Source organism: Dreissena polymorpha, chromosome 8 (assembly GCF_020536995.1).
Source record: "Dreissena polymorpha isolate Duluth1 chromosome 8, UMN_Dpol_1.0, whole genome shotgun sequence".
NCBI classification, from domain to species: domain Eukaryota; kingdom Metazoa; phylum Mollusca; class Bivalvia; order Myida; family Dreissenidae; genus Dreissena; species Dreissena polymorpha.
The window spans coordinates 83,318,356-83,390,444 of record NC_068362.1 but is presented as its reverse complement, the minus strand read 5'-3'; the positions used below and the strand labels follow the sequence as shown (position 1 = coordinate 83,390,444).

At 35.9% G+C, this 72,089-nt stretch overlaps 3 protein-coding genes across 6 annotated transcripts in view; 1 reads left to right on the top strand and 2 right to left on the bottom strand.

The window, feature by feature from the left end:
• Positions 1 to 4,631, bottom strand: part of LOC127842253 (uncharacterized protein ZK1073.1-like) — a 94,129-nt gene extending 89,498 nt beyond the window's left edge. For both annotated transcript variants that reach the window (XM_052371679.1, XM_052371680.1), the window contains exons 1-2: positions 4,470 to 4,631; positions 4,244 to 4,294 (exon numbers count right to left, since the gene is read on the bottom strand). In XM_052371679.1, the coding sequence (XP_052227639.1) occupies positions 4,244 to 4,294; positions 4,470 to 4,490 (72 nt within the window). In that variant the 5' untranslated portion in view covers positions 4,491 to 4,631. The remainder of the gene's footprint in view (positions 1 to 4,243; positions 4,295 to 4,469) is intronic.
• Positions 4,632 to 4,740: 109 nt separating this feature from the next.
• On the top strand, positions 4,741 to 34,169 carry LOC127842250 (cilia- and flagella-associated protein 99-like). 3 transcript variants are annotated; one of them, XM_052371673.1, is made up of 19 exons: positions 4,741 to 4,878; positions 5,765 to 5,879; positions 6,234 to 6,378; positions 7,516 to 7,610; positions 7,892 to 8,004; positions 8,758 to 8,849; positions 10,600 to 10,658; positions 12,020 to 12,127; positions 13,530 to 13,682; positions 17,503 to 17,547; positions 20,813 to 20,901; positions 24,403 to 24,607; positions 26,162 to 26,220; positions 26,657 to 26,739; positions 29,089 to 29,282; positions 29,895 to 29,978; positions 31,254 to 31,333; positions 32,330 to 32,507; positions 33,845 to 34,169. In XM_052371673.1, the coding sequence occupies exons 2-19, from the start codon at positions 5,772 to 5,774 to the stop codon at positions 33,965 to 33,967; spliced, it is 2,013 nt and encodes a 670-aa protein (XP_052227633.1). In that variant the 5' UTR covers positions 4,741 to 4,878; positions 5,765 to 5,771; the 3' UTR covers positions 33,968 to 34,169. The 3 variants fall into 3 exon arrangements, with proteins under 3 accessions (XP_052227633.1, XP_052227635.1, XP_052227634.1); XM_052371674.1 differs by lacking the exon at positions 4,741 to 4,878 and adding an exon at positions 4,965 to 5,057; XM_052371675.1 differs by lacking the exon at positions 17,503 to 17,547.
• Positions 34,170 to 36,727: 2,558 nt separating this feature from the next.
• On the bottom strand, positions 36,728 to 56,157 carry LOC127842252 (cyclin-J-like). Its single transcript, XM_052371678.1, has 5 exons — positions 55,589 to 56,157; positions 52,799 to 52,992; positions 49,539 to 49,650; positions 47,442 to 47,601; positions 36,728 to 40,383 (listed from the first exon to the last, which is right to left on the bottom strand). The coding sequence occupies exons 1-5, from the start codon at positions 55,866 to 55,868 to the stop codon at positions 39,888 to 39,890; spliced, it is 1,242 nt and encodes a 413-aa protein (XP_052227638.1). The 5' UTR covers positions 55,869 to 56,157; the 3' UTR covers positions 36,728 to 39,887.
• Between the last annotated feature and the right edge of the window lie 15,932 nt (positions 56,158 to 72,089).

Sequence of the window (72,089 nt, the reverse complement as noted above, 5' to 3'; positions counted from 1 at the left end):
CAAGAGTCCTTGACTCTTGAGATTTGAGGTCTAAGGAAAGCCCTGATGGGTTTGTGCACTTACGTTCCAAGCCATTTATAAGACCCATTACCAAACTAAAGATTTCATTACGCGAATTTTCCCCAATTTCAGGGTTTTTGGTGCTGATTTTTCCCAATTGGTGCAGTACCAGTCATGGTCCACAACCGGCATGTTATCTGATAATAAAGATAACACTTCTGCAAGTATTCATGATCAATCAACAATGACAACTGACATTGTGAGGAAATCATTCATGCATCAGTAATTGAATGAGTTCTACATTGTATCATGGCTCCTGACCTTGCTTACCATTTTTCAAAGTGATTCTTTCATACGTGACAGATATAAACACATGCTACATATAAACGAACAGTTGCTCCAAATTCATGAAGGTCATAAATCAGAGGGGGGTAATCACGTGATAGTCAAGATGGGGATGTCCATACCAAGACAGTTATTTTTTGCCGTTTTATATGCCTCTGCATGGGCGTCGCCATCTTGATAATCACATGATTACCCCATCAAAATTATGAAGATATATTTGTTAAATCAGCAAGTGAACTTGTTCAAAAGATGAAAAGAGATTAATCCTTTGCATGCTGGGAAATATGTTGTCTGCTGAAATGTCATCTGCTGAATTTCTTAAATTAGCATTTTCTTCGATTTTTTTCAAAGAATACTATCAGAATAGCAAACAGTTTGGATCCTGATGAGACGCCACGTTCTGTGGCGTCTCATCTGGATCCAAACTGTTTGCAAAGGCCGTCATAATTTGGTTCCAGCACTGAAAGAGTTAATCACCAAGTTATGCGTTATAGTTTGATATTGCCACAAAATTATTTTCCTCACTTTTTACCAGGTTATCTCAGATTGTTCAATTTAACTTACAAACAATTATTATGAAAGACAAGTGTGAAGTAATTTCAATGTTTAGAATTGCTAATCAGCCTGCAGTGAACACTATTTATACATGTATGTCTTGACACCTGTAATTTGGCAAAGCAACTTGATTGTAGCTTTTGTAATTTAATCATGAATTTTTAGTTCACCTTATGTGCAATGGATAAGAATAAAATTTGCCTCAATCATGTTGTGTTCTCTTAAATGTAATTGTTTGGTATTCAAATGATTCTGTAAGATGTGGATCAGTATTACAGCTGCAGAACTAACTAAAACTTCCTTTTGATTTACAATGACTAATTCAAATACCTCTGGTTTGATTTGATGTTTTTAAAAATGGTTAAAGAACTTTCAGATTGCATATTATCTAATTATAAGCATTTTAATTTGAAAAGATAATTACAGTTTTTATGTTCATGCAAATAGAAGCTTTGAGATTTAAAATTGTTTAAATATTAGTTTCGCTCAATTATTTTAAAGACTGTGAGTGCGTCATTAACATGTTTTAAACACAGATGCATCAGTTGATTTTGGCACTGGCTTTTTAATAACTTTACCAGACACTGAATTACATGTAGCTGACAAAGGTTTCAACATTATTACCTAGACAGACCAAAACAAATCAATATCTTGGCAACCTTAAAGGCTGTATAATAATATTAACATGTTACAGGTATCAATATACTAGTAATTATATTCAACGCGAAACTGCAGTTTAATACCAAACAGACAGACAGACTGACACACATCCAAGGTTATTCAAGAATTCCCTAAGGGGCAGTGTTCTGTCGTGAATCTGTACTGTTGGGGACAGGGACCCTTTAGGGTTAAAAAAGTGGGGACAAAATGGAAAAATTTGGAGACAGAGAAATACATTTGTAGCAGAATTAAATTTTCAGAAACTAATTACCTTTTACTTGCACTCTTAAACTGGCTAGATTTATTCCTACAGCCAGTCCACAGGATTCAACATTCTAATTCAAACTTGAACATTTTTTTAAATTTTTAAAACTGTCAAACAATTGTCAATTTATTAACAAAACTTTGAACAGTTACATGTATTTCATGTCTACATCTACGTCTGTCTACATATTCTGCTTCAATGGAATTAGAGGCAAAGATTCACATTTGCTTTACACTTCTCGGCCAGTGATCTAAAGCCTTTTCAAATTAGAATTACTGATAGGAAAGGCTTTTTCTTGTTTGGGCTTTATGCACAAACTGCATGTCATTTTGTTGTGTCAAACAGTAACCAAGAAAATTCTCAAAGCCAATTTGCTTGGAATGTACGTTTAGGGGCAGACTTTTTTTCGGCATTGCTAAACGATGTTGGTACTTGGGAAGACTCTGTTGGGGTGTTATTACTATCGATATATTTTCATATTTTACTTGCCGGAGGAAAAAAAAACTCAAAATGGATTTTGTTTTCTTCGGTTGGTCACTTTCTGCCATTTTGATAGGTGTGAAAATTTCCTTGATAACTGATTGGTTGTTATAGTCTCAACTTACCAATGAAATAAAGTGTTATTAAAGTAAATTAAGGATTGGCAGCGAAATGACGTCACGTCCAATGAAATAATTCGTTCTAATTACGCATTTACTCGATTTCTTTGACAACTTTCAAATTTAATCGATTAATTTTTATTCCTAATTTCTGTGTGCCCGCGGACCTATATACGGAAAACGGGTGGGGACAAATCTATTTTTTTGCGCCAATGACGCAAGGGCGCATCCACGGCAGAACACTGAAGGGGTATTGTTTACTTTGGCCCTGTTTTCTATGTAACAGGAGAAAATCATAGGAAAGTATTTGGAAAGTTAATTCTAAGGTACTCTACAGACATATACATTTATGGTTTAAATGCACTGCTTTTAATGTCCTTATAATAATTATGAGTAATGTCAATATAATACCATATTGTCCACATAACACACTCAAAAAAATTCTTAACCAAATGGGTTATTTTTTTATGAAAAGCTATTTTATATCTAACAGGCCTTTTCCTGGCTTCATTTAGAAAAAAATGCAAGTTTTGTATTGGGATTTTTTTTCCATGAAAAAAAAGTCCACTGAAAAAGAGTAGCATGCAAAAACCAAGCTCCTATGGTCAATGTCAAGGTAACAATTAAGGTCAAAAGTAAAATTCAGAAAATCCGTTTCTTAATACATGTACTTTTAACTTGCCAGAAAAGACAATCACTTTCAGAAAGATAATGTGTGGCAGCCGCATGCAAGAACAAGGTCCCTATGTCAAAGGTCAAGGTAACAGTTTAACATCAAATATAGGAATCAAGGTTAAACACCTGACAATTAGTCCAGAGCAAAAACATGTCCAGCAAAGGTAGATTTTCAAATGATGCAGAAGAGACAATCATTGTGCAATGGCAAGTCATACACATGAACTTTGTCCTAAGCTTCAAGGTCACACATGATTCAGACTGAAATTCAATGTGTTTTTTTTAGTCCAATTTTGGGCCGAAATTTTGAAGAACTTAATTAAAGTCAAATTCCTTAGCATGTGTTAAGGACTTGTTTACTTAAAACTGGTGTTAAGGGACCTTAATATAACAAGAAGAGAAAATAACATTTGTAATTTTTGAAAACCTCTATTAAACAAGTACTGTCAATTTGCATCAAAGTAATACATATATGCAGTATATATATATATTGACAAGACTTAGTTTTATAAGTATAATTTAATGTTGAACAAAACATATTATTTTATTGTTTTAAAATTCAACCTATCTATGAAATGCCTATATAGTTATTGATGTACTGCCTAAAAACTTTGGAGAAAGCACAAATTAGTAAAAGTAAAACAATGGAGAAATAGTCTTTCACTGTTTGTAGTGATAAAAAATAAGATTTTTCAGAATACATTTTAAAGCCAAGAATTCACAATATTTACATAAAAACAACAAATATTTCAATCTAATTTATTCAGTTTTGAGCACACCAGCATTTATCACTTTTATTGATACTTATATTTGTTCTATTATTGATACTTACATTTGTACTACTCTTCAACTAAATACCATTGAGTCTCTGTACCAATATTAGTAATTAAAATAAATTACTATGGTAGTTTTAATGATGAAACATGGTTTGGAATAAAAAAAATGTAAAGCTTGTTGTGTTGTAATAATGTGTATCTGTGTGTTTATTGAATCAAGAAATTGAAGATTGCTCAATAATGGTAATTTGTATTAATGTCAGTTAATGATGTAAGCAGCTCAAAATGCTTCAGATGCTGAATAACATCCTAGGACTTAGTCTTAGACCAAGGCCAAGGTCACTAATGTAAACGTAAACAAGTCCTACCTGAATATAGACGTTGAATTTGCTGACCCTTGGCGCAGATATTTCCCTGTGCTGAAAAGGGAAATCGTAACTTTAAAATTTAGATAGCAGACGACAAGTGTCACAACTTAAACCCCTATTTTATTTTGTATTCCATTATAATAGAAGCAAAAACAAACAAAGCATTACTATACATATATCATGCAATGTTTCAATTAAATAAATGTGTAAATTTGAAGAACAATACCTCGTAAGTCGTTTCTGACATCTTGCAGCTTTATTTTAATTCCACACGATTGCACATAAAGACGCGGTTTACGTAAAGACGCACTTGATGTATGAACACCTAAGCTCAATTCGGTTTAATCGGTAATCATCGTTATAGATCGGTGTCGCGCTCAGTAAATTTCCGTCAACTTATATTATATGGCGTATAAATTATAATCAATGTATATGATAGTTAATAAGTTTATTTTAAATGTGTTTAGCAATTCTAGAAATTATAATGCGTTTGAAAATATTTCAAAATATTTTCTCCCATGATGCAATGAATCGCTCGTAACAACAACAACTCAAAAATATTGTAAACAAAGAGAATTTATACTGTTTTCACTACACATACGATAACTATTGCGTTTATTAAACACGTTTAAAAGGTAATTTGTGTATGTTTTGAAAGGAATCTCTTATTAAAACAGCATTTTGTTGTCATGCTCAGCTTTCTATGAAACGTTTGGCTATTGCCATAGAAACCAAGATGGCAGCGCCCATGTATCAATGAAAAAAGCTTTGTCGTTTATATTATTTTAGTTCTTCCTTACTCCCTAACTGATATGTAAGTAATTTATAACAGAAAAATCACATTTATTGATTTGACGATCGAAATTAAACCGACCAAACCATCATACAGACTGGATTGTATGTGTATTATTTTCAATGGGTAAATTATGCTTGGTGATGTTAAAATATTCAAATAATGAGAAAAAAACAACATTACAGGTTGTGTTTGTTAAGAGTTATTTTGAATAATTTACACTGTGGAATAACTTGCATATGCTGGGAACAAATGTGTGAAAATATCATATTGGAACATAATTGTGTATTCTTTTTTCAACATTTTTAAGATATATTAAAATCAATGTTCACCCGATCTGTTAAACCTCATTGGAATGTACCGCCTTGAGAGCTTGTTTATTGCATTTAACACGTTCTCAGGTTTGTTCTGTATTAGACTCGAAATAGAGAGTCTATATAGGCAGAGGTCTGTCTCTCTGATTATGGATGATAGGGTCACATTATTTGAAAATATTACATATAATTTGAATTACCTTGTCTCAAACTGACACCTTTTTGGTTATTAAAAACTGTCAAAATTTTACCCTCCACATGTTGAGTTGTGTTTGTTGAAATTTATGGCCATTATACACCCCATTCACCAATGGAAAAAAGTATAAAGACATAAATACCGGTATTCCAAATGTAATCCCCCCCCCCCCCCCCCCAAAATAAAATTTAGAAAATATTTCTCAACCTTTATTTCAGATCCGTGATGGATCACAAAGCATTGCTTGAGCACTGTGTGGCAGTGTTAGATTCATTCAATGCAGATGTCCAGTCAGTGGAGAATCACGTCAATAAATATCTCAAGCATTACGGTGTATGTTTTGTTCAATTGGCTTAATGAACTTTCTTAACCTTTTCCCGCTCAGAAGAGAAGTGAAAATTGCTATACGCAGCCAGCATAAAACCAGAACAGACTGCGAGTATCTCACAGGCTGTTCAGGTTTTATGCTGTTTGCATACATTGTGTAAATTTATGCATTATATTCATGTTTCTTTTAATGATCTTTTACGATGAAATAACTATATATCTGAACTGTATGAATAATGAATTAACATAAAACTATAAAAATTATCTAAAAAAAGTACACATTATTATTCTTTATTGTGCATCAAAATCTGTGTCTTAGTTATTGTCACTATATTTAGTCTTGTGTCGGGTTTTTTACAGATTCACAATGAAGATGAGCAGATCTTCATAGTTGAGGTGTTCTCTGGCTGTGTTCGCTACCTGGATATCATGTCTATCATAGTGAAGGGATTTTATGCACGTGATGGGAAAAACACACTTCGCTCAGAACAAAATCTCTTCATAGGTAAGTACTTTTGTGCATGTATTAGGCGTGAAATGTGTGAGATGTGTGCAGCTCGCACGCTGTCTGGAAGGGGGCCCATTCATGTTTGCTAATGCTAGTATTGCGTAATAATAAAAAATGCCATTGTAAATAATGGTGACTGTGAAATTTAGGAGCCTTGGTCTGTGAAAACTTGGCTTAATGAATGGCTAAAGTGTCCTCCCAGATTAGCCTGTGCAGGGTCAACACTTTCAGCTTTATTGTCCCCTACCGGTTTCACCGGAGGGGATTTATGGTTTGCACTCCGTCTGTCAGTCAGTCTGTCAGTCAGTCTGTCTGTCACACTTTTCTGGATCCTGCGATGACTTTAAAAGTTCTTCATATTTTTTAATGAAACTTGCAACATGGATAGATGGCAATATGGACATTATGCACGTCATTTCATTTTGTTCCTACGTCAAAAATTGTGGTTGCTATGGCAACCCCCCCAAAAAAAATCCGAAAATGGTGGAATTTCTGACATTGGTGGAGCCGGTAGGGGACCATATTGCTTGGCAATAGCCTTGTTAACTTTTTTTTTTGAAGGAAGTCTGCACTGAACAAAATCCAATTTTGGTGGAAAGTGTCTTCCCTGATTAATCTGTGCAAATAACACAGGCTATTCTGGGTGGATACTGTACGCATATGCATTTAGCCCAGTTTTCCCAAGAGGCTCATAGGTATTAGGATTGTTTTGTTTTATTTTCAGTAAAGTTATATCATATTCATGTATAATATTTCATGTCTAGAAAAAATCATACTTATGTTTACTTAGATCAGTTCTAGTTTATAGTTCATGTTTTTTAGTTTTTTTTTATTTCAACATGGTTTAGTGTGTAAATGTGTCAGAAGTTTCAAAACTAAGCGGAGCCTTAACACTTTGTTCCATTAACTCAACTACTATTGAGAATGTTATATAAACATCATATGCATTTAAGAGGGTATAATATTGCAACCCATATACGTTCCAATGTTATTCATATTAACATTATGCAGGGATGGATGTGTGGAAATTTAACAAGGGGAAAGTAACACGAGTTATAATCATATCATAAGGTCAACTAGATTAAAAAACTGCAATGTTTTAAATCACAAACATGTCATACTCTGATATTTCAGTTTTATCATACCTTGCCTTGTTTCGCCTGGATGAGTTGGAAATGGCCAATTTCCGACAGTTTGTACGCTCTCAGGACATCAACAAAATGTACAAGGTAACTGTTATATTCCTGTAAATGAAATATAAAGGATGTGACATGTCATAACGTTTTCTAGCTTGTTTACGTGTAGGAGTTGAAGTTTGTCAAGAGTATCGTTACCACTAAGCATTTAAAATTTGGTTATGGAATAAAATTGATTCAATTGTTCAAAAACTGATTAAAATATTAACTAAACATGCTCTGCACATTTTATGAGGTCATGACTAGCGAAATTTCAAAACTCGATTAATTCTGAAGTTGCCATCTATTTTATTTTCATGATGTTTTGATTTCAGTTCCTGCAGTTTTTCTTCAATGAAAAAAGCATCACAACTTGGATGAAGGATGAATGGCAGAAATTCTATGAGCATGTGTTTGTGCAGACTAAACTGGTGTCTCCATTACGGCAGTAAGCAGATATATGCCTCGTTCTGGGGAAACTGGGCTTAATGCATGTGAATAAAGTGTCTTCACAGATTAGCCCATGCAGCCTGTGCTGGCTAATCTAAGACGACACTTTCAGCCTTAAATCGATATCTGCTGAGCAAAGACTTACTTTAAACAAAAATGCTATTAAAGCATGAAGTGCTGTACTTGATTAGCCTCTGCAGTCTGCATATCTTCGATGCCTTTTTACACACGTGCATTAAGCTAATTTTCCGCAGAACAAGGCTCATATAGTCTCGTATTTCCACTTTTCATATGAGTTAATATTTAGCAGCATGCTACCTAAATGGTGCAAGTGGCAAAGAATTGTATTCTGCAATCATTTAGTGTGCGTCATAGTATACATGTATGTATAACACTGTATCTAAACTTGTTCTAATTGGCTTAAACGCTGTGCCTGAAACATTTCATGTACTTAATACTGTTTTGTGCAAAAACACTGATCTTCTGGAAAAACTGTTAACAAACCACCATCATAGCAACCATCATACATTAAATATGAGGAACGTTTATTAGTTTGATTAGCTATACATTAACCCATGTGCTCTTTTTATCCTAGCAATATATTAAGCCATGTGCTTTATGTATCTAGCTATACATCTAGCCATGTGCTCTGTGTTACATTAACCCATGTGCTCTATGTATCCTATCTATACATTTAGCAATGTGCTCTGTGTTACATTAACCCAATCCCATGTTCTATATGCTTTTCTAGGTGGCTTCCTGAGCTGTCTGATATGCTTCAACAAATGAAGGAAAAAATTGACAACGTCACCAAACCACCAAAAAAAGCTCTCACAAACACAGGTACAGTACTCTGGGTTAAGTTTTCTCTGCCACACACACAAAAGGCATTTCAAAGGTTTTGGTACATGCATTTCAATCTCCTTCAAAGCTGTTGTCATTTCCAATCCAGTGTTTTTTTTGTTCAAATTCAGGGCCCACATTTGGCCCTATTCCCAATGGGAAAAAGTATATGTATTTTCCCAAATGGGACCTTAACATTTCAAAATGAAGGTTTAAAAAAAAATAAAAAATTAACGTCTTAACATTTAGTTCATCTCCCATCAAGCTCTTGTAAGCAAAACAACAACAGCACTTATTTCCCAATTACTGTCAATACGCCACCATTTTTCCCAATCCAAAGGGACATAGTCCCTAAATGCTGCAATCATAAGATACAAATATTTTCAAATTGATCACATGTTTGTATGAGCATGAGTACAATGATTGAACACAATTGCAGGTTCATTTGCATATGATTGACAATTTTTGACATTGGTAGACTAAGATTGACATTCAATTTTACAACTTATCGTAGGTAGAAAATTTATATGCTAGGCCGCTTTTTTTGGGTAGTTTGCTGTTTTTGTTTTTATGCCCCCGAAGGAGGGCATATAGTGATGTCTGTCCGTCACACTTTGCGTTTAGGTTTCGAAAAAAAACTCATAACTTCTATGTTGCTTCAGATCGCAATTTCATATTTGGCATGCATGTGTATATGGACAAGGCCTTTCCATATGCACACAAATTTTGACTCCTGTGACCTTGACCTTGAACTTAGGGTCCGCGTTTAGGTTTCAAAGTCTGCGTTTAGGTTTCAGAAAAAACTAATAACTTCTGTGTCCCTTGAGCTATAACCTTCATATTTGGTATGCATATGTTTAACATTTTGACCCCTTTGACCTTGACCTTGAACTTAGGGTCCGCGTTTAGGTTTCAAAATCTGTGTTTAGGTTTCGAAAAATGCTCATAACTTCTATGTCCCTTGAGTTATAACCTTCATATTTGGTATGCATGTGTAAATGGACAAGGCCTTTCCATAGGCACAAAAAAATTGACCCCTGTGACCTTGACCTTGAACTTAGGGTCCGCGTTTGGGTTACGAAATCTGCGTTTAGGTTTTGAAAAATGCTCATAACTTGTATGTCCCTTGAGATATAACCTTCATATTTGGTATGCATGTGTAAATGGACAAGGCCTTTCCATAAGCTCACATATTTTGACCCCTGTGACCTTGACCTTGACCTTATGGTCCGCGTTTAGGTTTCGAAATCTGCGTTTAGGTTTCGAAAAATGCTCATAATTTCTATCAAGCATTTATAGGGGGCATAAGTCATCATATGGTGACAGCTCTTGTTTATTAAAAGATCTTATGTGTTGACTTAATTAATTGTTACTTTTCCTTCCAAATTCTGTTGCACATGGATATTTCTGTGTAACATATGAGTTAATTGGGATGAATGCATGTGCATAAAGGTTGGTCCCAGATTAGTATGTGCAGTCTGCACAGGCTAATCAGGGAACTCAGTTGACGCTTTTATGGAATTTGTTGTTTAAACAAAGCCTCCTCTAAATGAAAATGCACTCTAAGCGGAAAGTATCCTTCCAGATAAGCCTTCATTGACTAAACACACTAATCTGGGACAACACTTATCCTACATGCATTAAGCCTCGTTTTCCCAGAGCAAGGTGTATATCTTTTAATAAGTACAAACCTTGATGTACACAACATATCCGGTATGATGTACGCCTCATGCTGTTTTGTCTGTTTCAGAGATAAAGCCATTCAATATAACAAAGCCGCGTCCAAAAAGTGTTCCTGTCCCGGAGCCGGTATGTATCATCAGCTTTACGTAAAGTTATGTCCCAGATAAGCCTGTGCATTCCACACAGGCTATTCAGGGACAACACTTTATGCACCTCCATTAAGCCCCATTTCTCCCAGAAAATGGCTCATATTCATATTTGAAGCAAAATTTCCTTTCTTGCTTAATTACAAAATATGATATACTTAATATAGGTTTACATCTAATATAATTAATTGGGATATGGCCTTTTCCTGAAAGCAATACATGTTATGAGTTTATAGCGATTTCTTGAATTCAGTGAATTACTTCAATGAAGAGCTTCCTGATAACTCTCCTGGGTCAAATGAGCCGTGTCATTTTAAAATTGGTCTTGTACGATATTCAGCCAGCATAGCTCTAGTCCAGCCTGCGCAGTCTGGCAATGAGCTGCCCTGTATTCTCATGAGACTATGAAACCTTGCATAACTTAATTAAGCACAGTAGTTCCTGACAAGACTGCGCGATTGCTTGACTGATCTGGGGCCATGCTGTCCTCATAGGGCATGAGACCAATTATTGCACGACACAGGAGGTGTTTCTCTTGTCTGATCTTGTGTGAGATACCACTTAGATACGTATTTTCACTCATTTGTAGTCCCTTAGAAAGTAACATTTAATTAAATACCTTTCTTACTAGATTCAAGTTTTAAAGGCTTTATTTCCAACACTTAGTTAATGATGAGCAGCAAACAGCATACAACCTGAACAGACTGAGAGTTACTCACAGGCTGTTCTGGTTTTATGCTGGTTGCAAAAGCCATTTTCACTTTGCCATTATGGGGGATAGGGATAATCATAATCTTGCAAAACTATACCACACTGTCTGCATTTTCAGGTTAAGAAACTTGAGGTACTAATGCTGTTGTACATCTGTAGAGCACACTTCAACTTAATATATGCACAACTTACGTAAACCATTGCATCTATTGCCCCAAATCGATAATGACAACCTGTAATTGTACTGTATTGTGTTTGGTTATTTATATACTCCTTAACCCCATGCTTTGATTGACATTTTCCTGTTGGCGTGAAGATGATTTACCAAGAAATCATTACTGGCAAGGGAGATAACTAGAAAGATCATACTAATTGTGTCCCCTTCCAGTGATGATTCAATCTATTATCATACTGAAAACATTTAAAAATTGAGCTATCAATCCCAAAAGTTTACTTACCCAATTGTTTATTGTGTATTTCTCTTCATCAGATCCACAAATTGCCAAAACCAATTGATTGTGTATTTCTCTAGATTATATCAACACATGGCCTAACCCTATTAATTGTGTATTTCATTACATTAGATCCACACATGGCCTAACCCACTTGCTTGTGTATTTCTTGTTTCAGATCCCGAAGATGGAGAAGCGTAAGCCACCACCGGACACTCTGTACAGGGAGCCATCCGATATTGAGAAGATTGAGCGCATTCGCCAGGAGAACCGGCGCAGAGCAGAGGTATGGGCGGTGTTTGCTCTTTGCATACATTGGGACCTGACATTAATTGAGCCGCAGTCTGGGAAAACTGGGCTTTATACATGTGCATATTCGCCTGTGCAGTCTTAGCAGTAACGAAACTAATTGCTTTTATGGATTTTTTTATTACAAAAAGTATATTCTAAACAAAATCCTGATTAGACCGAAAGCATACTAGCCTGTGTTGACTGCAAGGCTAATCTGGTCAACACTTTATAGACATGCATTGAGCCCAGTTTTCCCTGAAGAAGGCTGAATTGACCACTTGCCAAATAGTCAGTTGTTTGCCCACTTAGTTATCTTACATATAAGGCTCATTAACACTCTTTGTTTGTCATACCGTCTGGCAGCAATGTTTTTTAATTTGTTTTTTTACTTGATCAACTGAAAGGTGTTTCTTAACCATTGTCATCCTGAATTATGCCTGCTCCCATTATTTCCCCGTTTCCCACTGCAGACAAAATTCTGCTCTGATTATTTCCCAATTGCAAACGGACATCTGCCCCTATTTTTTTATGCTCCCCGAAAAATATTTTCGGTGGAGCATATAGTTGCCAGTTTGTAGTTCCATTATTCCTTCCTTCCGTCACACTCCGTTATTCCTTCCTTCCGTCACACTTTTGCTACCGTTTCTCATAGCGCCTTCAATACTTTACCAATCGCTTTCATATTTGGCATGTAGGTACCTTGCATGGACCTCTACCTTTTGATGAGGTTTGAGGTCACTGGGGTCAAGGTCAAGGTCACCGAGGCTAATAATACACTTCCTTCTGTCACACTTTTGCTACCGTTTCTCATAGCACCTTCAATACTTAACCAATCGCTTTCATATTTAGCATGTAGGTACCTTGCATGGACCTCTACCTTTTGATGAGGTTTGAGGTCACTGGGGTCAAGGTCAAGGTCACCGAGGCTAATAATAGACTTCCTTCTGTCACACTTTTGCTGCCATTTCTCATAGCGCCTTCAATACTTAACCAATCGATTTCATATTTGGCATGTAGGTACCTTGCATGGACCTCTACCCTTTGATGAGGTTTGAGGTCACTGGGGTCAAGGTCACCGAGGCTAATAATAGACTTCCTTCTGTCACACTTTTGCCACCGTTTCTCATAGTGCCTTCAATACTTTACCAATCGCTTTCATATTTGGCATGTAGGTACCTTGCATGGACCTCTACATTTTTATGAGGTTTGAGGTCACTGGGTCAAGGTCACCGAGGCTAATTATAGATTTTTAGGTGTTTATTAACACATATATTGACAAAGCGCATCATCGGGGAGCATCCATCAGTTTCACTGATATTCTTGTTTCCCACAGTCCGACATCTGCTTCCGTTATTTCCCATTGTTTGTTCATCGCTACCACTGCTCCCTGCTTACAGGAGCGTCTTATGGAGGCATCCAGGAAGCAGTTTGCTTGTGCCAACCCAGAGAAGTCCCAGAAGACAAAGGAGAAGATACAAAGAATCCTGACCGAAGAAGAGAGCAAACTGGACTTTGACAGACCCAAGACTAACAAGGTGCCCACCTTCCTGGTGAGTCTGAGTTGTTATTTTTAAGTGGAAAGTGTTGTCCCTGATGAGCCTGTGTGGACTGCACAGGCTAATCTGGGACAACACTTTTCACACATGTTTTGCACATTGTATACTTTTTGGAGCTTGATTGTTTTACATTTGAGTCGAGCTCTGGAAAATCTGGGCTTATGCCGTCCCAGATTAGCCAGTGTTATTAAAACAGGGATGACAATTTTCATCTAAACAGGATATTTGTTTAGAAGAGACTTCCTTGAAACAAAAATTCCATGAAAGCTGACTGCACAGGCTAATCTAGGATGACACTATGCACATGCATTAAGTCCCATTTTTCCAGAGCAAGGGTCATAATTATTACCCAAATTGGCAACAAAGTTGAAAATCCAAGTTTGGATAAGAGTATGGGGGTGGCATCAGACAAGTGATTTCCGGTCCATTACTCAAGTGTGAATAGACCAATCTTGATTACATCTTGGATGCACCTAGCTTGCATTAAGACCTAGCTTTGGATTGTAATTGAGGCCAGCTAGGTCAAGGTCAAGGGCGCGGTAAGTTAGTTTTATGATTGGACAAATTGTCTCATGAAGATAATTGGGATATAGGGCATGTATGAGAAGCATCACATAAATTTGCTGTTAGTTTACAAACAAGGTACCAATTTTAGGTTCTCTCAGACAACCTGCTATGCATATTTTTATGCCCCCGGATCGAATGATAGGTGGCATATTGTTTTTGGCCTTTCTGTCATTCTGTCTCAAAACTTTAACCTTGGTTAAAGTTTTGCGATTACTTTTGAAATATTGAACATAGCAACTTGATATTTGGCTTGCATGTGTATCTCATTGAGCTGCATTTTAAGTGGTGAAAGGTCAAGGTCATCCTTCAAGGTCAAAAGTCAACAAAAAAAACGGCGCATTAGGGGGCATTGTGTTTCTGATTCACACATCTCTTGTTTAAAGTAGTAATGTGGACCTTGCAACTTAATTGATGAAACACCATTGAATCAGCGATCGCTAACTGTTTACGGTAAAGGTACAAGTGTCAGCATTCCAAATGGCTCAACGCAGTGGCACTCAAAACTTGTTGTTTGGTCAATCATATCAAGATGGCAAAATGCATGCACACATTTCATAATTTGTTTATTTCTTTCAGTTATGTTATTCAATTACATTTTTCTTCTACCTTACTGTAGAAATCATAAGTAATGAAATAATTAACATAACAGTTAGGGCTCACACAGGTCAAAAATATTCTTCGGGTCGGATTGCCAGGTAAAATTCTTAAATCACCAGACAATTTAGGTAGGGTCAGATATTTTAAAGTAAATTAAAATATAACAGTATCAATTTTCATAACTTGTTTTAGTGCATTATACTGTGTTTTTTTCAAGTCAGAAGATGTAATATATTATTATTTCTATTTGTTTGATTTTTTTAATTATGAGTGAATACTGAACAGCATATAACTATTAATAAGGTATTCACAACATTGTTTAATATAATCATCACATTTTAGTAGTTTTTTTCAAGAAAGTACTAATTAAATCATCATTTATTTGGAAAAGCGATAAAGAGTACAGAAAAAATAACTTGTCAAGAAAAAAAGCTTGTCTTACTTTGAGGAGTGAAGATAAAATAAATATAATTGTAAGCTCGTACTGCTGTTGAAAATTTAAAGTAGATCGATTATAAATTACAAGTTTCGTTTAAAATGTCACCATTTTTGGATTTGAATAATATAACAAATAATACTGTATGTTAAAGCTTGTATGCCCACCAATTATATTTATTATTAAATATTTGGAATAAAAACATTCCTTTTCATGATAAAGGAGATAATTTTACTGCAAATTATTAACTTCACTTTTAACACGTAATCTTACACTTTGTTAATATTGACCTGAAACTTTTATCCGAATCTGCGGGTATTTTTATGCATGTTGATATTGTAAGCCTTAAGTGAAAACACGTATATATTGCTGTGTTGGTAAAATATGTGAGCCTCACTCTGGGAAAACAGGGCTTAAAGCAAATGAGTAAAATATAGACACAGATTAGCCTGTGAAGGCTGCACAGGCTAATCAGGGAGGAAACATTCCTTCTAAAATGGATTTTTTTTAAATACTTGGTTTGAATGAAATATTCCTGAAAAGTGGAAAGGGTTTTCTCTGATAAGCCTGTGCAGACTGCATTGGCTAATCTTGGAGGACAATTTACAAACATGCATTAAGCCTAGATTTTCAGAACGCAGGTCATATAATTAAACATGTGGTTAGCAAAGCATGTACGGGTGTTACGTTCTGTCTTACAGATCTTACCATGCATTAACAGAGCAACAGATAAAGCCAATATTTGAGTTAATATAGGGGTGTAAAATTCTACTGGTCCGCTCGAATTGGGGACTAAGTTTTGGTCTTGGCGTTTATGATTTTTAGCTTGACTATTATATATGAAATATATGTAGTGGAGCTATCCTACTCACCCCGGCGTCGAAAGTTAGCGTTCCTGTTCCCGTTAGCGTGTAAATGTTAAAGTTTGCGTACTACCCCAAATATTTCCTATGTCCTTTGAGATATTGCTTTTATATTTTACATACTTCTTCACCAACATGACCCCAATCTATAAACAAGAGCAGACAACTGTATCAAGCATTTTGACAGAATTATTGCCCCTTTTATACTTAGAATATGCATATTATTGATAAATCTATGTTAAAGTTTGTGTACCACCTCAAATATTTTCTATGTCCTTCTACATATTGCTTTCATATTTTGCATACTTCTTTACCAACATGATCCCAATCTATAAAAAAGAGCAGACAACTGTATCAAGCATTTTGACAGCATTATGGCCCCTTTTATACTTAGATAATTGAACATTTTGCTTAAAGTGCCATAACTTCTTTATTTATGATCACATTTGATTCATACTTTGACAAAACAACACTTACCTGACATACCACAATGCACTCCACCCAAACCATCTCCCATGCCCCACCCCAGAATCCCCCCCCCCAAAAAAAAAATTTAAAAAAAATAAAATTAGTTTTCCTTATTTTTGAAAGATCATCTATTAATTGACCACATACCCACATTATCCCCCCCCCCCTTCTCCATGATGGCTTACGTTATACTGTCAAGCACTCGAATAGTCGGGTGCGCTGTCCTCTGACAGCTCTTTGTTTAAATACAGATCAGTCAGTGTCTTGATTTTGTAATAGGTGAAACCTTAAACTTAGGGGGACTATACAGTAAGTCAGTAAGTACAGTAAGTAAGGATGACCTAATTTTGTCAGCTAACTGCCCTGCATGGCGAGTGTCTTTAAAAGATGTTTACTCCCCTGTAATTGTACAAAACCACTTACTCAATTAATTTAGAATTTTATCAGGGACAAAACTAAGCTTGTAAGCAAAAAACATTTATGAAAACATTTTAACATAATGTGATTCTCATTTCTGGACAAAATCGGTTGTTCTGTACCAATATATTTATTGTAAGTGTTGCTCTGGAAAAACAAGGCTTAATGCATACACAAGTGCGTAAAGTGTCACCCCAGATTAGCCTGTGCAATCTGCATAGGCTAATCAGGGACAACACTTTCTGCTTAAACTGGATTTTGGCTAAAAAGATACTTCCTTTAAACAAAAAATACCACTAAAGCGGAAAGTATCGTCCATGAGCCTGTGTGGACTGCACTGTCTAAACTAGTACCACACTTTAAGCTGAAGCATTAAGTCCTTTTTTTTCAAGAGCGTGGCTGATAATTTTATTGTAAGCGTTATGCATGTCCATGTTTCTGTATGACCTGGTATGTCTCCCACCAGATGACTCCACTCTCTAGTCGTTCCACGACCTCAACTCGCAGAAATGTAAGTGTTCACTGCAGTTTGTGTGCTGTGACATGTTCAATATATGCTGTGATATGTTTAATATGTGATGGCAAAATGTTCAATGTGTGCTAGGACGTCATGTTCAATGTGAAATGTGACATGTTGAACATGTTTTAACATTTTTATGCTCAGATTCATATTTTGACTCATTTATAGCACAGGTGTTTGGCGTGACAGGCAAATTCACTGAAACACTATCAATATAACATAAAAGAACATTTTTCATTACTTAGACAAACACACAAAACCTGATATAATATACATTATATCATAATTATTTTTTTGTCAAAGTGATGAAAATTTTTGTTTTATGACATATTGAAAGTGGTTCAGTGAATTTGCCACCCAACACCTGTGGTTTATAGTCACTTTAAAAGTCAAGTTCAATTAAAGACCTTTATAAATTTGTCCACGTTTTAAAGTCTTCATTTCCAACCCTAAGACATTGATGAGCAGTAAACAGCATAAGACCTGAACAGACTGCAAGTTACTTGCAGGCTGATCTGGTTTTATGCTGGTCGCATATAGCCATTACTTTGCATCTGAGTTGGAAAGGGTTAAGACATGTTCAATGTGTGATGGAAGTAGGTACATGTTCACAGTTGTGTTTGCTTCCAATCTTAGATTGCTTGTACCTGTGTGTTAATTCTGTTGACAGGTAGCAATGTGTTTGTGTGTTCATTTGCAATACCAAATAGCTTGCGCTTTGGCAAATGTGTGCGTGTTAAATAGGACTTGTATGAAGGTAGGCAAAAATGCAGCTTTACAGTGTGTTTTTTATTGGAACTTTGATTTCTTGCAGCCTAAAATTTTAGAGCAGTACAGCATCTTAACATTTGCCATAGTGAGTTTATAGACAGAAATGCATTGAGAGTTTTGGTTGCTTACACCACCTGATTACTTGTTCCATTGTTTTGATTTACAGAAATGAAGTTGCATTCGTAGTTGTTCTCCTTACATCCCCTATATACCTGTTCCATGACATGTTAATTCACAAAAATTGAGTTGCATTTGTGGTTTTGCTTGCTTATATTCTCTGATTACTTGTTTAATTGTGTTAATTCACAGAATTACAATTGTATTTTTAGTTTGGGTTGCTTGTAACAACACATGATCACTTCGTCAACTGAATGTTGAAAGTCATATAATTGACATTTTTATACAAGTCTACTCTTTTTATTGTTGGTGTTTTTTTTGGTGCCATACATAAACTTTTAAAATATTTATTTTAAAAATTCGGGTAAACGTAATGTTATCCAAAGTTTTGAATTGAAATGAGTCAAAATATGTCATGTACTGAATGTTTAAACTAGTGTAACTGTCATTTTGTAATATTTTCAAAAGAAAAAAAAGTACTGCAATTTTTGTGTTAAGCATTAGAACAACATTTGAAGAACACATTTAAACTTCAAATTTAGAAGGATTTATTCAACCAATAAATGATCTAAAAAAGGAGCAGTTACCATGATGAAATATTTATTTGCGCGCAATAACGGAAGTGCCCTTAATGTTCTTTGTAAAATATCAACTCCTGGAAAATGTACAAAATGTCAGTTACACTAGTTTTAACAATCAGTAGAGGACTTGCACAGAAATTCACAGAAATGCTACTAGGATAGTCGATAGTCGTGGTGTTGCTTGCATATAAAGCTACATTCAAAAGGTTGTAGATTGCCAGTCAGCTGCTTCCAGGAACCTTGTCAGATTTACACTTTGCTCTTTCAAAGTCAAACAATAATCACGTTTGTTGAATAACCCACAAGAATTTTGATTTTGAAATTATATGTTGATCTTGCATTAATATTATATTGTTCTTGTTTTGATAAGAACTTAACTTTCTTGTGTTTATATTTGGACTGTGCTCTGTGAAAAGGTGGTTTCATGCATGTGCGTAAAGTGGCGTCCCAGATTAGCCTGTGCGAATAATCAGGGACAACACTTTCCGCTTTTATGGGTTTTTTTGTTTACAGAAAGTCTCTTCTTAGCAAAAATCCAGCCTAGGCGGAAAGTGTTGTCCCTGATTAGCCTGTGTGGACTGCACAGGATAATATAGATATCACTTTACGCACATGCATTAAACCCCCTTTTCACAGAGCACGGCTCATTTTATCTACAACAACTGATAACACTTGTCAGTAATATGAATTATTTTAAGGCAATTATTGTATCAAAATATAAAGCTGGACATAAATTAATTTGAAATTGATTTGAATCAGATAGAGAAAATGTGAGAAAAATATTATGTAAATATAGAGAATAAAAGGTTAGTGTTGATTATAGATCAGGTTTATCATGCGAGGCTTTGAAAACAAAAAGCATGAGCCTTGGCGAGTGCTTTTTCATTTTCGTGCCGAGCATGATAAACCTGATCTATAATCAACACTAATTTATTATTCTATATATCCCACTTTTTATTTTGTAAACCTTTTTGTTTTAACAAAATTAGTTTGACTGGATAATGTCGCTGGATTTATGACGTCATTTCGTCGAAATATTGACGTCATTTCCTGCCGTTGATTATAGTTGATATTTAATCAACCGGGCTTTAATCAACCGAATTCGCTGTAAAAGTGGGATAAAAAATGTTTTGTGTCAAACCTTTTTTCTTTTTGTCACATGGTGTTTTTACTAGTTTTTTGGGGAAATAAAATCATAATAACTATATATCCACTTATTTCTGCTAAACCAAAATTCTTAAGGTAAAATGGTACGCACATCTAAAGGCATTTTTCATGAACATAAATTTGATTCCCTGATGGCTATTTATTTAACTTCCCTGCAATGTTGTTTTACTGTTGGTCAAAACCAATATGTATGTTGTCAATTGTTGTTAATCATGTACAATCACGTGACCTTTACTCCTTGCTTTCTGCTTTAGTGTTGCAAACAAAAATGATATTATAAAAAAAACATGAGTTCTATTCCCTGATTGTTGCTGTGTTGTTTTCTAGAACCACTACCAGTTTTTATGTTGTCAAGTGTCTTTAATCAAGTTCAAACACATTACATTATCTATGTTGTTAAGTGTATTAATAAATTACAATCCCATGAGCTCCATTCTCTCATTTTTGCTGTGTTGTTGTCTTGAACCACTATTTATGTTGTCAAGCACCTTTAATCAAGTACAATCCTATGACATAATTAATGTTATTAAGTGTTGTCAACCTATACATAATCTTTGTTGTCAAGCGTCTTTAATTAATTCCATGGGCGCCATTCTCTGATTGTTGCCATGTTGTTCTAGAACCAGGAGGTGCCAGTGAAGATGACAGCCGCTGCCATACTGAGGGAGGGTTTCCTGTACCAGCAGAGGGAGGCTGAGGAGATTAAAAAGTGAGTGCAGGAAGGGTATGCGCCTTGATCTGGGATAATGGGCATACAGTTAATTGAGTTTTGCAACAAGACCTCTATAGGCTCTTCTTGTTAATTTTTATGCCCCCGGATCAAATGATCAGGGGTATATTGGCCTGTCTGTCTGTCATTGTAGTGTGTGTCTGTGTGTCTGTCCCAAAATTTTAACCTTGGTCATAACTTTTGTTATATTGAAGATAGCAACTTGATATTTGGCATACATGTGTATCTTATGGAGCTGCACATTTTGAGTGGTGAAAGGTCAAGGTCATCCTTCAAGGTCAGAAGTCAAATATATGGCTTCAATGCGGTGCAGAAGGGGGCATTGTGTTTCTGATAAACACATCTCTAGTTGGCATTTTACTTAAATTTTTGCAAACAAGTTCCGTACATTTGAGCCTTGCTATGGGTAAACAGGGCTTAATGCGTGTGTGTTGTCCCAGATTAGCCTGTGCAGTCCCCACAGGCTATTCAGGAAAGACTTTTTCTGCTTAAACTGGATTTTTAGTTTAGAAGAGATTTCCTTTGATAAAAAAATACCATTAAAGCCAGAAAGTGTTGTCCCTGATTAGCCTGTGACTGCACAGGCTAATCTTTAACAACACTTTACACACATGCATGTAGCCCAGTATTCCCAGAGCAAGGCCCAAGGCCCATATGTACAAATGTTTGAAATACTATGGTACGATACTAAAAATGGTAAGGTCGCCGTGGTGTAATGGATATGGTTTCCGCTTAGTAACTGGGAGGTCACGGGTTCGATCCCCACTGTGAGAGCTTTCTTTAGATCTCCCCAAAGACACCAAGTACTGGTTCTAGGCCCAGGAAACGGACTTGAGAGCGTTTCAATAAGCCTGAGTCTTTAGATGCAATCAAGCTAAAATAAATAGGTTAAAACTAAAAATGGTAAATGCATGTACTATCAGAGATCAATAAATAAAAAGAAGTGTCCCCGTAGGTATTGAAGCAAAACTCAACAACTCCTTACATTTTCTTTGAAAACAAATACGCAGATACTATTATTAATTACACTCTAAAGACTTAGTAATATTTGTGGTTCTTCCACTTAGGTATTGGCATTTTTATGCCCCCGGTAGGGTGGCATATAGCAGTTGAACTGTCCGTCAGTCAGTATGTCAGTATGTGTGTATGTCAGTATGTGTGTATGTCAGTCTGTCCGTCCGTCCGGAAAAAAACTTTAACGTTGGCCATAACTTTTGCATTATTGAAGATAGAAACTGGCATATATCTGGCATGCATGTGGTGAAAGGTGAAGGTCAAGGTCATCCTTCAAGGTCAAATGTCTAATATATGGCTTCTGTCCGTCCCAAAACTTTAACATTGGCCATAACTTTTTCACTATTGAAGATAGCAACTTGATATTTGGCATGCATGTGTATCTCATGGAGCTGAACATTTTGAGTGGTGAAAGGGGAAGGTCAAGGTCATCCTTCAAGGTCAAATGTCAAATATATGGCGTCTGTCCATCAGAAAACTTTAACATTGGCCATAACTTTTTCAATATTGAAGATAGCAACTTGATATTTGGCATGCATGTGTATCTCATGAAGCTGCACATTTTGAGTGGTGGAAGTTCAAGGTCAAGGTCAAAGGCCCAAAAAAATTTTTTTTTAAAGTCGCGTTCTCATGAAGCTGCACATTTTGAGTGGTGGAAGTTCAAGGTCAAAGTCATCCTTCAAGGTCAAAGGTAAAAAAAAAATTTTTTTTTTTTTATAAAGCGGCGCAATAGAGGGCATTGTGTTTCTGACGAACACATCTCTTGTTTTAAATATACAACTTTTTTCTTTGACAACATAAGCATTCATTTGATTTGTATAATATGTTGTCTGGGCATCATCTGATCTTGTTTTCATTTTGTGTATAAGAGTATTGCCTGGGCATCATCCAATCATTGCATCTTTTTTTGTGCTTTACACTATGGTTCTGGCATCATCCAATTTTTGCATTATTTTGTTGTGCTGCACCGAATCCAAAATTTCAATCGGATCCGAATTCGAATCCAAAGGCTCAGATATCTAATATTGGTTCGAATCCTAATTTGAAAGTGAAAATACGCAAAATAAATTATAATTTATATTGTTATAACCAAAATTATGTTTTGAAACACCAGAATGTACATATGTCACACCAGAACGTATATATGTCTTATGAGAAAAGTAATTAACTTTTATTATTATTATAAACTTTACAGCTACGAATATTTATACTACTTTAGCAGCATTGGTAGATGCAGCCGCAACAGCAGTAGTGGAAGCAGAAATAACGACATCAAAAACAAATACTAAGTAGATGACAAAATTGACTTACGTTGTTCGAAAGAAAAATTATACCCGGCTCCAGATTCTGCAAATTTCTCAAAATCGCACATACACAAATTAGTGTAAGCATTTGAACGACAAACATTAATAATAATGTCTCATATTAAACACATCTATGTCAGTCAGATATAATATGAATAACGCTGTATTTTAACAAGCAAAAAACGCATCACACGCAATCTGCATTAAGTATCAATAAAATACTTCGTAACAACCACTTATAAGCCAGAATTAGTATGCTGATAAAACCCGAAATGCTTCCACACCTAGTACGAAAAAGTAGCGATAATTGTGACAAACTACATACCAGTCAGCCTTTCAAACAGAAAGAAACAATTTAACGAAACGTTTTAGGGCGAAAGAAACAATTAAAGCAAACGAAAGGTTAAACTCAAATAAGATCCGGATTCGAAACTGATTTTACCAATCAAGGTTAGATCTGCGAATCCTCGTTTGGATCCGCGAATCTCGGATATTTCGGATATTCGGTGCAGCCCTATTATTTTGTGTTTAACAATATATTATTGGCTTCATCTAATAATTGCCTCACCTTAGTTTAACAGTAGTGTCTGGGCATCGTCCAATCATTGCCTCATTTTGTGTATGACAAAATTGTCTCAGCAGAATACAACCATTGCCTCAATGTGTGCATAACGGTATTGTCCTGCCATCATCCAAGCATTGCCTTGTTGTATGTATAACAGAATTCTTTTGGCATCATTTCCTCATTTTGTGTATTACAATAGTGTTGGGCATCATTCAATCATTTCTTCATTGTGCGTAGAACAGTATTGTCCTGGCATAAGACCATTATTGCCTCATTTCAACTATAACAATTTTTACCTGGCATCATCTAATGATTGCATTGTTTTTTTGTATAACAGTATTGCATCGTCCAATCATTGCCTCAATTTGTATATAAAATTATTGTCTAGGCATCATCCAATCATTGCCTCATTTTGTGTATAAGAGTATTTTCCTGAGCATTATCCAATAAATGACTCATTTTTGTATTACAGCTTTGTCCTTGCATTGTCCAATCATTGCCTAATTTGGTGTATGACATTATCGTCCTCCAGGCATCATCCAATAATTCCCTCATTTTGTGTTGAACAGTTTTCAAATGTGTACCTGTCATCTACAGACTTGAGAGCCTAGAGGCTGGTGCCAAGGACAAGTCGGACTTTGAGCGGTGGCAGTCGGATATGAAGCGGCGGGACCTTGAGTCAGAGCTTGCAGATATTGAGCGGCGGCGCCTGGAAGGCAAACTGAGCCACGAGGAAGCAATACTTGCTCGTCAGAACATTGTGGAGGAGAACAAACAGAGGGTCTCTGAGATGAAGGAGGAGGTAGGTACTGGAAAGTCTTGGTCTTGTATTCACCAAACCATTCATAGGCTTCAGAATAAAAAAGTATAACTCAAAGTTTGCATATATACTGGCTAAATATTACGGTTATATCATTAAAATAATCATTTTATGAAAAATATATCATTAAAAGTATTCATTGTCATGCAAGACTTGACTAAAGAGAAGGTTTAGTATTTTAAAGTTTTAGAATATGCTTCATTTTTAGATTTAAGTCTGAGAATCAGTTGGTGAATACTGGAATTGGTCTCCATGGGGATTCTTAACAATAACTGAAACATTTATAAAATAACATATTTCTGTTGCTGTTTTAATTTAAGATCATTTTGTTTTTACCTACCGTAATTACTCTATGTTTTCGGACACTTAAAAAAAATAAAAAAAATTCGTGTCCGAAAACTTAGATACGAAAAATATTCACAAAATACAGGTGTCCGAAAACTTAGAGTCGAAAGTTGAAGTGTCCGAAATAGTGTCAATTGTATCAACGACTACGGGTAATAGCGCCCGCTTGTAAAATGCCATGCCGTATAGTATAAATTACAGTTATACGTGTTTGCAATGCATTTTAAATAATTTTAAATGCTTAATTTATTTGACAGATCGTTACTACAAGGTTGTACTTTGACCAACGAGTTCAAAGATGAGCATGTGATGTACCAATACTCGCTAGTATGAACCTGTAATTAACGCAAAAAAGCAAACAATGAATTCTTTGTTTGTTCATTTCCGATAGTTGTTGTCTTACACCTTCCATTGTTCGTAAAACTTGCAATAGGGAGCATCACACTTTGAAGCGTTTAGTATTTGTCAGTTATTTTACTGAGAAGGGGAAGTACCATTGCGGTAGTCACTAATTGCTAAGCTGACCGATACATAGGTCATGTGGTTTAACCACAGACAAAGGATTCACTCATGTGGATTCACTCGTGTTAATTGGCACTACCCCTGGTAATTGTCATAAAGCTTATGCTATCGGGCGAAACCATTGATTCATACCGGTTTACAAGGTTATTTACCCTATAACGTAAATGTAATGGTCCGTTGCCCTCAGGTATGTACCTGTCATGTTTTATGATGTTAATCTGGTTGTAAAACCCCATGATCGAAGTGTCATTAGATATCAAAAACAGGACAGAAATTTGGTAAAATAGCACTGTAAAATATACTGTCCGAAAACTTACAGACATTAATTATGGACGAAAACTCGTGTGTCCGAAAATTAAGAGTCACGAAAAATAATTATTTTTGCTAAAAAACGGGGTGTCCGAAAACTTAGAGTGTCCGAAAACATAGAGTAATTACGGTATTTTTTCTTATGTCCAAAGAGATAGATGCTCCTAGCAGGGCAATAAGTAAATAATAATTTTGACTTGCATATTTATATTTATAAGTATTTGTAATGCATTTTTGTATTTAATACATATGCATTATTGCTTGACCATTAATCCCTATGAAAGATGAAGCATTTAAACTTATTTTGCATGGTTGTACTGCAGCTAACAGCTCTATTACATCGTGTTTGTTTTATTGCAGACTCAGAAAATGATGGAGCGATACCTGGAAGAAAAGTTCAAGGAAGAGCAACAAATGAAGTAAGGATAAACCCCACTTCAAAACATTAAGTCAAAATGTTGGTTTTCATGCAGTGACAATTTGTGTATCTGAAGCTGTCTTAATAAGCAATGTACTGAAAAATGTCGAGCATTATGTACTGTAAAATGCAACTGGAATATAATGAAGTAAGAATGAAAGCAACTTTACTCTTTGTCAAAGTTTTGGTTTTCAAGACAGTGAAAATTGTGTTTAGCTAAAGCCATCTTAAGAAGCAATTCACTTAAAAAAATGGATTTTCATGAACCGTTCTGGCAACTGGATTATCATTAACTGTAATATGTATTATGAATTATCAAGATTTATAGAAAAATACTTGACTATATATTTTGGTCAAAAATGAAATTACTTTTGTGATAGTTGACAAAATACTTGTCTATTTGCTTGCTTGAGGTTTATATTTCTATCTGCTTGCAGGCAACTTGTGGAAGACACAATGCAAGGGCATAAAAATGCCAAAGAATCCAAGAGAAAACTCAAAGAATACAAACAAAAGATTGGTAAGTAAAGTCAGCATAAGTCTTCAGAAAAACTGAGGTTTATCCAGTTGAATCTGTATTTTATTTAATTTCAATACAGTTCATTTGGTTTAAGTGTGAATTCTTTAAACAACTTTGACATTCTGTCAGCCATTTTCCACTTAGACTGTGGCAGAATGTACATAGCTATTATCCAGGCAGGCTGTCAGAATTTACATAGCTATTATCCAGGCAGACTGTCAGAATTTGCATAGCTATTATCCATGCAGACTGTCAAAATTTACATAGATATTAGTAATTCTGACTGTTGTAGAATTAACATAGCTATAATCCTGGCACGCTGTGGTAGAATTTATATAGCTATTATCCATGCATACTGTTGCAGAATTTTTATAGGACAACACTTTATGCTTATGCGTCATACCCAGTTTTCTTAGATCGCAGCTCATAATATTTACTTTCCTTAAGCTTCATCCCACAAGGCTGTAATGCCTGTATACAACCAAGCCTGTGTTGTGTGTATTCAACCAAGCCAGTGTTGCCTGTTTTCAACCAAGCCTGTGTTGCCTGTTTTCAACCAAGCCTGTGTTGCGTGTATTTAACCAAGCCTGTGTTGCCTGTATTCAACCAAGCTTGTGTTGCATGTATTCAACCAAGCCTGTGTTGCCTGTATTCAACCAAGCCTGTGTTGCATGTATTCAACCAAGCCTGTGTTGCCTGTATTCAACCAAGCCTGTGTTGTGTGTATTCAACCAAGCCTGTGTTGCCTGTATTCAACCAAGCCTGTGTTGTGTGTATTCAACCAAGCCTGTGTTTCCTGTATTCAACCAAGCCTGTGTTGCGTGTATTAAACCAAGTATGTGTTGCATGTATTCAACTAAGCCTGTGTTGTGTGTATCAGTGTCCCAGATAATTATTTGGGAAATAGGGTTTTCACCCATTGATTTAAAAAAAGAGGGTGATTTCGGTCTTGAAATAGAGTGAAATGAGTTATAAAAATTCATACCTTAAAATCATTGCTGCTATCCCTGTTGAATAAAAGCCAATCTTGGTCACTTCAACGTATCCCTTCAGATTCAGATTACTTCTGTTGAAGCTGCACACTTGTATTGATTCAATAAAACTGAAAACTATTATAATTAATTTTAATAAACTGATGTTTCATAACATCTTTAATTCTTGAAACTGTCCATAACATAAACTTTAAACTTAAAAAATAGATAACACAAATGATTTGTCACTTAATGGCTCTTGCTTTCTTGGTTCAAAAAGTTCGCGATCGCTTGATATTTTGGCGCAACAATCGCGGACGTCTCTCAACCTCTCTTAGACATTTTTATTTCACATTGTTATAGAAACTGAAAGTACAGACGCTTTACAAATACATGCACAATGAGCGACATATTCCATCAGATTGAAAACACATGTTTGTCATAAATAATTTGGTCAGATGCTGTAATTAACTATGAAATCTAGTCCACAGAGCATTTGAATAACTTTGACTGTTTTCCTGCTCCTTCATCCAGACGCTTGCTGAATACAAGCGACGTCGCATTACGATAACAAGAGCACCGCATAACGGGTGCCAACGCTCGGCTGCGGGTGCAGTTTTGAATAAATAAAAGCTTGTCAGAATTTTTTAATTTTTTTTTTAGAGGTCACAGGGACCTTGACCTAGTGACCCAAAAATGGGTGTGGCGTGTAGAACTCATCAAGGTGCATCTGCATATGAAGTTTCAAAGTTGTAGGTGGAAGCACTTTAATTTTAGAGATAAATGTCAAGGTTTTAGCACGACGGGGACGTCAGACGGCGGACGTCAGATGGCGGACGACGAGCTGGCTATGACAATACCTAGGGTTTTCTCCGAAAAAAGCCGAGCTAATAATTGCAAAGAGGATATACCGAAAATGAGCAAAGAATTTTCGATTGAAGCTATTGTATCGTACGCATCGAATTTTATAAATGTGCGTAAAAGTCAAATTGGTTTTCAATACGCATGATATTGTATTTCTTTGCGTTTTTAAACATTTAAATAGGGTCAAAGATGCAGAAACGCAGCTTATCTGGGGCACTGGTGTGTATTCAACCAATCCTGTGTTGCATGTATTCAACCAAGCCTGTGTTGCCTGTTTTCAACCAAGCCTGTGTTGTGTGTATTCAACTAAGCCTGTGTTGCCTGTATTCAACCAAGCCTGTGTTGCATGTATTCAACCGAGCCTGTGTTGCCTGTATTCAACCAAGCCTGCACAGTGTTGCGTGTATTCAACCAAGGCTGTGTTGCATGTATTCAGCCAAGCCTGTGTTGTATCTATTCAACCAAGCCTGTGTTGTGTGTATCCACCAAGCCAATGTTGCATCTAATATTCCAGTTGCGGAGGTGGCAGAGGAGAGCCGTGAGCTGATGCGTCGCGCCATTGAGGAGGCTGAGGCAGAGATGCGGCGCCGCATGGAGCTGATCCACCAGATACGGGCCATGGAGGCGGTGCCGGCCATACGACAGAAGTTTGTGGACCTCACGGCCACGTCTGGACATGGCCTCTTGAGTGAGATGTCCATAGTGGAGGTAAGTATATGACATTTTGATAGTGATAGAGATATTTTGGATGTGATATTTTATTATCACTGCAATTGAAATATGATAGTTTCAGGCTTCGTAGTATTATTCTTCCTAAAAATCTGATATTTTGATAGTTATAGAGATATTTTGGACCTGATCCTGTGTTATGACTGCTACAATGGAAATATATGCGATTTAAACGCCTTCTAGATTTATTCTTTCCAAACAATGTAGTTTATGCATATTTATATCTTATATTTTATTTTTCTACATATTTATTTGACATTTAAACTGTAAATTTTATGCATAATTTATAAATCTTTATCAGACATTTTCCATTGTAATTAAAGTTGTTAACATTTACACTTTATTTTATCTTTACCAAATATGAAATATTTTGCTTGGTGATGTATACATTTTGTGTTATAACTTATGCTTCATCATAAAGATGACCTAAATATATCGATAAAATAAATATTTAGCTATGTCAGTACAAACAGAATGGGTAACCATTTTGCTGTGTTTTACGTTTTGCCTATATTGCCCATTCAGCCATGCTATGTAGTGACCAATTTCCCCTACGCCCTGTAGCATGCACGTTCTGTTGTGATTGTTTAGTTGAGAGAAAGACTGGCCTTGCTGAGGAATGCTGAGAAGGAGAATGAAGAGATGAAACGAGACGAGATACTTGCCAGTAAAGAGGTAATTACCCCCTTTGTGATGTATAACATAACTATTGAATTCACTGTGCAAAAGTGGATATGGCGTCCGTCTAGCAACCAAGGCGGTCATGGGTTTGATATCCACTGTTGGAACCGTCTTTTGATCTCCCCCAGAGAAACGAAGAACTGGTTTTTCACAGGAAATAGACTCAAGAGTGTTTCAATAAACCTAAGGCTTTTTATGCAATCCAGCTGAAATAGATAGGTTTAAAATGTAAACTAAAAGACAATAATCTTGTCCAGAAATATGCTAAAAATACAAATATGTTATTATTCTATAGTGCAGCCTTTCAATTGACTTTTTGAAATGATAAAACATATCTTGTTTGTTTAAAAATTTGCACCATATCATGGTACAAGATCTTTTATTTATGGCATGTTGCCAGTTGACAATCATTTAGACAGAGTTTAAAAGCGCTCGACATGGCAGAAAAAAGAATTGTTTAAAAAACAAATTAAGTTGCAAACAAAATTTAAAATTCTGATTATTTAATCCTGATTATATAAATCACAAAATCCTTATCAAAGATGAAATAAACAAGAGTTAATTTATAAAGAATACATTTCAAAGCGTAGGATATGTTTCAACAACTGATCTCTGAATATCAGGATCCCTCTGATGCATACCAAGGGTCAGCTGGTTTTGCTGCAATGTTCTATAAACCACTTGAATTACATGTAATGAGATATAAATACCTTTACCTGTAGATACATGTATGATAAATGATTGATTGATTATAACTAAAATCTGTTGTCTTTTTCAAAGGGAAAGATTAGAACAAAGTTTCACAATACAATCAGTTTCTTTCGAAATAATTTGATAAAAACAACCTTGCATAAACACAAATAATAGTGCACTGGTAACAAATTACTGTAAAATCGTTGATATTCATCAGCATGAAACTTTGTGTTTACAAAAAAAGACTTGTGGTAAAGTAAATTTGTGCATTTCGTAAAACAAATTAATGAGGACTTTGATTGGGTCATTTTCCAATTTGTTTGTGTTAAATTCATTGATTAGTTTAAACCTATTTATTTTAGCTCGATTGCATCGAAAGCCTAAGGCTTATATAAACGCTCTCGAGCCAGTACTTGTACTCTTTGAGGGAGATCTAAAGAACGCTCCCACAGTGGGATTCGTTGACTGGAAATCAACAAAATTGATGTCCCATTAATAATAATGATTTGACAGTTTTATGGTCATCACTTTTTACAAATAGCACACTGTGTTGCCTAACTGAGCTGTGTTTTGCAGGCCAAGGACCAGCTGTTACTGGACACCCTGGAGACGATCTCCAAACATCGCCTGGAACAGACTAAGGCTGCAGCCATCAAGTACGTGTACAGCGGGAAAACTGGGCTTAATCCATTTGTGTAAAGTGTCGTCCCAGATTAGCCTGGATTTTTATGCCCCCAGATCGAATGATCGGGGGTTTATTGTCTTTGGCCTGTCTGTCTTTCTGTCATTGTATGTGTGTCTGTCTGTCATTGTATGTGTCTGTCCCAAAACTTTAACCTTGGCCATAACTTTTGCAATATTGAAGATAGCAACTTGATATTTGGCATGCATGTGTATCTCATGGAGCTGCATATTTTGAGTGGTGAAAGGTCAAGGTCATCCTTCAATGTCAAAGGTCAAGTTCAAAGGTCAAATATTGAAGATAGCAACTTGATATTTGGCATGCATGTGTATCTCATGGAGTTGCACATTTTGAGTGGAAAAAGGTCAAGGTCATCCTTCAAGGTCAAAGGTCAAATATATGGGTGGGGGCATTTTGTTTCGCAAGCACAGCTCTTGTTGTTTAAAAGATACTTATTTTAAACCAATAATATCATAAAAGCAATCAAGTATGTGCATGCTTTACTTAAGTAGATAGTGTGACAAATAATATGAGCAGCACTCTTGGAAAACCGGGCTTTCTGCCCTGGCTGGATTTTCGCTAAGAGTGAATGTCTTTGAAACAAAAAAATTCCTTAAAAAGGCATACTTCATGCACATACATATACATTATGCATGTGCATAAAATGTTGTCCCAGATTAGCCTGTGCAGTTTTTGCCTAAACTGGATTATTGTTTAAAGAGACTTCTTTTTAATAAAAAATTACATACTGGTAAAAGCTAAAAGTGTCATCCCTGATTAGCCTGTTCAAACTGCACAGCTTAATTTAAGATGACACTTAATGCATGAGCATTAAGTCCCCTTTTCCCATTGGGTGGCTCATTTACAAGTGTATTAATGATTGGGATTATGGCTAAAACTTATTTGAAAGAATGTTTGTAGCTGTAAGTCATTGACTCTGCAGTTAAACATTTCACGTGTCTCCATTCAGGTTAGAGTCGAGAAAGAAAGGTGAGCCCAAAAAGTCTTCAGTACAGACGGAGGAACTGTCTGCCCTACAACAACGTCTCGAGGAGAAACGCCAGCAGAGACTACAGGCCCAGGAGGGCTCTAGACTGGCCCCAAACACCCAGTCTGCCAAGAGAACTAAGAGTCTTATTGACCAAAAGGTATGTGTAGCAAAACTTTAATGCAGAGGCATATTGTGATTGTCCCCTTCATCAGTCCTTTCGTCTTACTATCGGAACAGGTTAAGTAGATTTTACTGTTTTGTCAATCACCACTAGAGCTTGCTAGAAATCTGTCCTATTTTCACTATTGTTTCTTAGGACCATTCCCTATCTACCCATATTGCTTCCTCCTTATTTTGACCTTGATCTTTGTTGACCTCACAATTTAAATGGGCTTTTATAATTGGGCAATTCAATTGTTTACAAAATTATACCATTACTTAAAAGCATCAAAACTGCTTTCTACGTCAAATTGATACTTACACAGTCATTGCTTGTGACCGTCCCACACATATCATCCAAACTAACTTTGAACTTGACCTTGAGCAAATATATGGGTCATGCTCTGTGAAAAAGGGGTTTAATGCATGTGCGTAAAGTGTCATCCCAGATACGCCTGTGCAGTCCGCATAAATTTACATAAATTCTTATTATAATAATTTTCTATCCGCAATAGTACCAAACCTTGACCTTGTTCTAATATGGACCTTAGGTAATAACTATTTTTGGGTACTCAGTGAACGCTTTTCCATTAATGTTCTACTAATAAAATTGTCCTTGAAATAATCATGACCTCAATTTTTTTATTAATATGCAAATTATTATAAAGATGTTTGTACCTAGTGATTAGTTCACTTGCCAATAAGGTTACATGCACCAAATAATATTAAAACTCGCATGTCAACTTTTATCTTAAAACAATACCACACTGATTGTAAGAATTTTTTTTGTAACAACAGTTAAACAGGAGTAAGCAATTAGGTTTACAATCACAAAACTGTAGTGGATATGGTGTTGACCTTGTGACTGTGAGGTCATTGGTTCCAGGGCTATAGATAACTTTTGGGGTATATTGGGTAATTCACCCCCTTTTTTCGACAATAATTGGGGTTTTGTAAATTCAATTTTAGCAAAAATGTCCACCCCCTTCTTTTGAGCTTAATTGGGTTTTTCACCCCCGTTTTTTTAACTCAATTGGGTAATTTAGGGAATGACATATATAATATAATAAAAATCTACTAAGGTTACTAAATTATTTAAACAAATGGAATTCGAAAAGGTACCTGTTCATAACAACAAAAACAAACAATTACTGAATTTCTGATCAAAGTTCATTCATTTTTGTGTTGAATAAGACCGAGTGAAAATCGCTGCTCAATTGATGAAGTTATGGCTGTTCAAAGCGATGCACCCCGTTTTCGGGTCATTTTGAGTTGAATACCTTGAAAATGAAAGTAGAAATCGGATGGGTCAACAAATAATTACATAAATTTCAGAAAAACCTCGAGGAGAGTCGCTGGAAGGAGTTGGAGGCGACGCGAGAGAGGACCGCGCAGCTGATCCAGCAGAGCTACGCGCGCTCAGCCACTAGACTCAACACCATGACCTCAGTCACATAACCTCATATGTGACACACTCTGGGAAAACAGGGCTTAATGCATGTGCGTAAAGTGTTGTCCCAGATTAGCCTGTGCAGTCCGCAGGGCAGACAGTTTCCGCCTTAACATGTTTCTTGCTATCAAGTCACTTCCTTTAAACAAAAAAGAACATAAAAGTTGAAAGTGACTTCGCTGATGAGTCTGTTTGGACTGCACAGGCTAATCTTGGATGATATTTAATGCACATGCATTAAACCAGTTTTCTTAAAGTGGGGCTCATATGATTGTGTTTCAATTTGACATTTTGAATATTATATTTTTGTATGAAGACATTTTATTTATGTATTTTACTTTAACATGTAAATAATTTATTAATAGAAGAGACTATAAATGCAGTATTATTAAATAATATCATCTGAATGTTTTTTATTTAAATTGTAACGCTGCAATTTAATCGTATTCTGCTCTTAAAAATATTGTATGTATATTTTATGTTTTTGCTATCTGTGATATTACATATTTCTGTATTTGGATTTGCATTTTTGCATATGTCAATGACCATAATTATTTCAAATAGATTAAGTAAACTTTTGTCCCTTCAGTTTTAATTCTTTCATCTTAATCTGTGTGTATAAACCAATATAATATACTGGCACAAAATGGTTTTTAAAAGCCCATGTTATCGTTTACATTTTGTTCTTAATGCATCTGTAAATGGGTTCTTTTGAAATGTATTTGCATCTTTAAAATATCTTGTTAGCATGTGGAAAGTATTTTCACCTGAAGGAATTAATATCTATTCTCTTATGTGTCATTTTATGCAAGTGAATTGAATTGTACACATTCTAGGCCCATTTTCCTTTCCTTTGAGTGTTGATTAATATAAAGAACCTAAGGTCATGATACTTAATCAAACTTCTAATAATGTTTTATTGTTTTCTGTAACTGATGTATGTGATGCACTGATTATTTGATGTTTTGTGAAATTGGTAAAGCCAGTCCTATATGGGTTGTTCTAATATATTGTAGACAAATTATAGCTACTGGAGATTAAATAAGAATAATTTAATAATTTTTGGATTTATTGATTTAAACTTTTTTTATTTGTGTATGTTAAATGTGAAAATATATTAAAACAGTACAAGTATGCAACAGTTTGAATGATATCTCTACATTCAAATCACTGCATGTCAAAGCCAGTTAATTCTTGTCACATATCGGCAGAACACAAATGTGCAACATACTTTGTTGATGCACACATTTCTGGTAGGATGACATTGACTTATACGTGTATACATATCCTATGCGGGGTTACATTGACTTATACATGTATACATATCCTATGCAGGGTGACATTGACTTATACATGTATACATATCCTATGCATAATAGAACCTTGTCATGAACGATCCAGATCGTCGTGAAAATGACAAAAATGTAACAATACTATGCAGTTAGCATTGAATATTTTGTGACAGCTCTTGTGGATATTTAATTTTAAATGTATAAAACAGCTTGGTATCAGCCTAAGTAGGGATGAAAATGTTGTGTGTCAGTTTTTAAAATGCTGAAAATGTATGTTTTCTGAAAATGTTTGTTGTTACAATAAATATCCATAAGTTAATGTCTTTGAATTTCTGTTATAATTGGCTTCTGCAGTTTTAAATAAAAAAGGAAACACACTTATTTCTTTTTGTTTTGTTAGAGCCTTAAAAATATCTCATTGGCAAGCGGCATCGTGCAACAAAGTGCTGATAACATGGCCTTTCCTGGCTATATGCAACCAGCATAAAACAAGAACAGCCTGGGAGTATCTCACAGTCTGTTCAGATTTAATGCTGTTTGCTGTTCATCAGTATCTTATGTTTGGAATGAAGCCTTTTCAGCTTGAATCACATAAGAAAAGTCTTATTTTGATTTTCTAAGGGACTGCAAATGCATCAAAGTGCATACTTGAATGGTAGTGTTAAGGATGTGAATCAGTCTCTATTGAGAGCTTTATTGTTATCTCTCATTAAAAAAAATTATTGAGGCTCTATTTTACATTCCACAAAGGTATTATTAGTTACACTGTTAGAAAATGATGGTGTATGGGATATACACCCTCGGTAATTTCATTCCATATGAGAGCGAAGAAAAATTTTACCAATACATGAATGATGATCAAATACAAATGGGCCAAGATTGCTAGTGAGGGACTCAACAGAGAGTTAGAGAAGGTATATAGATTTATTTGTGTAAATATACATTTTGACCCAGTGATTTTGTTTTTGCCATCACATATCCCAGATTTAAAGTCCGGTAAAGTGTGGATCCCATGTCATAACACGAAGGACAAAGGGACATTACAAGAGCTGATGATGTAGTGGTTTTATAATGTCAAGTTTGGGGCCAAAATTCTGCCCTATTTTCAAATGTCAAGAATATATTTTTCCAAACTGAATGGCTTAACTTCCCAATTGATGGTGTGAAAAAAAAACGAATAAAAAAAAACATTTAAATAAAAAAATGCAACTTAATGTGTATTTCCCTATTCAGCTCTGTAAGTGAAATGTTATCAAATCTATGATTGAAAGCACTTTCATTCTCAATTTCTAAGTATATGTTAGTAAAAATAATACCATTTTACCAATTGAAGTCAAAACGACGCATTTTTCCCCAATCTAAAGGACCTGGGCACATTTCCTAAGTGGTAAAAAAACTGCCACGAGTATGTTGTATGAGGTAAACAGAATAAACGAGGTTAAACCAATGAAAACATTTTAATAACAAACCTTCCAGGTTAATGCATCACACAAATATGTTCATGACAAAGTGTACAAATTTAATATAAACAACATCATGACAGTAACACTTGCATTTGTATTAGTAACATGGAAAAATTAACTGAAAATAAACCTGCTTATATGCAATCCAAGTACGTAGCATGTAAATCCCTTTCACAAAGATAATACAATAAAAATGTGGTATTTTGAGTTATATCACAGGTGATACAACTTTATTATCTAGTACGAACTTTGCTTTTTTTTATTGCTTATTTCATACATCCTTCATGCCTTCAATAATGACCTCTGAAAAATCAACCAATAGGCTGGAAGTCATCCAAACCAATTATTCTGACTAAGTTTAAACTGAATTAGAACACTGGTACATAACAAAGACATGATAAAATATGTGCAACATAATATATATGAGTTGTCTTCTCAGAGTCTGATAAAATGGGGTTTAATTCATGTGCGCAGTGTCGTCCCAATTTAGCCCGTGCAGTCAGACACTTTTCTTGAATTTTTCGTTTTAAGGACATCTCTGTTAAGCAAAAATGCATTTTTAGGGGAATGTGTTGTTCCTGATAAGCCTGTGCATATTGCACAGGCTAATCTGGGACGATACTTTACGGGCATGCATTAAATACCATTTTCCCACAGCGAGGCTTATATGGATATTACAGACCAACTGAACTACAGGTATCTTGTCTTCGAGACTTATATTAAGTTGAGAGCAACAATGCTGAAAGAATTAATAAAATGGCTAGCTTGTACTGCTCATATAGTCCCTGTAAAACACTTGATTGGTTGAAGGACCATGCATATTTAATCTCAACAAACATGTGCAAGTTTAACATTAAACAACAAGATATATAGAAACAACAAATAACAGCATTTGACTCATTATAATTATGATACGCGTGCTTATTTTGGTAAAGTGATAGATGGACTTAAACGTTGAAAGACAATACATGTAAACAACAAGTAACAGCATTTGACTCATTATAATTATGATACACGTGCTTATTTTGGTGAAGTGATTGATGGGCTTAAACGTTTAAAGGCAAAAATAAATGTAAAAAACAAATTTAATACAGAATGTGATTAAAAAAATGTCTAGCAAAAAAACAAAACAATGCATGTTAAACAAGCAAATTCGTTGAATTCATATCCCCCGCCAAAATGCTTCTGGACACAAAAGTGTTATATTTGACACTCAAAAAAGCAATTTTTCAAGATACAAAGGGCCATAACTCCGTTATTAACAGATGGTGTACAATGCCATTTGGCGTGCATCATCCTCTTATCCATATATATACTCATACCAAGTTTCAATGAAATCTGCCAAAGCACTTCCAAGATATGGCTCCGGGCGGACAAAAAGACAGACGGACGGACAACGCCAAAACAATATCCCTCCGCCTATGGCAGGGGATAACTAAACAGAATCTGATTGGCACCTTACATTGACAGACAACTTTCCCTATAACATTCATAGTAACAATAAAAAACAAGTGATGTGTTTGTGAAACACTATGCCCCCCCATATATTTGACCTTTGACCTTGATGGATGACCTTGACCTTTCATCACTCAAAATGTGCAGCTCCTTGAGATACACATCCATGCCAAATACTAAGTTGCTATCTTCAACATTGTAAAAGTTATGACCAAGGTTAAAGTTTAGGGACAGACAGACACACACATACAATGTCAGACAGGCAGGCCAAAAAATATATACCCCCTCTTCTTTGAAGGGGGGGCATAAAAAGTCACTGTATTTAGTCGTTAAGGAATATAGAACATACACATCTAAATGTTAAACTGAAACAGCAGTTTCAACTTAATATGTGTTCATCATATCGACAGCATGATTCGCGTCCTGTGAAAATGGGTCTTAAAACATATGTGTCCAAAGTAGCTCCAGACCAGTGTGCCCATGCCAGCAGTCTCATCTGGAGCTACTATGTGGGCTAAACACAACTAGACGTTGAGTGATCTCAAGCAGTCTAATCTGGAGCTACTATGTGGGCTATAAACAACTAAAGATTGAGTGATCTCATCAGTGGACATGATACCTCCTGACCAGACTGCGCCATTGCGCAGGCTGGACTGGAGCTACCCTAGACGCATACGCCATAAGACCCGTTTTCACATGAAGCATCTCATATGGACAGTAAAAAATGAGCATACATCACACAACAGCTTAGCAAAAAAGAAATGCAACTGAACATTTTGGGATGTCACAGCCAACCAGGACACATTGATTCAATCAAACAAACAAAAAAACTCAAATATCAGTAAAATACATAATATCGCTACACATGGAACAAAGACATTGAGATCTGAATAAAACTTTCACATAAAATGTGTAAATATCGCAATTTTATATTCACAGGGTTGAAAGACTAGCATAATGTGTTTTTTTGTGAATAAATATCAACAGAAGACCCTAGTATGTACAACATCTGCACCAATTTAAAAAACTAAGCATCACTATGAACATATTTAACAACAGTAAAAAGTATAAGCTGTATAAAACTGTTAAACCTATCAAGTTGAACAGAAACCACAAAAAGCAACCCAGCTCTAGAATTGTATATCTAGTACCACTAATTCACTTATAGAAGAACACTGATCCTGTCCTCATTCGATTTGTTTGTCCCCCAAGTGTTAAATATGCCTCACATATGGCCTCCAAGAGTCCAAATGACAGCACAACCTATTGGTTTACACAGGATTCGAATATTTACAACCAACCAGGTATATATGCACAACACCTGAGTCCCTACGTATCCTTTTGGAGTAGCATAACACCTGCCATCTGCATTCAATTTTCCATAGACCCTAGTTCATACATGCCGAACTTTGGTAAGTCATGAAAGATCTAAGCTTTGGGTATCCTCAAAAAATTCCCTGCAAGGATATTGTGATTGGGCATATCTAAGTGATCCAAAGTCAGTCTGCACAGGCTTATCAGGGACAACGCTTTTCCAGTTTCATGGTTCTTTTGGAAAACAAACTATTCGTATAAAAAATCCAGTTAAGAAAGAAAGCATCATCGCGGATTAGCCGGTGCAGACTGTCAAGTTTTACCCCCAGTTTTCCCAAAACAAAGATCTAAGTGCATATTAGCCCCAGTTTTGTGGTCCCAATGTTCTTGCCAGTTTATACCCCCTATGATCCCCGAATCCGAGGGCAGAGCTGAGGCACCGCCATGCCACTGGTGTAGGCTAGCATGGTCCCAGGGTTCACAACAGCACCAATGTCCACAGCAGCACCATAGGTAGCAACAGCACTAGCACTAGCATACATGTCTGATACTAAAGGCTGCAGACATAGCAGTGGGTGGACAGCAGCCGTTCGTCTAACACAGGCTGTGGGGCGATGGGCAAGTTCAGTGCCCCCTCTCCGAGCTTGACCCCTCCCAGCAGTCTTCAGGTAGGGCTGGTATCGCTGACCACTGCCGACCCCTTTGCTGACCGCTCGGCCAGTGTGGGCTTCTGACTGGACACTGCTGACCACAGAGCCTTCTTGTTGCTGGGACTGGACAGCAGGCTGTACCCGGGGAGTGACCAGGTAGCAAGGGGGGTAACTCTGGGCATCAGCCATGAAGGAGGGGAGGTAACCTAGGGAACTGCTGGTAAGGCTGTTGGAATCACGCTGGTGTGTCCTGCAAAGTAGAATTGACAAGAAGGTTTATCGCTTTTTGAATCATGCTGGTGTTTCATTCAAGGTAGAATTTTTAAGAAAGTTTAACACTTTTTATGCGCCTGAAGGGTGGCATATAGTTTTTTAACTGTCTGTCAGTCAGTCTGTCTGTCCGAGTCTGTCAGTCAGTCTGTCCGTCCGTCCGAAAGCTTTAACAATGGTCATAACTTTTGAAATATTGAAGATAGCAACTTTATATTTGGCTTGCATGTGTATCACATTGAGCTGCACATTTTGAGTGGTGAAAGGTCAAGGTCATCCTTCAAGGTCAAAGGTCAAATATATGGCTTCAAAGCGGCGCAATAGGGGGCATTGTGTTTCTGACAAACACATCTCTTGTTGAAAGATATATACAGTCCAACCCCTACTTCCGGTCACCCCTCATCGCCGGTCACCCCGTGTAGGCGGCCAGTCTGTGCCGCGACCGTCGATAAACACTATATAATGCACCCCTCTTAAGCGGTAATCCCGTTTTGTCCGGCCAGCGGCCAGCAATTTTGCATCCCAAATGTTAAATTCCCCCCATATGAGTGGTCACGCGAAAGTAAGTCAATCATATACATTGTCAAAATTACACAGACGCAACAGCGAAAAAATCGATACGTACTTCCAGTCTGGGGTTTAGACTCTGTAGTACTGAAGCGTGATGTGTGATAAACATTTTGACAGCCAGTTTGCAAATTTCAATTAATTAGCGGCGGATTATCGGGTTATCGGGTTAAAAGCAATATGCGACCGTTTGATCTTTTTGTTTCCGCATGTGCGAAATATTACCTATTATTACTGGAAAGGAGATTCTTAATTTATAATTTATTATTTGTAGCTCATACTATTTCAAGCACACATTTATGACAATTATCGGCTAATTAAAAGTTTAAAAAAAACAAAAAAAACTTTTAACCAAAATCAACTGATCTACATGTTATCTGTGCTACAAAGTTTTTATCCAAAAATCAATACACGCATGCTTTCGAACCATGGGTATGGCGTGACATTGTACATTGGTGCATAATTTTCGCGCGCTTTTGTCAAGACAAAGGAAATACACGATGCTAGAATTTGTAAACGTCTCGTTAATATTAAACAATCGGGAGTGTGTTTCGGATTACAAATTATTATTCTCATTTGGGAATACAACAAAACATTTATATTTGTTTTATATTTACAATGATTTCAATATTAATTTTGATAAAACCCTTTACGCGGCGAAAAAATGTTTTTATAATATTATGCATGAAAAGCACGATAACCAGGAGGATTACACCCGGTTGCTATTATCAGTCTCTTAAGTAACTGGCCATAATTTTATCGTGAAGGAGATCACTGTCGGGACCAATTCGTGCGGTAGGTATTCAAAGCCATAAAACTGCAATAAACCGATTAAATTATCGATTAAGAGTGACACGGGAGTTATTCACGCATAACTGATTCACAACTGTTCCCATCTTAAGTGCATTGGGGCCATACAACGCGCATTGTGTAAACAATGAATCATGAGAATGATTCTTTTTCATTGACTTGATTCTGATGATGATGATATTGATGATGATTAGAAAGATGAATAGAATATTTTTTTGAATGAAAATGTTGTCTTATAGCTGATTTTAGAAAGGAAGAAAAAGCACGATAACCAGGAGGATTACACCCGGTTGCTATTATCAGTCTCTTAAGTAACTGGCCATAATTTTATCGTGAAGGAGATCACTGTCGGGACCAATTCGTGCGGTAGGTATTCAAAGCCATAAAACTGCAATAAACCGATTAAATTATCGATTAAGAGTGACACGGGAGTTATTCACGCATAACTGATTCACAACTGTTCCCATCTTAAGTGCATTGGGGCCATACAACGCGCATTGTGTAAACAATGAATCATGAGAATGATTCTTTTTCATTGACTTGATTCTGATGATGATGATATTGATGATGATTAGAAAGATGAATAGAATATTTTTTTGAATGAAAATGTTGTCTTATAGCTGATTTTAGAAAGGAAGAAATAAAATTATTTTAAGTCTATACATTGTTTTATACATGTACACATATTTACCATTTTGTTTATACAAAAATTGAACAGTTGGCCATGCACTCATCAACTCCAGACTCCCTATGACCCAACCCCCTCTTAAGAGGCCACCCCGCTTAAGCAGCCAATTTGGCTGTTTCCCTTGACTGGCTGCTTAAGAGGGGTTGGACTGTAGGGATATTACATGACTGTGGTGCTCCATTCTGTCGTATGCCATGAGTTGATTGTGTGATTATTTCACAAGGTGGTAGCAAGAGTAAGATTTCACACAATCAGTAAGAGTAATCATCTAATCAGAACATCGGAACCATTTAATATTTCTTGTTAAACACAAAGCAATAAACCTTATGATGAATAAAAACATTATAACTCACTAACACAACAAATGATCTATACCAGGTAAATTAGGAACATAAACATATGTATTGGACTACGCAAATATCTACATGCCAACATGTCATGATTATGATATGTACATTATTGATGTAATCCAAAAGTCCGATCTTTTATGGTTTATTATGGAATTATATTTCACTCTGTTAGGTACAGACTTCTCATCAATATTTCTTCAGTATTTGTTACCATAAGTGTACCAGTATTTAAAGCGAGATTATACGATTTTGTCAAGTATTCATGAATTTATATAAAATGTGTAAAAAACTTAGTAAACATATATTTCAATATAAACAAGACTATTGCCAAGCAATATATGTCCCCACCATTGTCAGAATTTTTGTAATTTTTTTTTTAAATATTTGTTGCCATAGCAACCATAATTTTTGACATAGGAACAAAATGAAATGACGTGCATAATGTCCATATTGCCATCTATCCATGTTTCAAGTTTCATGAAAAAATATGAAGAACTTTTTAAGTTATCACAGGATCCAGAAAACTACCATTTTCAGCAGTATTTCTAGTCTATTTGTTGCCATAGCAACCAGAATTTTTGATGTAGGAACAAAATGAAATGACATGCATAATGTCCATATTGCCATCTATCCATGTTTCAAGTTTCATGAACAAATATTAATAACTTATAAAGTTATTGCAGGATCCAGAAAAGTGTGACTGACTGACAGACTGACAGACAGACAGAGCGCAAACCATAAGTCAAACCAGTGAAACCAGTAGGAGACAATTAAAATGAAAGTTAAGAAGAACATGTGTCCAAAAATGCAAAATAAGCCAGATATTTAATTCTGAAATCGAAAATGTCTGTACAGTCGAATTCGCCAGCATGAATATCATGCATGCACGATGTGAATCTAAATTTAGTTTAAAGGTTCATTTTAAATTCCTGCAACGATATCTATTCATACAACACACGATCACTAACTAAAAAGACCAATGCTTCGGTTATTGTAGGAAAATATGTACGAAATATCTTCGTCACGAAATGGCTAATTTGTCTTTGCTGCATTTTATGAAATTCGTCTTTAATTTATAATTTTTCTTGCATATTTTGTGTTATTGTAACATATTTTATCAATGTATTACAATTTAAGACATATAACAAGGGACAAAATTGTCACAAAACCAGGTTTTCTGTTGAAAAAAGTCTGATAAAGGGAGACAATTCAAAATGTGTATTGTTAACCCCCTTGTGTAAAATTGATCTTGATTTCAATTAGAAAAAAAGTCTGATAAAGAGAGACAACTCAAAATCAAAATGTGCATTGTTACTGATTGTTCATACTTGTGGCGACCTTGACCTTGGAGATATTGACGTAATTTTTTCGCGCGACACACTGTCCAATAATGGTGAACAATGTGCCAAATGATTTTAAAATGTCACAATGAATGACATAGTAATGGCCCAGACAAGCTAATTTATGGCCATTTTTTTGACCTTCAAACTCCTCAAAATTGTGACCTAGACCTCGGAGATATCGACGTGATTCTTTCGTGTGACACACCATCTAATGATGGTTAACAAATGTGCCAAATGATTTTAAAATCTCACAATGAATCACAAAGTAATGGCCCGGACAAGCTCATTTATGGCCATTTGTGACCTTCAAACTCAAATTGTGACCTTGACCTAGGACATATTTACATAATTCTTTCGCGCAACACACCGTTTAATGATGGTGAACAAATGTGCCAAATGATTTTAAAATCTCACAATGAAAGACAAAGTTATGGCCCGGACAAGCTTGTTCCGCCCGCCAGCCCACCAGTCCATCCGCCCGCCGACATCGCCAATCTAATAACCAGTTTTTTCCTTCGGAAAACCTGGTTAAACAAGAGCACCGCCTTGCGGGTGCAGACCGCTCATCTATTTTCTTTTAAAGGTGAGGGACTCTCATTTTCAATCACAAAGGAGGGAGGAGTGGAGTGAAGAGGGGGTGTATAGTGTGGGGTTGTGGACATTTATTACATTATCTTCCAAAAAAAGCGAAAAAAAAAAGAAAAATCGGGGGGGGGGGGGGGGGGGGGGGGTGGGGATGGTGGGGGTTTTGTGGGGGGGTGGGGGTTAGTAGGGGTGTGGGTGATTTGTGAGTATTAAATAACGTTTAAAAAAAAAAAAAATGGGGGGGGGGGGTGGTGGGGGGGGTGTGGGGTATTTGGGAGAGATTTAAAAAAAAAAAAAAAAAAAAAAAAAAAATTGGGGGGGGGGGGGGGTGGGGGGGTGGGGGGGGGGGTATAGTGTGTAGGGTGTGGTGGTGCATTTGTGAGATGATCTTAAAAAAAAAAAAAAAAAAAAAAAAAAAATTAGGGGGGGGGAGGGGGGAGGGCACGGGGGAGGGGGGGAGGGCACGGGGGATGGTTTGGGTGAAGTCTATTGTGGTATGTCAGGTAAGAGTAGTTTCATCAAAGTATCAATCAAATCTAATCATAAATAAAGAAGTTATGGCAATTTTAGCAAAATTTAATAATTTGACCTTGAGTCAAGGTCATTCAAAGGTCAAAGTAAAATTCAAGTTGCCAGGTACAGTAACCTCATGATAGCATGTAAGTATTTGAAGTTTGAAAGCAATAGCCTTGATACTTCGAGTGGATCAAAACACAAAATTTAACCATATATTAAAAGTTACTAAGTCAAAAAAGGGCCATAATTCCGTAACAATGACAACCAGAGTTATGCAACTTGTCCTTTTACTGTACCCTTATGATAGTTTGTGAGTGTTCCAAGTATGAAAGCAATATCTATGATACTTTAGGGGTAAAGTGGACCAAAACATAAATCTTAACCAAATTTTCAATTTTCTAAGTATAAAGGGCCCATAATTCCGTCCAAATGCCAGTCAGAGTTACATAACTTTGCCTGCACCGTCCCCTTATGATAGTTCATAAATCTTGCAAGTATGAAAGCAATAGCTTTGATACTGTAGGAATAAAGTGGACCTAAACACAAAACTTAATCAAATTTTCAATTTTCTAAGTATAAAAAGGGCACATAATTCTGTCAAAATGCCAGTCAGAGTTACATTACTTTGCCTGCACAGTCCCCTTATGATAGTTAGTAAGTGTTGCAAGTATGAAAGCAATAGCTTTGATGCTTAAGGAATAAAATGGACCTAAACACAAAACTTAACCAAAATTGTCAATTTTCTAAGTATAAAAAGGGCACATAATTCTGTCAAAATGCATGCCAGAGTTATCTAACTTTGCCTGCCCAGTCCCCTCATGATAGTAAGTAAGTGTACCAAGTTTGAATGCAATAGCATTGATACTTACTGAGAAAAGTGGAACTAAACGCAAAACTTAACCAAAATTTTCAATTTTTTAAGTATAAAAAGGGCACATAATTCTGTCAAAATGCACGCCAGAGTTATCTAACTTTGCCTGCCCAGTCCCCTCATGATAGTAAGTAAGTGTACCAAGTTTGAATGCAATAGCATTGATACTTACTGAGAAAAGTGGAACTAAACGCAAAACTTAACCAAAATTTTCAATTTTTTAAGTATAAAAAGGGCACATAATTCTGTCAAAATGCACGCCAGAGTTATCTAACTTTGCCTGCCCAGTCCCCTCATGATAGTAAGTAAGTGTACCAAGTTTGAATGCAATAGCATTGATACTTTCTGAGAAAAGTGGACCTAAACGCAAAACTTAACCGGACGCCGACGCCAACGCCAACGCCAACGCCGACGCCGACGCCGACGCCGACGCCGACGCCAAGGTGATGACAATAGCTCATAATTTTTTTTCAAAAAATAGATGAGCTAAAAATCGTATAATCTTGCTTTAAGTCTGATTATTTATATATATAAAAAATAGTTTATTGATACTTTCTGCAACTGACCATATTTAAAAGAAGGATTAAAGCCAATTTCCACAAGACCTCAAATATTGGAATAATAATTTGTACGGGCATGCATGCATATCGTTTTTTATGTCAAGTTTTTGTGTAGTTTTTTGTCTTAGATATTCTTACCTGGTGTATCAACACTATGAAAAATATCAATGAAGATACAGGATAACAGAGTACATTTAACTGCTTGTTTATTTTGTAATACAACCTCTTGCAATAAGTGGAGAGTCATTTTACCTAAGAGACATTTTTATCCCGATTTCTTCCTAAAATATCTGACATTCTGTCTACAAAACAACCCTTCCTTTTAATCCTTTACCGCTCAAACACAAAGTGAAAATGGCTACATGCAACCAGCTCAAAAGCAGAACAGCATGTGAGTAAGGTTTTATGCCGTTTTCAGCTCATCAGTAGTTCGTTTTGGAAATGAAGACTTTAAAACATGAATCTAGTAACTTCAGTAAGAAAGGCCTTAAATTTCATCTTCATTTTCTAAGGCACTCAAGTCTTGTCAAAGTGTGTATCTAGCTGCTGAGTAGGCAGGCAACCGGCCAACCGTACATACCCTAGCATGTTCTTGATACAGGGCAGCGGTTGTTCCAGGTAGAAGGTAATGGGACAGCCATTTTGACTAATAAGACCTTTCAAATACATCGGACGTTTGGCTAGAAAACAACCAGTACTGTTAGGTTGAACTAGCTGGGTAGGCAAGCAACCGGCCAAGTGTACATACCCTAGCATGTTCTTGATACAGGGCAGCAGTTGTTCCAGGAAGAAGTCAGTCATGAGCTCCAGCTGTTTGGGCCACGTAGGGGTGAGGTGAAGGCAGATACGTGCTGCCGCCACGCACGATGCGGCCACTAGGGACGGGCAGTACTCACTGTACATGTGATCTGCAAAGAAAATCAGTCAGGGACTATAGGAGCCTTGTCTTGTGAAAACTGGGCTTAATGCATGTGCATACAATATCGTCCCAGATAGGCATGTGCAGCATGTACAGGGTAATCAGGGACATTTCTTTTTGCTTTTTTGGGATTTTATGTTAAAAGGAAGAGTCTTCTAGACAAACATCCAGTTCAGTTGGAAAGTGTTGTCCCTGTGCATACTGATGAAATGACTGGCTGTCCCTTTGTATCTCTCACAACATTCTTGTTAATATCGGTATGCACTAAGAGTATGAGACAGATTAAAATGTACACAATCCGAAGTTACTTCAACTGTGAAACATCTAACAACAAATTAAACAAATCTTGTAAAACAATATCCTGGAAGTTGGCTGCATATTTGTGTAGGTACAAACCTTGTAAGACAATCTCCTGGAAGTACGCTGCATGCTTGTGTAGATACAAACCTTGTAACACAATCTCCTGGAAGTATGCTGCATGTTTGTGTAGGTACAAACCTTGTAAGACAATGTCCAGGAAGTACAATGCATGTTTGTGTTGGTACAAACCTTGTAACACAATTTCCTGGAAGTATGCGGCATGTTTGTGTAGGTACAAACCTTGTAAGACAATCTCCTGGAAGTATGTTGCATGCTTGTGTAGGTACAAACCTTGTAATACAATCTCCTGGAAGTATGCTGCATGATTGTGTAGGTACAAACCTTATAAGACAATCTCCTGTAAGTATGCTGCATTTTTGTGTAGGTACAAACCTTATAAGACAATTTCCTGGAAGTACGCTGCACATTTGTGTAGGTACAAACCTTGTAAGACAATCTCTTGGAAGTACGCTACATGTTTGTGTAGGTACAAACCTTATAAGACAATCTCCTGGAAGTACGCTGCATATTTGTGTAGGTACGAACCTTGTAAGACAATCTCCTGGAAGTACGCTACATGTTTGTGTAGGTACAAACCTTATAAGACAATCTCCTGGAAGTACGCTGCATATTTGTGTAGGTACAAACCTTGTAAGACAATCTCCTGGAAGTACACTGCATGCTTGTTTAGGTACAAACCTTGTAAGACAATGTCCTGGAAGTACGCTGCATGTTTGTGTTGGTACAAACCTTGTAACACAATTTCCTGGAAGTATGCTGCATATTTGTGTAGGTACAAACCTTGTAAGACAATCTCCTGGAAGTATGTTGCATGCTTGTGTAGGTACAAACCTTGTAATACAATCTCCTGGAAGTATGCTGCATGATTGTGTAGGTACAAACCTCATAAGACAATCTCCTGTAAGTATGCTGCATGTTTGTGTAGGTACAAACCTTTTAAGACAATTTCCTGGAAGTATGCTGCATATTTGTGAAGGTACAATCCTTTTAAGACAATTTCCGGGAAGTATGCTGCATATTTGTGAAGGTACAAACCTTATAAGACAATTTCCTGGAAGTATGCTGCATATTTGTGTAGGTACAAACCTTGTAAGACAATCTCCTGGAAGTACGCTGCATGCTTGTGTAGGTACAAACCTTGTAAGACAATCTCCTGGAAGTATGCTGCATGCTTGTGTATGTACAAACTTTGTAAGACAATCTCCTGGAAGTATGCTGCATATTTGTGTAGGTACAAACCTTGTAAGACAATCTCCTGGAAGTATCCTGCATGATTGTGTAGATACAAACCTTGTAAGACAATCTCTTGGAAGTATGCTGCATGTTTGTGTAGGTACAAACATTGTAAGACATTTTCCTGGAAGTATGCTGCATGTCTGTGTAGATACAAACCTTGTAAAACAGTCTCCTAGAAGTATGCTGCATGTTTGAGTAGGTACAAGCCTTGTAACACAATCTCCTGGAAGTATGCTGCATGTTTGTGCAGGTAAAAACTTTGTAATACAATCTCCTGGAAGTACACTGCATGTTTGTGTAGATACAAACCTTGTAAGACAATCTCCTGGAAGTACGCTGCATGTTTGTGCAGGTAGGTCTCCACCAGGCCCTTGCTGGAGATGGGAGCCCCGTCCACCAGGTCATCTTCATCCACAGCTACCTGAACACACAGGGGGTTGCAGAGACATTTTATTGTCTTTTTGTATTATCATTAATATTATTATTATTATAACAAGAGCACCGCATAGCGGTTGCCAACGCTTGGCTGTGGTTGCAGTTTTGAATAAATGAAAATTTGGCAGAAGAAAAGGAAGAAAGGTAAGTGGCGAGAAGAACAGTGACCTTAACCTTTGACCTAGTGACCCAAAAATGAGTGTGGCGTGTAGAACTCATCAAGGTGCAGCTACATATGAAGTTTCAAAGTTGTAGGTGGAAGCACTTTGATTTTAGAGCCCATGTTAAAGTTTTATATTAGAGGTCACAGTGACCTTGACTTTTGACCTAGTGACCCAAAAATCGGTGTGGCGTGTAGAACTCCTCAAGATGCAGCTAGATAAGAAGTTTCAAAGTTGTAGGCAGAAGCACTTTGATTTTAGAGCCAATGTTAAGGTTTTAGCCTGATGCGGACGGCAGACAGTGGACGTCAAGCTGGCTATGACAATACCTCGGGTTTTCTTTGAAAACAGCCGAGCTAATAATTATCATTATTTAATGTTTATGGTGAGAGAGACTTTATTATTATTATTTAAATTTAGCCTTGCTTTGAGAAAATGGGGTTAGCTGCATGTTTACATGTATAAACTGTCGTCCCAGATTAGCCAGTGCAGTCTGCCTCTTTCCGCCTCAAATAGACTTTTTTAGAGGAGATTTACTTTTAATAACAAGAGCCGTCACCATAGGATGACTTATGCCCCCTATAAACGCTTGATAGAAGTTATGAGCTTTTTTCGAAACCTAAACGCAGATTTTGAAACCTAAACATGGACCCTTAGTTCAAGGTCAAGGTCACAGGGGTCAAAATTTTTGTGCGTATGGAAAGGCCTTTGGAGACCTACCTGCACAAACATGCAGCGTACTTCAAGGAGATTGTCTTACAAGGTTTGTATATTAATATCCATGAATATACCAAATATATTTCCAAATATATCTCCAAAAATATACACATTATACCAAATATGAAGGTTATATCTCAAGGGACATAGAAGTAATGAGCATTTTTCGAAACCTAAACGCAGATTTCGAAACAAAAATGCGGACCCTAAGTTCAACGTCAAGGTCACAGGGGTCAAAATTTGTGTGCGTATGGAAATGCATTGTCCATATACACATGCATACCAAATATGAAGGTTACATCTCAAGGGACACAGAAGTAATGAGCATTTTTTCGAAACCTAAACGCAGATTTCGAAACCTAAACGCAGACCCTAAGTTAAACGTCAAGGTCACAGGGGTCAAAATTGTTGTGCGTATGGAAATGCCTTGTCCATATACTCATGCATACCAAATATGAAGTTTATATCTCAAGGGACATAGAAGTTATGAGCATTTTTCGAAACCTAAACACAGATTTCGAAACCTAAACGCGGACCCTTAGTTCAAGGTCACAGGGGTCAAAATTTTTGTGCGTATGGAAATGCATTGTCCATATACACATGCATACCAAATATGAAGGTTATATCTCAAGGGACATAGAAGTTATGAGCATTTTTCAAAACCTAAACACAGATATCGAAACCTAAACGTGGACCCTAAGTTCAATGTCAAGGTCACAGGGGTCAAAAATTTTGTGCGTATGGAAAGGCCTTGTCCATATACACATGCATACCAAATATGAAGGTTATATCTCAAGGGACATAAAAGTTATGAGCATTTTTCAAAACCTAAATGCAAAGTGCAGGGGGTTGTTTTAGACAAAGGGGAAGACGCTGGACGCTGGGTGAAAGGTAAAAATAGAGGGCGAGAGAGACATATTTGGGGAAAAAATAAAAACTGTTTTAATGCTTTTTTCATAATTTAGTACGTATGACAAGATTAAATTGAAATAGAATTGAGATATTATAATCATGAGACACATCTTTTCATAAAAAAAAAAAAAAAAAAATATTTTTTTTGTTAGGGGGAATTTTTGGTCCGGAAAGGGGAAAAAACCAGCCTAGTTTGGTGGGGGAAGACGCCGATATTCAGCATCCGTTATATAAGGTAAAAAAACTCTGAAGTGTGACAGAAAGACGGACGGACAGACGGACGGACAGTCTGATCACTATATGCCCTCCTACCGGGGGCATAAAAATACAATCAAAGTGGAAAGTGTTATCCATGATTAGCCTGTTTGGACTGCACATGCTCATCTGGGAAGACTCTTTCCTCACATGCATTCAGCCCGGTTTTCCAAGTTCATTATCATTGTTTTCATTATCTTATTTATTTTTTGTTGAGGAAGAGGAGGTAAAAAAGTTATATTAGTGTTCAAAAGTGGCATTTTAATATTTTCATGAGCACCTGATAATATCAATCTTATTACACCTAAACTTAAAATATGTCTTTGGTATTTTATTCTTAATATTCTTACATTTTATCACAATATCACACAAGCTCATAACTCTTGACTAAATTTCACAGTTTTTTAGTCCAACATTATGGAAATGTTGACCATTTAAATTTTCAATTATATATATGGGTTTCAATAATGGTAAATGTCTAGTCAGAACAAGAGCTTGTCACAGTAGTGCCAAATCCCCACCGAAATGTGTTTGCTTGTATGGCAACATTTGTTTTAGAGAGTAGAATAATGTTTGTAAACACAAATAAAGGGAGATAATTCATTATGCTTCGGACAAAAATTTACTTTGTAATTAAATAAAGGGAGATAATTCAAACACTAAGGTAGATAGAGTTATGGTTCTTAGTCACTGCACTTCTACTAGTTGCAATCTGTTTATATTTCAAGTTTCAAGTAAATCCCTTCAGTAGATTTAGAGTTATGCTCCGGACAAAAATTTACTTTGAAATTATATAAAAGGGGAGATAGTTCAAAAACTAAGGTAGATAAGAGTTATGGTTCTTGGTCACTGAACTTCTCCTAGTTGCCATCTGTTTATATTCTAAGTTTAAAGTAAATCTATTGAACAGATTTGAAGTTATGCTCTGGACAAAGTTTCGGTGGGACGGACAGGCGGACGGGACCAATTACTATATCCCCTCCGAAAAACATTTTGGCGGGAATATTAACAAAGCACTCTGCCCTTTTGAAATCCTAGCTGTAGCACAATATAAAGCAAGCATACTTGGCAACTATGTGTGATTCTGACCTTAAGGAAGTATGGCAGGAAGTGTGGCACGGTGGGGATACAGAGCTCGAAGTTTGCAAACTTGAGAATGTTGAGCTCCATCTGTAGAAACTGCCGGGCCGTGTAGGGCTGACCCCCATTGTACTGGTTTACGTGCACATAGGAGTTCAGCCTGCTGATGTGGGGGATACGATCACAGTGGTCCTCAAACTTCACTGGAATAGAGAGGCAAGATTTGTTATCCCTATTGCAACTGCTCTATTACAAGAATCAAATGAGCAATATACTGCAAAAATGGGCTTAATGTATGTGTGTAAAGTGTTGTCCAAGATAAGCCTGTGCAGTCCACACAGGCTAATCAGGATCAATACTTTCTGATTTTATTGTATTTTTGGTTCAAAGGAAGTCTGTTCTTTACAAAAATCCAGTTAAGGCAACTAGAGCTTTGTCTCAGACGTGACGAATACCCCAACATGCCGCATTGACACAATATTTTGCATGTTGTCTTCACAAAAAACAGCAGACACCATGCTCAATTTTTAAAACGCACTAAGTGACCCAGTGACCTAGTTTTTGACCCGGCATGTACCATGTTTGAACTTGACCTACACATCACCATGATCTAGATACATCTTCTGACCAAGTGTGGTGAAGATCGGATGAAACTACTTGAATGAGACCGGACACCATGCTGAATGTGTAAAACGTACTAAATGACCCCGTGACCTAGTTTTTGATCTGGCATGGCCCATGTTCAAACTTGGCCTTAAGAGTATCTAGATAAAACTTCTTACCACCTTTGGTGAAAATCTGATGAAAACTACTTGAATTAGAGAGCGGACACAATGCTGAATGGTAAAAAACGCACAAAGTGACCCCGTGACCTAGTTTTTAGCCCGGCATGGCCCATGTTCAAATTTGGCGTAGAGATCATCTGGATAAAACTTCTGACCAAGTTTGGAGAAGATATTGGATGAAAACTACTTGAATTAGAGAGCGGACAACATGCTGAATGTTTAAAACACACTAAGTGACACCCCGTTTTTTTACCCGGCATGCCATATATTCAGACTTGACCTAGACATCATCTAGATACAACTTCTGACCAAGTTTGGTGAAGATCGGATGAAAACTACTTGAATTAGAGAGCGGACACCATGTTCAATGTTTAAAACGCACTAAGTGACTGCTTGACCTAGTTTTTTACCTGCCATGACCCATGTTCTAAACTTGACCTAGACATCATCTAGATACAACTTCCAGTGTTTTTTTTGGATGAAATATTCGGCGTTATTCGGCCCAATTCCCCCATCTTTAGAGTATATATTTTTCCCCCAAATATTTTTAAAATTCCCCTTTCGGAAGTGTTATTCAATTTTAATCAATACCTCATTAAAATACGTCTTTCGTTACGAATTTACTACAATTTTCCTGAACTGCATCCGCGTATTTACTTTATTTTAGCCTTTACCGCAAACCGTACGTAGTTCACTATCACGACTTTCGCTTTACAACATCTACCGCAAACCATACGTATTCCAACAGGTCGCACAACAACAAAAGCTATCGTAAAACAATTGACAAATCTGTTTTAACTTAAAAATAAATGGATATTCTTTTCAAACAAGTACAACTTAAAAGTCAGTCTTCTTCAAATGACGGCAGTGAAACGCCAGAAACGTCCGGTCAAGAGAGTGTTGAAAGACTGTTTTAAGTTTGCTCAACCTGCTTTGCACGCCACAGAGACACAGGCTTGGGGAAGCTACACATGAAGTCCCTGATCAGACTTTGTCTGCACACGGAGAGACTTGGTGAAGAGGAGGTCACCAGAATAATTGATAAATTCGCTGAAAAGCCCAGAAATGTTGAACTTTGAACATGAACATAACATGTTAATGAATAAAAGAGTTTGAATTATGTTTTTCTCCCTCTGTATGGTGAATTATAGTGTTAAAACTTGATTTTGTACTGTTACTAGCTAAGCATAGAAATTTCCCCCTTTTCCCCATTTACGTGCGAATTTTCCCCCTCTCAGGGGACAACACCCCCTTCCCCCAAAACTGAAAAAAAACACTGACTTCTGACCAAGTTTGGTGAAGCTGGGATGAAAACTACTTGAATTAGAGAGCAGAAACCATGCTCAATATTTAAAATGCACTAAGTGATCCCGTTACCTAGTTTTTGACCCGGCATGATCCATTTTAAAACTTGACCTAGACATCATCTAGATACAACATCTGACCAAGTTTGGTAAGGATCGGATGAAAACAACTTAAATTAGAGAGCGGACACTTAATACGGACCGACCGACAGACCGACAGACTGACAGACTGACAGAAAGACAGACAAGTTCACTCCTATATACTCCCCTAAACTATGTTTGTGGGGGTATAAAAAGTGTTACTGCACAGGCTGATGTAGGACAACACTTTACCCGCAAGCATGAAACCATGTTTTCCCTGAACAAGGCTCATTTGTTAACTCTTATGTGCCTGCTCCATAACCAGGATCAGATACTAGCTATGATAAGCAGATCCATTGTCTAGTGGTAACACACTGGGGTGAAAACTCAGTGGTGGCAGGCTCAATGTCCAGCTCAACTGTAAACTACTATCAAGTATTTCCCATGAAATGTTATTACAAGGTGCAGTGTTCTAAATTCTTCACACTTGGCACCTAAAAAAATACATAACTCAAGGCCGTCACAATCTGGAAAATTTTGGTAATCCTGGTGCAACGAGTTAAAGAAGTTATAATTAGTACTATAAAGGTATTTAAATCATAAATTCAACCCATTAGTACCCCTCTAACCTGCAAGGAGGAGGCAGGTGAGGGCCGCCAGGTGCAGGTAGGCCATCTCCACCTCCAGTCCATCCATGAAGTGGTCAAGCAGGTGCACAGCCAGGTGCTGGGCAGTGGCGCACACCCCCAGCTCCCCAACAATCTCCGACAGCCAATCCACCAGGTGGCGCCGCATCCACAGCTGCGTCGAGTTTCCCTGCAGCGCAGGCACTGTCTGTTCCCTCAGTTTGAGAGTGGCGTATATGTCCTCGGCCAGTTTGTTCTGCCACCATTCTTGTTCTATGGCCATGATTCACTGGAGTTGAAGCACTATTCAAGTATTGCAATCATGGTGGAAGCACCCTCCGTGGGTATTCCAGTGCTGAGACAGTACATTAGACTTCAATCCACTAAATCCTATACAAAAGTCACGAGCATCTTGCCTTTTAATCCTGATTAACAGACACGAGTTTTCAGTATTAATCCATGAGGGAACAGATCTATGCACAAGACTGGAAAAGCTTTACTCAGAGATTTTGTGCAAGTACACATTGGCTACACTATTACTTTATATAAGAAGTTTTAGGAGTATTTGTTCTCAATCTCTCTCTGGCAATTTATGTCTACAACAAAAAAATATTCACATAACTTAGATTATTATGTTAAAGCCTACAAGTAGACTAGCTGAAACTGTAAATTATATGATATAATCTGGATCTTCACAGTTTTAGAAAGAAACAAGAAATATCTTTAAAAAAGATATACGGCATTGATTTTGGTCTATGTTTATGAACGATCAAAAGTTATTTCTATGAGATAAAAAGTAGCGGATGCCTTTTTTCTGCACAGTTCTTAGCTACATCACAAGCAAATCAATTACCGGGTGTTGCGCCAGATTTCGTGGCTTATTTTGCTTTATGTGATATTATTACTCAGATATCTATATTTACAGAATAGAAAAACACAAAAAACATGAAAATAAACGAGTGCATATAGGTCAGCCGGCAATACTCGAATCTTATTTAATTGCATTATTATAGTATAGTGAATTATTGTGCTCATGCTTAATAAACTGGTCTAAATGGATAAATATTTCTAATTAATTTTATCAAAATTGGTCCTTATCATGCAAATGTTGAAAACATATTAAAAATCGATGATTGACATACCACAATAATATCGCCGAATATCTTTATTTAGTATCTTTCTGATCAAAACAGACTTCAAGTGCACAAAGTTTACGAGACGGCGTTTATATAAAGATTTCTGCAACTGACCGCAAACTGACCTTGATACCTTGCGGATTGGAATGCAATGCATTAAAGTTAGGTAACAATTCTGCTGCTGAAACGACGGCTTGTTTACGCCAACTGTACACGACCAAGGCAACAGCTGTGCCTAAAATATTGATATATTGACAAAGCGACTAAACAAACTATTTACTCCATCAGACAAAAATAGCATAGATTCCAATTTTTTCCTTCAATGAAAAGATCGCAACCCCTTCTGCGAACTCCGGTGATGAACTGTATATAAACTCTGACTTTCACACACTGGCCGCGAATTGACCCGAAACCTCGCGGGTTGAAATGCAATGCAAGTAAGTACTAAATATGAGAATATAGCCTTTAGTATAAAAGCTCTTGCGCTGGTAATTCTCTGAAAATAAAAGGTGAACGCACAAACTGTATTTATGTCGAAAATTGATTGTACAACTGTTCTATCTATTGAGCCTTTTCATTAGAGATAAAATTGTTTCATGCAGTAAAACAGTGTTACAAAGACGCGGATATGTTTCCAATGTTCTGGTGTTATACTCAAATCAGCCAATGGAATAAATGAAGTGTATTCATTCGAAACCTAGCCGCGGGAAATTTTATTTGAATATTATTGGACACTTACAAAGGTCAAGTCAGGGTGAAAAGCTGGCTTAATACAGCTTATGCCGAAAAATTTGATCCAAAGGGACAAACATTATTATGTAATGACCTATTTTAAGCACAGATAGTAGTCCCATCAGATGATCATAATTGATTTCAATTTGATCAGCTTTGTTTGTACTGCCAGATTAGTAGATTCTGGAGTTAGTCTAAATTAATGCAACACTACACATTATGGAATTTTATGACCTCACTTGCAGTTACAATGTTAGATCAAAATCTCATAAACTGTTTGTTTGAAATATACATGCGCTTACAATAACACAAATTGACCAGCTAAAAGAATGGCTTACCCTGGTAAAACCTTCATGATTGTCAATCAAATCTTGTTAGTAAGTCAATAAGATTCATCGCTGTTGATTTTGCCACTAACAAAGTCGCAGGCAAATTTTCAAAACATACAAAAGTCTCAAAGCTTTTACTAATCCTACAAAGACATACTGGATTATATCATGCTACTTATAAGTTGTATTACTACAATAGTGCAAGGACAATGAACTGTTCAATCGTCTTGCATTTCCTTGCAAAATTAGACACAATCACTTCAAACAGCTTTCATTGTATTTAAAGCAGCTTTAACAGACATCAACTGTTATGCAGGTAATGGTATTAATCAGATTAAGTTGTCTGCTAAACAATAACAGTGCAAATAATTCAGAAGTTTAAACAATTTTTTATTTAACCTTTAATTTGTCAGGGCCATCTAGTATTAAACATTAATTATTTATTCAAATGCTTCTCGCCTATGTGCCTACTTGATATTACTGTGTGCAACCATTTTCTATACCCAATTCAAGCAAATATTAACTGCCATTAACTCTACAGCAATTTGCATCTGATTTTGAAATCTGTCAAAGTTGTAGGCCTAGGGCAAAGAAATAGTAATTGTATTTTTCACTGTTAAATTATTGCATTAAAATATGCTAAACAGCGCCTACACCTTCACAACACACTAGTTCAAAACTGATTAAAAAATTGTCATAAATGTAGGAAGTCTATAAAAAAAACTGCAGATAATTGCAATGATAATCAACGCCCTGACAATGTATACATGTGTCCATATTGCATACACTTTCCATATTGTATACTGGTTTCCATGAAGATAATTCAGTAGCAGTAAATCTGGTAATTTTATGATATTTGGCCCACAATAAAAATATAATTGTTTACCAAACCATGCAAAAAATAATACCTTTGGGGTGGGGGGATTTCTGTTGTGTCTGAGGATTTATGGTAAAGACATTTTTTATTAAATTTGGCATTACTGTACATAACCTAATATAGAAGCAAAACAAGTGCATAACAAACATTTTGTTTGTTTTAGGTTTTTATAGAAGATAAATTAGTTTTTAGCATTACTAGCTGTTAAAAGTTTGTAAGCGTTTAGTTAGTCTTAATGTCATCTGAAAAGAGTATCTCTTAATCTCTTAATTCAACACCATTGACTTCAATATATTGCACCATTTAAAATGCACAGACATGACTTTATCACTTCAGACTTCATAAATTTGTGTCAAAAATACAGAAATGCACTCTATAGAAAACATCACATACATATTACAATCAATTATGAATTTCAGAAATTAAATTAGCATAAGTATAAAACAACCATTGTAGTATTAGTAACATACAGTTATTAGTATAATGAGCTACTTTTATTTTTTCAAATAAATGTATATAATCATTATCTTGATTAATTTTAAGTCCTTAACATATTATATTTTAAACATTTATGCATGTGACAAAATTATATATTTTGTATTTGCATTAATTATAACCTTTATATACAATGTGTATCTTACAGGTAATAATTTCAGCCATATATTCATATATATTATAATAAAGCATGTGATTGTATAGCAACATATTTTTTGTAAGAAAGTTACCTGCAAGAAACAAATTTTCCAGCATAACTAACTTTTGCAACTTCAATTATAAATTATACATTGTATAATACAATAGTATATACAAAGTGATGGGTGTTACTTGTAATAAATAAAACAATGAATACAGTTCATGCATATTAACATTATCAGCAAATGGATATATAGCCATCAATAAAGTTATTTTTTATTTACATGTACTAAAATGCAAGTATATGTTAAAGAAATTATTACCTTACAGTTTCAGTTAACATCTCAACCAGTAATGTGCTTTCAGTGCAACCCATGACTGTGTTAAGAGTGTCATGTCATGCTTCAACGACCCTTCAATATCCTCCAGTGTCCAGAAGGCCAGCTTGCTTGATAATCCCGCAATCAGAGCCAATCAGCCTTTGTTGAAAAAGCACGGCCATTCAATAAAAAGTAAAAATGTGTCAACTTTTGTGAAGAAAAAAAGCTTTAGCCAATTTTCCACTCAGCATGTAATTGGCTTGTCATCATGCCTTAACTTAGGGTGTTAGTTGTACAAATTAAAACATTTTCAATGCAATAACTGCTGTTCTTCAAGGGTATTACCAATGCAAACATAATAATTTTATCAAGCACTAATACTGGTAATTTGTATAATGAAATGCGATGAAGTTTTGACACATGAACAGGTAACAAGCAAGGGGCAAGTTTCCTTGTACATATATTAATTGATTTATTTGCCTTTATCAATAACCTATTGTTCAAACCTTATTTGTAGGACTTTCAATAGCTGCAATTTTAATAAATAATTTTATTACACAATACTATCAATATTTAAAGAGTACTTTGATCATATGACAAATTATTGTAGTGTTTACTTGTTGATTAAAATACAGAATTTACCACTCTATCATTTTGTACTTTCACTTGTAAAAAACATCAACTTAATTATAGTGTCATTTCCATGATGATTATTTCATTGTGCAAAGAACTGTATGACGAGTTGTCAGCATTATAATTGTTTATTTTGCAACATATATACTGGATAAATGCAATATTTACATAATTCGATGAAAACACATTACAATGTAATTGTACCAAAAATTTAATGTGCACAATAAATAATTATGGACAGTTCTTTAGTGTAGGTTATAGAAATGCCACCATATGCTTAACCCTTTACCACTTAGATACATATTTAATCCGTTACCACTTAGATACATATTTAATCCGTTACCACTTAGATACATATTTAATCCGTTACCACTTAGACACTTATTTAACCCTTTACTACTTATATATGTATTTTCACGCATTTGTAGTCCCTTAGAAAGTTATATTTAATTGAAGACCTTTCTTACTAGTTTCCAGTTTTTGAGACTTTATCTTCAACCCTTAGATACTGATGGGCAGCTAACAGCATAAAGCCTGAACAGCCTATGAGTTACTCACAGGCAATTTTGGTTTTATACTGTTTGCACATAGCCATTTTCACTTTGCTTCTAAGTCGGAAAGGGTTAAAACTTAATTTACACAGTTAATTTACACAATTACGTTAATTTTAATGATCAGCAATATGCAACACTATATTGGCATTGTTTAAATTAGAAAAAAATTGCCAAAATCAATTGGGGTTCAATGTTTCCGCTGCATAAATGATTTTAAGACACCTTATCGAAGGCTTATCAAAAGTGAGCTTGAAAAGCTAGGTGAATACCTGAACTGGCACAACACACAGGTGTAATCAAACATAATGCACGGCTTTTTATTTAAGTTACCTACATTAGTTTTGTTAAAACTTTGACATTAAGTTCGAATACTGGAAAACATTTTAATAAACTTTTAAGTCCCTTTAAAACCCTTCATGAACTATAAAGTGTATTTGAATACAATCAGACTAATGATAAAATCCTTGCAAAACAACCTAATCCTTAATCACACTCCTGGTCTTGTTTTCCTTCTTTAGCAAGGGCCTCATATAGGCCCCTTCCCCCAAGAGAAGGACCCTTCCCCTAAGAAAATTTCTTTAAAATGTTCCCCAAATTTTAAGCTTACTTTGGGAATTTTCTTCCCCTTTATCAGTTTTGACATTATTTTTTTTACCCCAAAATAGAAGGCCCATTCCAAAAATCAAGAAAAGAACCCTGAAAGCAAAAAAAGCCCTGTATTCTTCATACCATCATCAACAGCATCAAAGTAGTAAAATAACTAAATAATAATGTTGTGCCGTTGTATACAACATATTCTTAACATTTGACTCTGGATAAATAATATGCATAATATGAAACAAGAATCCTTCAGTGTTTTGCGTCTTCTTAAAATTCTACTATATATTGAAATGAAAAGTAACTTGTAAATTAATTATTGATAAAAATTTTTAGCAACTATTGTATAGAGTCAATACTGAAAAGGGAGCTGATTGGACTCATGTACAAATGTATACATGTTCATATTTGAAACAGAATGACACAGAAACCAGCCATTATTTTCCATAAAGCCTTCCGGCTTTCACATGTATATTTAGCATATCGTTCCGACGTTATTTCTAATCGATCGCGTTTTAAAGCATCAAAAAGAATCGAGTGTAACCTCACTCAAACCGGAAGCACTCTTCGATTGGAAGTCATAATTGTTTCGGCGTTCAGCAAGGTAGGAAGGATTTTTTAGTGCTTCTTTACACGTGTTTCACTTAGATTATTTTGCGTTCGTATAAGAAAAAGGCTCACAAGGACGCTGTCCTTGTAAATAAATATTAATTTATAAGCAAGTCTTATTATATTTGTTTATAATTTGTAAAAATGAGCTCTGTTGAGAACCATGTTCTCGACTTATTGGATGTAAACGGAGACTCTGAGTTTTCCGGTTTCGACTCTGGTGATATACATGTAGTAGATACACCATATGTTGCTTCAACAATTGAGGTGGCCACAATAAATGCTAAAGAGAAACGTGGAAAGTCCCGTTAAGGGAAAGAAGAAAGTTAAAGTCTGTTGTCAAAAAGGCCCCAAAACCAATTAGTACAAAACCTACAAACAAGTCTAAAAAGTTACCATTATCTTCTATTGATGTAAATCAGCTTTCTAAAGAAGATATTGTAAAATAGAGACAGAAACTGGGTATTCCAGATGTTGACCACCACTATTATGATACATTCGATGAATATTCTTATCAAGAGGTGGATCGGCCTAATGTGCATGTGCAAATAAATGCAGCGGATGTTTTAGACACTGAAACTCCAGGACCTTCTAGGTAAAAAAATATTGAAGAAGAACTGTTTGGCTCAGTTAGTTCTGAGAATGAAAATTGGCAGCCTCCTAAATTGAAGGCTTTAGAGACAAATAGACCCATTGCTAAATCTTTAGCAAAATTGATTAATGTGGCATGCACTTCTCAGTGCGATATAGAGGAAATTACAAAGAAATATAAGATACCTGAAAATGTTGATATTGCCGGACCACCACTTGTTAATCCCGAAATATGGAAAATATTAGATAAAAGAGTGCACACACAAGACAGAGGTTTGGCTGAAATTCAGAATATTGTTGCCACAGCCATGGTACCAGTCATCAAATTAGCTGAAAATCTGAAATCTACTGCATTAAATCAGGGAACGAAAACCCTTTTGTCAGACACACTTACATTGCTCGGTCAAGTACAGTACAATATTTCAGTAAAGAGGCGTTATAGCATTCGTCCTCATTTGAAAAAGAAATACTTTGGACTGTGCAATATATCAATGCCTATTACAAAGAATCTGTTTGGCGATGATGTGTCCAAGGAAATAAAGTCATGTGACTCTATGGCATATATTGCTAAGGATTCTCAGTATGGGTCCTACAAACCATGGCGGGGTCGTGGAAACAACAGACCAATGCGCAGAGGATACTCTGTGAATTATAGATACCAGCCATATCCTGTACAGAGAGGAAATTTCTCAAGACCTTTCAGGGCCAGAGCAGGCCGTGTAGGGGCTACTTCAGCTTACCCAAACAACAAGTAGATTCCTCGGTCTGTAAACTAAAAAATTGTTTTGAAAGTTGGGAAAAACTTACCAATGACCCATGGATACTAGATGTTGTCAATGGTTATTCAATTGAATTTTACAAACAGCCTGTTCAGAAAAAACTTCCAAATAATATAGAATTTAATACATGTAATGAACAATCGATTATAATAGATACTGAAATTAAAAAATTACTGGAAATTGGTGCCATAAAGGTATCCAAATCAGAACCAAATGAATTCATATCAAATATATTTATTGTACCAAAACCTGGCGGTAAATTTAGAAAATTAATTTAATTAATCTTAAAGCCTTGAATGAGTTTGTAACATACCATCATTTCAAACAAGAAACATTTAATGTTATTTTGGATTTATTACAAGAAAATGATTTCATGACATCAGTTGACATGGAACAAGCATATTATTCTATACCAATTCATAAAGAAAGCCAGAAATATCTTAAATTTTATTGGAACGAAGTGTTGTACTCGTTCACATGCCTTTCATTCGGATTGGCAAGTGCCCCATATATTTTTACAAAAATTTTGAAACCAGTGACTGTGTATTTCTATTTTCGACAGTTAGGCATACGCTGTTCATACTACATTGATGATTCGTTGAATATGAACCTGAATCAAGCCGTTTGTAAGGCTAACACACTAACAATGATTAGGTCAAGGTCATCCTTCAAGGTCAAATGTCTAATATATGGCGTCTGTCCGTCCGTCCAAAAACTGTAACATTGGCCATAACTTTTTCACTATTGAAGATAGCAACTTGATATTTGGCATGCATGTGTATCTCATGGAGCTGAACATGTTGTGTGGTGAAAGGTGAAGGTCAAGGTCATCCTTCAAGGTCAAATGTCAAATATGTGGCGTCTGTCCGTCCGTCCAAAAACTTTAACATTGGCCATAACTTTTTCACTATTGAAGATAGCAACTTTATATTTGGCATGCATGTGTATCTCATAGAGCTGAACATGTTGTGTGGTGAAAGGTGAAGGTCAAGATCATCCTTCAAGGTCAAATGTCAAATATATGGCGTCTGTCCGTCCGAAAACTTTAACATTGGCCATAACTTTTTCACTATTGAAGATAGCAACTTTATATTTGGCATGCATATGCATCTCACGGAGCTGCACATTTTGAGTGGTGAAAGGTGAAGGTCAAGGTCATCCTTCAAGATCAAATGTCTATTATATGGCATCTGTCCGTCCGTCCAAAAACTTTTACATTGGTCATTACTTTTTCACTATTGAAGATAGCAACTTGATATTTGGCATGCATGTGTATCTCAAGAAGCTGAACATTTTGATTGGTGAAAGGTGACGGTCAAGGTCATCCTTCAAGGTCAAATGTCAAATATATGGCTTCTGTCCGTCCGAAAACTTTAACATTGGCCATAACTTTTTCAATATTGAAGATAGCAACTTGATATTTGGCATGCATGTGTATCTCATGAAGCTGCACATTTTGAGTGGTGGAATTCAAGGTCAAGGTCATCCTTCAAGGTCAAAGGTCATTTTTTTTTTTTTATTTCAACGCGGCGTTTTCATGAAGCTGCACATTTTGAGTGGTGGAAGTTCAAGGTCAAGGTCATCCTTCAAGGTCAAAGGTCCAAAAAAAACAAAAAACATTTTTTTGTTTTCAAAGCGGCGCAATAGGGGGCATTGTGTTTCTGACGAACACATCTCTTGTTTGTACCCAAGATAGATCTTTTTGCATCCAGAATTAACAAGCAGATAGATAGATTTGTCTCTTGGTTTCCAGAACCAGGATCAACATATACTAATGCATTTAGATATCTTGGAAAACTGAAGTTCCATATATCAGGGATTTCAATAGATTTTAAAAACCAGGAGTCAATGACCCCTGGACTGAAATTTTGAGGAGTCAAATTGAAAAATGCTGGGGTCATTTTGAAGCGCGTTAATTGTGTTTTTGTCTGTATTATTCATTTTTTAGATAAAAATATGCTCTAAGAGTTACACAATATCTTAAAAAGATATACTGCCACTAGAATATCTATTACTGTTTATCCAAATACTATATAATACATGTCCGAAATATATACACTTAAGAATGCCTTACCAGTAGTAGTTTAACTTTAATAATCCAAATTTTCTTGTTGTTATCTGGTTTAACAAACCTTATCAAACGTTTGTTAAATCCAGTTAATGCTTTCTCCTTTATTGAATCGCCATTTTTTTAATTGAACGCGGGTTGAATGTTAATTTACAATACGTCCGCCATTTACAATGTCGAAGGTCATGACGTAGCAATTTAATTATACTCGGATAATTTATATCTAATCGAGGAAATGTGTTTTCTTAATGTGTATGTGTAGTATTATGACTTGTTAGTATAAAAAAAATGAACTGTGATTCCAGTTTATGGGTGTTACTCGTAATTATCGGTGGATTAACAAACTGACCAAACTTGCTGGACTTAATAGTGGATCTACGTAATTAATAGACCTTTGATCAATTTTGTTTTTTCTTTAATTATTTTTGCAGACTTTGCAGACGGCACGGTTAAGGAAAGTCGACTTTCCTTAACCGTGCCGACTCTGCAAAGTCTGCAAAAAAAACCTGCAATTATCAAATGGTTAATCAATCATCACGTAATCACTGCTGCTACCCAGTTAGTGCGCACGCACTATTTAGACGGTGACATGTGTATTGGAAGAGATGAGATAAGATAAACAACGCCCGGGGTATTCCCTCGATTATAGACCCAGTTTTAAATACTGAAACATTAATTTTAATTTAATAGGAGCACAGCGGGATTTATATCCATGTAACTCGATATGTTAACTGACTGACGCACGGGTCAAATTTTTGATGCGTCAAAATGACACACGGCAGAAAAAAGGGTTGCGTCAAAAACGAGTCATTTTAAATTTGCTCGCGTCAAAACGCACGATTCTGCGTCTATTGAAATCCCTGCTATATATTTCCCCCATTTAATCTTATGGGGAAAGTAATCAATAAAATTAAAACTGACAGAGTAGAGAAAGCTATAGTAGTGTTTCCTATATGGAGGTCTCAAACATGGTTTTCTATGTAAATGACAATTCGTGATTTTCCTGTCAGGCTACCAAAACACAGGGACTTGCTCACCATGCCACACAACGGACAGGAGCATTCGTTAGCAAAGAAGATCATCATAGGCGTAGCAGTCTTATCCGGAAATCACTTGAGAGTCAAGGGCTTTTACCAGAAACTGCAAACATTATCATCCAGTCATGGAGACCTGGAACTAGGAAGCAATATGACCTGGCATGGAAACGATGGTATTTTTGGTGTTAACGAAGGAAAGTTAATCCCCTTATTACGACTGAAATTAAAGTAGTTGATTATCTTTATTATTTAAAGTTTAATAATAAATCTTACTCTGTTCTTAACACACACAAATCAATGCTTCTGCAGACATTACCTTTTTTCTGAAATTCTTGGTGTCCGAATTGTTTCTTAGTGAAACGATACCTTAAAGGTTGTTTTCATAGTAAGCCACCTGTACCACGTTATAGATTCACTGGCAACAGCTCCAAGTGCACAGACTTTAGTTTCTATGAATGTTAATTACATGTATAAGGAACAACAGGCAGTTGTGTTTACATTTCCTAAACTATTGAAAACTACTAAAATGGGTGATGCATATGTGCTGAAAATAGATCATTATGACAAAGAAGAATTGTGTTATGCACACTGTTATACATTATCTTAAAGTTACTAAAACGATTAGGAAATCGTCACCGTTTTTTATATCATATAAAACTTTTCAGCCAGTTTCCTCTAGCACCATTACTAGATGGTTGAAAGATGTGTTGACTATGTCGGGTATCAATTCTGAGTTTTTTAGGCACATTCGTATAGAAGTGCGTCTACATTGGCTGCATTTAGTAGAGGATGTAGTTTAAAACATATATTGAACACTGCAGACTGGAAGTCTGATAAAAACTTTCGAAAGTTTTATCTTCGAAAGGCTTTAACAAATGAAAATGTCTCATTCTCCCAAGCTGTTTTGAGTTCTCATGTTGATTAGACACAATATTTCTTATGGACATGGTCTTTCGTGTTGTTCAATTTTCAAATATGTTTTGTATTATACATAATGCTATTTGAATTTGTTATATAACACATATGGTGTGTCCATATAAGAGTGAAAGACAATACTAATTTGGAATTGATATTTGTTACACATATTATTTTTTGTGTTATATTATGTATTATTCTTTGGAAAGAATGGTTTTGTTTCTTTTTAAAGATGCTAAATATACATGTGAAAGCCAGAAGGCTTTATGGAAAATAATGACCCCTCATCCAAGCTTTAGTGATGGATGAAGGGGCATTATTTGAAATAAAGCCTGAGGCTGAGCATATATATTCCCATCCCATTTTCAAATTATATATTTTGTTTACAAAAGGAATCTATGTATTTCCCACCCTTTATGATGTAATGCAACAAAATATTATTTTTACTGTAAATTATGACTTCCAATCAAAGAGGGCTTCTGGTTTGAGTGAGGTTACACTTGATTCTTTTTTTATGCTTTAAAACGCGATCGATAAGAAATAACGTCGGAGCGATATGCTAAATATACATGCTTAATAATGCCCCTTCGTCCATCACTAAAGCTTGGACGAGGGGTTATTTATTAATATACATGTAATTTGTTAGGTTAATTATTTATGTCTAGATAGTTTCTTTAAAAAGTAAATTCAAATAGAGGCAAAGAAAATCCCTGTCTAAAATGAACAAATTATTAAAAATAATGGTTCATAGAATAATAACCTGCTGCGACACTCAGTACAGGTAACACATACAATACTTTTGACATATTTATAGAAGCAAGTTTCCATGTGCTAGAAATCAGAAATTATAAATATAAACATTGTAACAGGCTTGTTAATTCAGTTTGTTTTTTCATGACTGGTGGAAAGCAGCCCTGTGCTTATAAATGCGGGAAACGTTTTAATACTGGCCAATTAAATACATAATAAATTAAATGTTATGATTCACACTTGGTTTTATTATAAAGTATGAATTATTTGTTATTAAGTAAAATACCATCAAAGTAGAATACCTGTTATGCAGCGGCAGGTCTATTAAAATCTGAATAATGTGTCAACTGGAGTGTCTTTTTTCAGTTCATTTCTATTGCAGTTTATTTTAAAAGCCAAAAACTGCACAACTGTACATTTCCAATCATAAAGAATTGTAAATTGAAATCAATATTTTATTTAAGTTGAGTGATTTCTTGACCGTGGGCATTGAAGTTGCATACAAAAATAAGCACACATACAAAAATCTCAAACATTATTACTGTTTCATACAGAGAACTTAGAAGTCAGATACTAACACTGGAAGAAAACTAAAACAAAAACTATTATTTGGAGGCAAAAAATATTCCTGACTATTTCAAAGGTAATATTATTAGTTTTACATGAAAAAAGTTTTTACTCAATTAAGATATGTTTGTGAAAATTTTAATATTATAAGATAATCAATTGCTATTACATTATTAATATTTCAAGACCTCTTTGAACGACTTTGGAAACAATGACATCGACAAGGACAGCTAAAAGACATATGAACATCAGGAATTCACTTTGTTGAACGATATAAATACCAGTGAATAAAACAGAACCATGTCATTGTGTTAAATTGTATTGTTTTATGTTTTATCAATGCCTATAAAGAAATATTTGCCACATACTGACCATTTTAGTCTGGGCTAGTTAAAACTGGTTTCGAGCTGGTGAAATTTCTATGAAGGGAACCCTACTTGGCTAGAGTTGAGAAAAAGAGAATTTGCAGACTCTAAATTTAATTAATTTTAAATTTCTCTGATTTATTTTAACATTTTCAATATTAGGGATGTATTCCACTGAAATCATTCATGTAATTTGTATTATGTATTTCACGTAACTAAAGACCAATGTTGGTATATAAAAAGTAAAAAAATCAGTAAAAAATCTCAACAATAACCCCAAATGTATCATGTTTGTGAAAATTTTAAATACAAAAAAGAGAACATTACTGTGAATTTACATGTTTTTCGCAATTGACAAGTTGACCTCTCAATACCAGGTAAACACCACGCGTGGTGGATGTAATTTGCAGGTGTGTATGGAACTTTTGGCTTTTCGTGGTTAAACTCGCTGTAAATAAACAATTTTGACATGTATTTAACGGGAATTAAATATATCTTTAAAGGTAAATAGTTTATGGCAGCATTGTTTGCAATAATTAAGAAATTCCAGCGCCCTCACACTGCTTTGGGGGAAGGGGTCCGCAGCCTTTAGAAGGGGGAATTTTTTGTAAATGGGATTTTTATATCACTGGGTTCATCTTCCTGTATAATAAAATTTAAGCCTATTATATTCGATAGTAGTGTTCCCTTTCATACATGAACTTACTTTACAGCAAAAAGAATGCAAGAACAGGAACTGTATCAAAGCAGTTTACTATCCTGAACATCGTTTCTTGAAATAATTTAAAATAAAAGATCCATGCTCCTATTTAAAAGTGTAATATCATACCGGGGCCATATCAACAGACATGGCATCTTCACTAGCAGTTTGACTAGCAGTTCTAGTGGAACAAAATGCATCTGCACCTGACTGGGCAAGGGACTGTTGCTTGAACAGAAGATCAATTTTTTTTACATTTAGCGAATGTTTTACTTTTGATGTTTGTGCGATAAGACTTGCTGTAATGAGATATGATGTTGTTTTGAAGTTCACCTTCCGACCGTTCTTGATCGTCTGGGTGTTGTTTTTTTCCGATGTTTTATTGAGTGTCTAATCGATAAAGGTTACATACAACCAATTCCATTAGAACGAAATAAGCATACATAGTTCAGTGTGCGAAAAACTGTCAATTTTCAAATATAAATCAGTGATTTTTTTTTCATTTTCTGAGGGGGAAAAAATTAGTTTTGGGGGGAAAAAATATACTTTTCAGGTGGGGGACTGCCGCCGAAATTCGGCGGCAGATTTGATAGATTGAGGGCCCTGAATTCTTTTACTTATTTCCTTAACTCCTAGATACACAGTGATATGAGGATATTATAATATATTTTGTCATCATCATTGTGTATACCAATTCATTCACATTCTGGTGTTCACATGTATCATGATATTGTTATTTAATAATTTAATAAAGCAATATAACTTTTAAAGACATTGTGTTACTCTTAGTCTACTGTAATTTAAAAATAAAATGAATAACACTGACAAAAAACACTTTTCACATAAACATGTTTTTGCTCTTCAAAATTTACCCCAGCAGTTTTCCATTTGACTCCTAAAAATTTAAGTCCAGTCAGGGTTTTTTTACTAAGAAAGTGACGCCAATAGTTGGCCAGAATTTTTTCCCCTAAAAACACAATTTCCCATCCAAGAAAATCATTTTTCCCCAAAACATAATATTTTAACCTCAAAGAAATGTTTTTTTTCCTTTGGGTCAATCGACATTTATCCAATTTGTACCATGTACAACGATCTCTCTCTCCTGACGAACACACAAAACTGGGAATCCCAGTGATTCTAAATATAGCACATAAATTACGTCATGGAAATTTTATCCGAGCAACGAACCTTAATAATCACGTACTGGAAACCAGTCAAATTTTCATCCGGGCTATGTGAAAGCCAAGATGTAAACGTGAAAACAGAAAAAATGTCTCACAATTTGCGTTAATACACGAAAAAAGATAAAACGTTTAGACTCCGAAAATACTAAGTGCATCTATCATAAATCATCAAAAACCGTTGAAACCCAGCAGGATTCGGAGGTAATCCAAATAGAACATTGTAAAAGTGAAAGTAGACAATCGGAGGCTGCCACACCTTCCCCTTCCAATACTGTAGCAGATCTAGATTGTCTACCCATTCATCATTCAACTGAAATCACAAAATTGACATCATCCCCCGACTTTGACTTACTTCTTATTGTGTTTTATAGTACAAAAAGGACAGAGACATGCCTCTGTTGATGAGTTATAGACATGCCTCTGTAGATGAGTTATAGACATTGATTAAAACAGTTTTTATTTTTTCCCAAAATATATCTCTTTCGCACTCTATTTTCCCCTTTCACCCAGAGTCTTCCCTTTTTTCTAAAAAAAACCCTTCCAGTGGTCATTGACTCCTGTTTTTATTTTTAATCTAATGAAATCCCTAGACTGCTATTAGTGAGTCATGTGTTTGTTTGTTTTTGTGTGTTTTTTTTTTTTTTTACTTTTAGAATGACTAGTTGCAATTATCCAACTCCCAGCTGTTGACCCTCTGGGTTGCTAGGAGTTGCAAGTGATTACACATCTTTTCATCATCATGTAAAGACGCCGTTCTATGAGCTCTAAAATGATATAGAATGCACCACAATGTGTCTTTTAATACTTCTGCACAATGAAAAAGATCCTGTTTCAAAAACTTTTAAAAACACGGTCTTCTCAAAATGTGCAGTTATCGCGCATGAAATTCCCAATTTCAAAGGCTAGGGCCTCTTCCCAATAAGGCCAATTTCCTGATGAAAAGCCCTGCATTCTTATCTACCAAATTGGCAATCGTAATATACTGAATATCACCGGAACATTCGTAAGATAGATCAAATAGTCAATTCAAAACATCGGCTTTTGGTTTGATAATGGTTACAAAGTTTTTGTTTTGGGTATTTCTCCACAAATCACTTGCAAATTGATGTGGGTAATAACAGGTATTGT

Bases quoted from the DNA above. Each gene is read 5' to 3' on its own strand.
- LOC127842250 (XM_052371673.1), top strand. From the start codon at position 5,772: ATGGATCACAAAGCATTGCTTGAGCACTGTGTGGCAGTGTTAGATTCA. The intron at 17,548-20,812 runs GTAAGTGTTCAC...ATGTTGTTCTAG, and splicing joins CGACCTCAACTCGCAGAAAT to AACCAGGAGGTGCCAGTGAA. The intron at 29,283-29,894 runs GTAAGTATATGA...GTGATTGTTTAG, and splicing joins GTGAGATGTCCATAGTGGAG to TTGAGAGAAAGACTGGCCTT.
- LOC127842252 (XM_052371678.1), bottom strand. From the start codon at position 55,868: ATGGCCATAGAACAAGAATGGTGGCAGAACAAACTGGCCGAGGACATA. The intron at 49,651-52,798 runs GTCAGAATCACA...CTGTGTGTTCAG, and splicing joins TCCTGCCATACTTCCTTAAG to GTAGCTGTGGATGAAGATGA. The intron at 40,384-47,441 runs GTATGTACACTT...TCTACTTTGCAG, and splicing joins TGTATCAAGAACATGCTAGG to GACACACCAGCGTGATTCCA.